Consider the following 72,089-nt stretch of genomic DNA (forward strand, 5'->3'; position numbering starts at 1 on the left):
GATTTTCAACCTTTTTCATCTTGTGGCACACACTAACTAAATGCAAAAATCTTGTGGCACACCAAACAATATTTTTTTGCCTGACAAAATGGGTATAATTTTGATTGATTTAGAAAATCATTTCCTATTTGCATTTAATATTTAATGATACATCTGAACTTGATGTTATAGAACGTCTTTTGTGCAAGGCTGAATTTTGGACAAGCATACTGTTAAATCTTCCATGGTTTCTAGCCACAGTCTATTTTTTTGTTCTTAATACTATTCATTGCAGAAAAGCTTAAGTTGCACAGAAATGATGTGAAGAAAGGAAGAAGTGCTTCTGTTGCTTTCTTTTGTAATGTTGGGAAATTCACTTTTAAGAGATAACCAAAACTAAGTAGCATCTGTTGTTGAATGTTTAAGTTTTAATCTTCTGTCATTTATCTCTGTCAACTCATCCTCTTCTGTAATATTTAAATTTGCCAGTTTGCATGCATTTAAGACAAATGTATCTCTTATCCAATCCAAGGATGATATGTCAACTGAGGGAAAATATTTTTCAGTATTTATACTAAGTAATCTTAAAGTTTGTAAAATTAGATCTATGAGACTTCCATCCAGTTTCCACCTTTTCATTAGCTCAAACATTTCTATTGCATTTTCTTTTCTGATTCTTTCTTCCCAAACTATTAGTTTTTCTTTGAAAGCATTAATTTTGTCAGTGGAAGTAAGAATATTTTCACAATCTCCTTGCATACTTTTATTGAATGTGTTCAAAGATTGAAACAAAGCAGAAAGAAATGCAACCTTATTGCATCAGACCTCACTACTATGAAAATCAGCTAAGTGAGATTGTTGAGTTGTTAAAAACTTTAGAACTTCCTCTTTTAGTTCATAAAATCTTAATAGAACTTGAAAACAAGATAACTGCCTAACTTCTTTTTATTTATTTTACATTTGTTTACTGGGAAAGTCCAACTGGACACGGGTCTCTTTTCAGTGGAGGCCCGGGTAGAAAAGCTCCAGTTGCAAGGATAATATCAACATATACTAGCATACATAGAGTTCCAGTTATTTCAGCAGTTTAACAAACATACAGGATACTATATCAATGAAAAATAATGCAAAAGTAGAAGACATGCATTTCATTTCATTGAAAAAGTCCCATCATAGCTCATATTGCTACTATTGCTGTTGAAATAACCAAGAGGGTTATACACATACAGATGTAGTTGTTACAGATGTGATTGAAAGGATAAAGAGGGTTATAAAACTTAGGTGAGATTATTACATCTTGTTATTTATGTAAAGAAGGTAGAAGATTGTTTGGAAAATCAGGAAGGCCTAATCAGGGGAGTAACAAGAACATAGCCAGGTGTCCACTAGGTGTGATATGAGGAGCTTTTTGAATTGTGAAAGAGAGCTGTTAGAAGTTATTAGGGTTGGCAGCTTATTCCAAATTTTAGGAATATAGTTTCAGAAGAGAGATTTCCCAGCTGAATTTTTGGCTTTGGTGGTATCTAGAAGGTGTTGGTTACTGGAGTGAAGAGATCGGGCTGAGGTGTATAATTGAATGAGTTTTTGGAGAGAAGGGGTTTTATCGGGTTGGTGGAGAATTTTGTGGCCAAAGGTTAGTTGATTAAAGTGTAGAAGCCGTGGGAATTCAAGTCAGTTAAGCTGTTTTAGTGCTGTACAGTGATGTGATCTATGTAAAGCTCCAGTGGCAAATCTTACTATTTTATTATAGCAAGATTCCAGTTGGTTTAAGTCCATTTTGCCGAGATTGGTTAATACTGGGGCGGCATAAAGGAGGGTTGATAGGTGGTATGTGCAGGCAATTATAACTTTTCTTGTTATTTGTACAAAATTGTTTGTGTCTATATAGGAGACCTATTCTCTTGTGAACCTTTTTGATAGTTTGGGCTATATGAATATCAAATTTCAGGTTATCAATTTCTACCACGAGCAGTTTAATGTTAGTACTTGGGGTGATCATAGTTTTGTTCCTAGAGAAGATATTAAAGGACTGGGAAGATGAGGGGAATCTGGTTGGGCTACACAGTAGGAACTTAGTTCTGTTAGGATTTAGAATTATCTTGGAGTTAGTGAGCCGGGTTTCTACTGACAGAAAGGAATCTTAGGTTTTGGTGTGGAGGTCTTCCAGTGTGGGGGCAGCACATATTAGGGTGGAGTTGTCAGTGTATCAGTATTGTACTACAGAGACTTGTGGTGTTGAGGTCCTGAGGTGGTTAGTGAATAAAGAGAATAGTAGTGGTCCAAGGATTGAGCCTTGTGGAACCACCGAGGAGACTGGAAAAAGAGGAGAGAGTTGGTGTTGCCATTGGATGGCTTGCAGTTATCTTGTTAGATAGCTTTTATATCATGTAATAGTGGAATTGCTGAGGTTTAGAGTGTAGAGAATATTGATGAGTTATTGTGATTGACCATGTCACAGGCCTTGGATAAGTCTAAAAATATGGCTGATGCAAATTATCTGTTGTTTCTATGGTGGTTAACAGTGTTAGTAAAGGACAGTAGTGCTGTGATGGTGCTGTGAAAGGGATGGAAGCCATGGTGGGTGTTTGATAGTATTTTGTGTGTGAGTAGGTAGTCCATTACTTGGGTGTTCATGACTCTTTCTAGTATTTTGGATAAGGGAGATAGAATGTCAATTGGATAATTGGTGAGTTCAATGGAATTATCCCCCTTGTGTAGTGTAGAATGTGGGAGGTTTTCCATATTACAGGTACCTGGCTTTCAGATATTGAACAGTTTATGAGTATGGCTACTGGGTAGGCTATTGCTTCAGCTGCACTTTGTAGAAATTCTGCTGGAAGGTTATCAGTGGCTAGAGTTGTTGGTTTAAGTTTCTGAAGTAGTTTTTACAGTTATTACAGATACTGGGTGTATGCTGAAGTGGGAGGTGGAGTCTTGGGATTTGGTGCTGTTCTGGAGGGCAAGAGAGGTAGGGTTACTGTCAAAGCCTTGAGAATTTGCTAGGTATTGGATAGTTTCTGTGAAGAATTTATTAAATTGGGTTGCAATATCAGAATTGTTGGTTATTGATGGGGCAGGCGTGATGGATTTACCTGATTAAAGTATGTTATTAACTGTTGCCTAGAACTTTTTTTTGGGGGGGGGGTTGTATGTTTATTTTGGATGTTTTTGTAATAATTGATTTGTCCAACTTTTATTTTTTTGTTGTTGTTTTATTCCAAAGTTCTAGATATGTTCGCTTAGTGGTTTGTGTTTTGTTTTGTTTTTTAAATTGTTGACAGGCTTTGTCTCTAGCCTTGAGTAGGGATCTACATTTTAGTTAGCCAGGGTGCATATTTAGATTATACTCTGATAGTTCTAGGGGGTGTATGGGAGTTTAGTATGTCTAACAATGTGTTGTTGAATGATTTAACTGCATCAGGAGGTAACTGTTTGAGAGATTCCCAGTTGTAACTATTTAGAGTGGTGATGAAGCTATTTAAGTTGAATTTTTTTGTTTCTGATTAAGTGGAAGGTGAGTTGGATAACTTGGTGAGTCCAAGTGCTAAGAAGGAAGGTTGGCTGATGGTTACTTAGACTGTCTGGCAGACAAAATGATTGAGATGCCTGAAAGGGGTTGCTAAAATCCAGTCAAGAATCAACGGTCTTGTGGAAGATTTATCAGCCCTTGTAGGGGAGGCACAGTTGAGTAAACCCATTGAGGTTTATGTGGCAAGATGGATTTTCTGAGGAGCAGTTAAGCCAATCTATATTGAAGTCTCCCATCAGAATTGTTTCTTGTGGGAGAGAACTGGATATCCAGAGTAGTATGTTTTCCAGAGTGGGGATATTGTTTCCTGGTGGGATATAACCACCAATAATATTAATGTGTTTTTTGGATTAATTTTTAATTTGGCAAAGATAAGTTCTGCATTGTCAAATTCAGGAATGTTTGTTTATGTGGTCTAGAATTAGGTGATTTTTAAATAATATAGCTACTTCCTGTCTTTTCATATAATATTGTAGTCTGGGGCTGTTATTTCATTGTTAATATTGTATAAAATGTTGTTAACTTCTGTATGGAATAACAACTGTGTGTGAGAAGCTTTGATTGGGGAACATAGTGCCACAAACAATCTTTATCATAACAGCCTGCTTTTTATATAACTGACAATTGTGACATTGTCTTTTAGTACTTTTTTTAGCTCGGGTACCAATGATTTTGGCTCTAGTACTCCTCTGTGGAGAAAACAATGAGTACAGATAATTCTAGGATTCTTTTTTGAGCCAGTATAACAAATCCTTTTACACTTCATAACACAGAGCGGGCACCATCCGTACAAATACTGATGCAGGACAAGTTATGTCAATTGCTAGTCCCTCCACCAATAGGGGCCTCTTGTCCTTGAGCACAGCCAAGATGCCAGCTTTGTGTTTTGTACCCATGTGTATTTGGGCTATTCAGAACATCTGTGCCACAGTACCTTGCTTCCATGATAATTCTTGTATAATGGAGGCAAAGTAGCTTTTGGTGGGTTGTGGAGGGGCATTTTCGGTGGCAGCAACAGCAAGTTAGTGAAGTATTCTAACTATCTTTTTAAGAAATCTTGTGGCACACCTGTTGACTTCTCGAGGCACACCAGTTGAAAACCCCTGGGTTAGAGGATATCACTGTCCTTTATACTGAGTATATGGGTAAGGGAGAAGCTCAAAACTTTTTGGTTGCCATGTGTTTTTGCAACGAATAAGTCGGATCAGAGGGATTGGATCCAAACCCATTAGTTGAGTAAGAATGAAAATGGTGAACACAGATTAAATGTTATGGTAAGTATATATATATATATATATTTTTTTTACATTTGTTGGACGTTCACAGACAATTACATTTTTATTTACATGGAACAAAAATTTTCAGAAAAATTGAGATCAATTATTTCTTTTGTGGAATCAGAATTGCTTGCCTAAGTGGTTGACTAATTGCTTATCCTTCATAACAAATTGGGCTTGTCTTTGTCAAAACCTTTGAGAGCCCATTCAACCAGGTCCATGGCAACATAATCAGTATTTTTATCCAGGTCTTCCATGGATGATGTCTGTGCTGCTGCGACTTGGGCTAATCCTCATACCTTTATTACTCATTACAAATTAGAACTGGTCTTGAAGGGAAGAGTAGACTTTGGCTCAACAATGCTCAGGAATATTGTTCCTTAGAGTCCTCCCTGGAATTCAGGCAGCTGGGGACTCACCATAACATTCCACCTGTGTTGTCCATTTTCATTCTTCCTCAGCTCCCCTTCCACCAGCCCCCTTCCATTCAGTATATGACTTCTGGAAGATTGAGAAGGTTGTGATGGAATCAGTGTTCCTTCTTTTGAGCTCCAGGTATTGGTTTCTCATACTAGTGTTCTAATATTCCTATGAAACTATAAGGAAGCAAACATGATCTGAAGTATTCTAAGAGAATAAATCATTATGGGTAAGGGAGGAGCTCAAGACTTCCAGTAGGCACGAACTGTAAAAAGCGGCAGAGGTGAATCCAAGGGTCACTTCCAAAACCAGTTTTTGAGGAAGAATGAAAATGGACAATACAGATGGAATGTGATGGTGAGTGAGTACAGAACTGTTTTTTATCTTTAATTCTATCACGTACAGAATATCATCAGCAAATAAAACCAACTTCTTAAATACCATACCAGTTGTATCCTTGAATTTCTTAGTCCCTTATTTTCTTTGCTAATGGTTCTAAATATAGCACAACCAAAGAAGAAAGAGGGCAGCATTGTCTGGTTCCTCTGTTCAAAAGCTACTTGGTGAGGAACCCTCCTACTTGGATTTATGCCTCTGATCCATCATGTAGCCTCCTAATTAACCTTATTATTGTTTCAGGAAGTGTAAATGCTTCCATTGCCCCATTCATAAAATCCCAGCTTACTCTGTTGAATGTTTTCTCTGCATCAAAACCCAACAACAACAGTGATATTTTTTACATTCTGCTTCCCTCTGGTTCATCATTGTTATTAATGTTGTCAGTTGATTGCCTTCTCTCTACAAAATCACATTAATCCATGTCTGTCAATTTTGGCAACACCTTTGCCATTCTTTTAGCCATTATAGACATAATTTATAATCATGGTTTAAAGTTGAAATGGGCCTATATGAAACTGGATTTGATGAGTCTTTACTGTGTTTAGGTATTACAGCCACCACAGCTTTTTTCCAGGAAGTTGGCGGTGCTTCTCCTTATAAAATACTATTAAACCCTTCCAGATTTTTTCACTTTCTTCCCTTCTAGCTTCAAAACTGCCACAGGAATACCATCTATTCTTGGAGACTTTCCTGCAGAATGGTTATTCACCATTTTTGTCTCCTATCATAACCATGGAGCCTCATCTGCCTCTAATCTTTGAATATTTAAGTCTTCCATAAATATTTCCATTTGTACTTTTTCTCAATTTCCCCACTTCTCTGCTGTGTACAGATTTTCATAAAATTTCTGAAATGTCTCTAATACCCCTACAGAATCGCTGGTTATTTTTCCTTGTTATTGGCTCCCTATGTTTGGCAACAGCCCTGTCTACTTTCTGTTGCCCAAATTGTTGTGCCTAGTTTATGTTATGCTCTGGGGGTATTATCAAAAAACAGTTGCTTAAAATAAGTCTTTCTTAATGCATGCATATTATCCAGGTAGTCCCTTATCTTCTCTTTAACATTCTGCAGTGCACTTTTTCTTGTTTGGTGAGTGTAGATCAGTATGTGTGTATACTTTTAAAAAGCTTTTTAGGGGCTAGCATAAGGGTAAAAATCCTGGGCACGTGTGAGCCTGACTGCCATTTTGCAGTAAGCTGTTGAGGTGTAAGCATGTATATCTGTGTAGTCTGTCAGTTAATCATTTTGTTTATATTTTGTACTGCTGCTATCCATCCTGATGTGTTTCTTTGTAATAAAACATATAAATGAACTACCCCGCTTGTTCATCTTCAGTGGTGAAACAAGTCGAGCAACATAGTGTCAGAATGCGATCCAGAAATCCAGATTCAGGACCGAGAAGGCACTCAGTTAATGGTGGAGGAATATAGAGGAATGGATCATCCCTACTGCACATATAACTCGCAAAAAAAAACTGGTTAGAAATGTATTTCAGGTATCAAAGTTTACTTAAATGATTTCTTATTTGCAAAGTATAAAATGAAGCACTGAGAATGCTCAAAATGAATTCCTAAGTAAACAAAATATCTGACACTGCGAAATATCGAAAAAATATTTAAATAACTATGGAAAATGTTTGAAATAAAGTCCAAATTGCATAAAATGTATAAAATAAGGAAAACAACTGCATTTTTTTCATTATCTGCTACTTTTTTTGCATAAATTAAAGCTATTCAAGGTATCTGAAGTGTACAAAGTGTTTGCATGTTTGTGCAGTATTACAGTACAGTTATTTCGCAAAATACAGCCATTTCAAAGCATATTTCACAAAGTACAGTATTTTGAAGAGATTTTTGTGTATTTGAATGTTCTTACAAGTACTGGCTGTATGTGCATGTTCATACATAATTACAAGGGCCATTTTTTTCAGTGTGTTTGAGAATACTTTGGCACGGCAGACAAATTTCAAAAAACAGCTCCACTTGTATTTGATAGTAATATTGCAGAGAATTGGAGTGTGTTTGAGCAAGAGTACGATATTTTCATACAATCTGCATTTTTTGATAAAGATGACCATACAAAGGTATTTATTCTGCTTAATTTAGCTGATTCAGAAGCCGTAGATAAGAGTGTTCATTTGTGTACGCACCTGCTGTGTTTGCAGGGGAAGGGGAAACCATCATATAGTATTACCGGCTGAGTCAAGGAAAGACCCAGAGTCCTTATAACGTAAATTTAGAGAAATGTGTAACCCCCAAATGAATATTACAATGGAAAGGTATTTATTTTACATAAGAGTTCAAAAGCCTGTTGAAACTTGTGCAGCATATATAACTGACTTGAGAAATAAGGCTAAAACCTGCAGATTTGGTGATTTAAGGGATGTGTTGATAGTCAGATTTGTGTGTGGTATTGAAGTTGATGCTGTGAGAGATTTTGCTTCGTGACACTGATTTAACTTTGAATAAGGCCATTGAGATTTGTCAGATATTTGAGCTTGTAGAAAAGCACACAAATATTCTTACAAATAAGAAATGCATGCTTCCAGTACCTTCTAAAGCTCATATTGACAGTATGCAGCACATTGTTAAAAGAAACAGCTCCAAGCACTTGGCAGCAACTGTAAGCCCTGCAACAGTCACTGAGAATCCCCATACCTTTCTAGCAAATTCCAGAGTTCACACAGTCTCAGTGAAGCACAAGGGTGAGTCAGCAAACTCAAAAGAATGTACCTCTACCCAGTTTCATATCCAGCTGTCATAATTGTGGTGCAAGTCATGAACCCAGAAGAGAAAAGTGCTTAGCTTTTAGTCAGCAATGTCCCAAATGCAATAAGTGGAATCATTTCAAAAGGCTTTCTAAATCAAATAAGGGACATTCTTTTTTTATTAAAAGAGAACATTCAAAGAGACAAGTTGATCAATTAGAAAGCTGTGATCCTACTTTTTATGTTGATGGTGAGTCTGTGCTTAATGAAACAGTCAACGCAATAGATTTATGGGCAAAGAATGAAGTATTTTGTACTGTTTGGATAAATGGAAAACCCATAGAGCTCAAAGCTGACACAGGTTTCAAGTGCAATGTTATGTCAGCAGAAACATTTGCTAGAGTATGTGCTGTTGAGAAGCTTGATTTGGCAAAGTGTGCAAAGCTTTTTGCTTATGGTGGTGAAGAAATTCAAACTGAAGGTTCAGTAGTGCTTTCATGTTATCTGCTGGGAACAGCTATGACTTGCAATTTTGTGTAGTCAAAAGGCACGTGCAGGCATTATTAGGCCTCAGAGACCATTTTAAAATGGGACAACTTTCATTTAATAAGGAAGTGTACCATGTAAGCATAAAAGACCACTGTTCTAATTTTGCCCAGTCTATTTTTTTCTGCCTATGCTGATCTTTTTGAAAACAAACTAGGCAAATTCCCAATTGTGAAGCTAGACCCTGAAGTCAGTCCAGTTGTCAGACCAGTCCAGAAAGGCCTGATACCTATGCAGGACAGAGTCAAGGCCGAGCTAGATAAAATAGTGCAGCAAGGTGTAATTTGTCCAGTAGAAGAAGCAACTGAATGGGCATCTTCCATGGTGGTAGCTCATAAGAAAAGCTCAGATGATATCAGAATATGTATGATCCATGAGATTTGAATAAATCACTGAAAAGACCTCATCATAAAATGAGTACAATCGAATAAGTTGCTGCTCTTATACCAAAATGCCACTGTTTTTCTGTCTTAGATGCAGAGAGTTCATTTTGGCAAATTTTGCTTGATCGAAAATCATCATTGCCAACTGCTTTCAGTACACCTTTTGGCAGGTACAGATTTTTGAGAATGCCATTTGGGTAAATTCTGTCAGGAAAGTCTTCTAACGTACAATGGAGCAATTTTTTTCTGGTTATCCTTCTGCTATTATAGTAGATGATATTCTAGTAGGAAGTAATGGTGAAGCCAACCATGACAGAAACTTTAAGAAAGTTCAGGAAAGGGCACATGAAGTGAATCTAAAGCTGAATCCTCAGAACTGCAAATTTAGATGTACGAGAAGTTACTTATGTTGGTCACTTGGTTACCATTTCAGGCTTATGACCAGATCCTTCAAAGCAAACCACAGTTCTTGAGATGCCAGCTCCAGACAATGTGCAAGCTCTACAACATTTTCTTGGCATGCTTAACTACCTAGGCAAGTTCTTTCCAGACTTCAGTCAACTTTCAGCACCACTTAGAGAGGTGACATGCAAAGATGTATTGTGGTTATAGTTAGAGCAACACCAGAGAGTGTTTGATAGGGTGGGAGGCTGGTGGAATGGTTAAGGTGTTTACCTTACAAACAGAAGGTGCAGGGTTTGATTCTCACATGGGGTAATTGGCTAGGCTTAAAATGGCTCACAAGGGCAGTTAGCCTAGTACTTATCTATGAACCTATGATGTTCTGAAACAGAAAATTGCCAGTCCACTAGCTCTCAGCTACTGTGATATTCACAAAACAGTTACTCTTTCTTGTGGTGCTTCGAAGTTTGGTCTTGGTGCAGTCATTCTTCAAGAGAGTAGACCAGTAGCTTGTGTCCAGAACTCTTACCCAAACCAAAATGCAGTATGCACAGATAGAGAAAGAGCTCTTGGCAATTGTGTTTGCATGTTCAAAGTTCCATGATTATATTTATAGTAAACCTATCCAGATTGAAACAGATCACCAACCTCTACTCACTATTTTGAGAAAGCCTATGCATACAGCTCCTGCCAGATTGCAATACATGATGTTGAAATTGCAAAAGTGTAATTTCTGTCTTGTTTATGTGAAAGGCAAACTTCTTTATCTTGCTGATACATTATTCAGATCACCCAGAAATACCACTGAAACAGCATGAAAATGAGAGACTTGATTTTGAAGTCATGGAAGTGAGAAATATTTCTTCCATGCATCTTGATGAGCTTAGAAGTCATACAGCCTCAGATCCAGTTCTTCAGAAACTCAATCATTTTTGTATCAGTCAAGGATGGCTGTCAAAGAAATCTTGTCTACCAGTAAACCTGCAACCTTATTTTCCTTGCAGAGTTGAGATTTTGTTTGACAATGATATCATCATGAAAGATCCAAAAGTTACAGTTCCAGAATTCTTACGAGAGTATATTACAATCTTGCATCTTGGCCACCAGGAACTGATTCTACCAAAAGAAGGGTGAGAGGGCTAGTATTTTGGCATATGTCATGGGACATTGAGAGATAGTATTTTCATCTTGTTCTCTATGTAATAGTACAAGGCCACATCAACAAACCACTTCAGCTAAACCAGATTCCTGGACTACTGTGGTCGAGTCCACACAAAATAATTTCTGACAATGGTACGTAGTTTACAAGCCAGCAGTTCAAAAGATTTGCTGATCAGTGGGACTTTCTTGTTGCGAGTAGCCCTAAGTATTCGCAGTTAAATGGTTTGGCAGAATGTGCAGTTCAAGGTGTTAATTACTAGAGAAGTTGAAACAAGACAATAGTGATGTTTTCTTGAATCTCTTAAATCTCAGAAATATTCCTCGTGATAAACATCTTGGTTCACTGCACAGAGACTTCTGTCAAGACAAATGAGAACCACACTACCAATTAATAGTTCATTATTGGTTCCATGTATTAAGAACAACAGATCAGTGAAAGCCCATCTGCTGAAGTGCTTATCCCAGAAGTCATATTATGATAAGTCCAGCAAACCACTCAATCCATTATGAGACGGGGAAATAGGATGCAGACGTCCAAAGGTTTTGATCAGATTGGTGTCATGAAAAGTGTATGTCCAGAGCTGAGATCGTACATTGTGGAATTGCAATTAGAATTTAGGTGGAATTGGAAACATTTTGACCTGGTGGCTGAGACTGTACTGCAATGGCATACCTGCAAGAAAAATTCTATATCTCTGAGTGAGTTATCCAGCGTTCCAGAGGGTGTTCCAGTAAATATCGCTGTACCTGAGATGAATACCAAAACTCCTGAAGCAAGTTGTTCACGGATGACTGTCTCTGTTGCTAAACCCCGATGTTCATCGTGTTACCCTGCTGCAGTCATCACACTTGGGTTATCCTGCCATCAGGCGGTCCTGCAGTCTGCCCGAATTCCAAAGTCTTGGTCCGGCGTCGGTTGCTGTCGCTTCTTCCCTGACGTCAGTGCACCAGGGGTATATAAGAGGCATCCAACGCCATTTTCTTCAGTCTTTCTTGCCACATGGTGCCTGAAGTAGAAGCAGTTCGCAAGTGCCAGTCGGCTGGCACCTGAGATTTTCGATTTGAATTTCAGTCCGAAGTCTTCAATAAAGCTAAGTACCCCGTTGGGGAACATTTTCTTGCCTCAGTCCGATGTCAGAAAAAGTTAACAATTGCATTTCTTGTGGGAAGCAAATACCTCATAAGGACTTCCATTCCTATTGTATTCCTTGCCTAGGCCCAGACCACGACGTCACTGGTTGTCGGTTTTGCGCTAGGTTTAATAAACGAACTATCAAATGCTGTTTTGACTTCGCACAACATTACTTTGGTAGGAAATTTAATTATATCATGCCGTCGGAGCAGCCGACGACTGCCACTCATAAAAAATGCAAGGATAAGGACAGGCAGCCCTAGGAATAAGCCAGACACCGAGGCCTCAGCTGGCCCTGTCGCCGGTTCTCCGGTTTTCAGTGAGGCGCCTATGCAGCCCCTGACGACCGCAGAGCTGGAACCCCAGACAGCTGCGGATTCCCATGTGGAATTTACTATGCCTTCTACCGACACCGGAGCAGAACTAGACACCGGTGCAACGGAAACATCTTTGGTTTCTGAAGGTGTCTTCAGACCGACTACACTCACCATTAAATCTTATGCTAAACTTAAAACTCCTTTAAAACCAAAGAAAACTGTACATCAGTCTGCAGTTCAAGGCCCCATGCCTAGGAAACAGATGCTTAAGATGGCTGAAGATTTGATTACCCTTATCAGTAGTTCCCATCCCCCTCCTGATAAAAGACCTAGACATGAGGAGGATTATGCATCCTCTGACCAGGTTTCTCTCACCTCAGATTCTTCTGAGGAACAGGATTACACTTTTCCACCTTATGAAGATTCTGATGCTTAGGACTCTATTCCCTCAGCATCTCCTCCTGAAGACTACTCTTTTGGGGAAACTTTACATACCATGAGGGAACATTTCCACTGGGAAGGCCAGGATTACTCAGATTCTAAGAAAAGGGTCCGAGAGTTCCTTTTACTACCCCAGCACAGACCTCTTGCTATCTCTCCTGTTCTGGATATTGTGGATGATGTTTACTTGGAGTCTAGTTTAAATCCAGACTCTCTTCCTCCTGCACCAGCCAAACCAGACAGATACTACAGAGTACCTGACTCACACAAATTCCTTTATAAAAGCCCTGTAGCTGACCCAGAAACAATTTCCCAGGGTCCTAAGGGAGCAAAAGCTTCTATGGCTAAAAATCCTGTGCCCTCTGAAAGGGATTCCAGAGCCCTAGATAGATGGGGAAAGAAAATATACACCTCAGCTACTCTGGCTATGAGAGCATTAAATTGCCAGTTTCACGTGTTGAAATATCAACAATTTCTAATGTCTCAGTTAAAACAAAAAATGAGCACACATTCAGAACTGCCTGAATTCAAAGAAATGCAGGATCTGTTGCATGCAGCTGAACAGGTGGGCAAACATACTTTACAATGCGGATTTGACTCATTGGAAGCTTCTTGTACAGCAGCTGTTACTAGCTCTGTCATACGTAGGCATGCTTGGTTAAAAGAACAAACCCTCCCTGACCATATTAAAGCAAAATTATTGGATGCACCTATACAACAGGATGTATTATTTGGTGTCAAAGCAGAAGAGGTTTTAAAGAAAATAGAGGATAAGGCAAAGTCTATGCAAATGGTCAAGGATTTTTTGCAGGTACAACCCCCTCGATTCAACAGAAATTGGCCAACAAAAAACTGGTCCTTTTCAGCTTCAGACAGATCACAGAGGGGCAAATACAGATGCCCAAGGGGCAGAGGTCAGTCACAGGGCCCTTACAAACCTCGTCAATGGGGTTCTGCTATCCAGAAAGGAGGAGAAGACAGGCCCCAAGCTAGCAGAAGACAAACACAATGACTCTATCCTCAAACTACCAAGCAAACCTCTCCTGGCAACTCCCTTGGGAGGAAAACTAGCATTTTTTGCAGACAACTGGCACATCATCACAAAAGACAAATGGGTTCTAAACATTGTCTCTCAAGGATACAGATTCCACTTTCATACCTTACCAAGGAACAAAGGAATGCCAAACCTGTCACCAAATCAGTGGGTAGAGGCACAAAAACAAATTACAGCTCCCTCATGAACATGAGAGCCATTCAACAGGTACCTACACAGGAGCAAGGACAAGGATTTTACTCAAGACTCTTCCTAGTCCCAAGAAAGGACAAGGCATGGAGACCCATTCTGGATCTTTCAATTCTGAACACATATCTGCAAGTACCAAAATTCAAGATGCTAACACTACAGCAGCTTCTTCCCATGCTGGGCAAAAATGCTTGGCTAGTCACTTTGGACCTCAAGGAGACATACCTGCATGTCCCTAGCAGACAAATTTGCAGAAGATACCTCCGCTTCATTGCAGGTTCAAAACATTATCAATTCTCTGCACTCCCCGTTGGCTTATCTACTGCACCCAGGGTCTTCACGAAATGCCTGGCACCAGTAATTGCATACTGCAGACAAAGAGGAATTCAAATGTACCCATACCTGGACAACTGCCTTATTCAAGCAGAAAGCAAAGACATTCTTTTAAAGCATCTGGCATTTGTCAAACACCTTCTAAGTTGCCTAGGGTACACAGTAAATGAAAAGAAATCAAAACTAGTGCCCTCACAAAACATAATATCTGAAGTAGGAACTTCATTTGTCAGCAACCTTTGGGTATCAGATCCGATTTCGGATCCGAGCTTGCAACTTATTTCACAGCTAATAGATCTGAGCTCCTAGCTCCTCCCCTTACCCATAAACCCCTGCTAACCCTGACTGACCCCAGATCTAGTTTGCCACGCTTAGACTCAGCAGCTAGGTTACGAGCTCCTGCTCAGATAAGTGGTTTTGATTTACTTATTTCAAATAAATCCCCTTAAAGTGTGTGTGGTTAGGTTCCTTAGTATTAAAAAGTCTATATTTAATTATTTTTTGTGGTAATTTGTGTTCTCCTCCCCTCCCTTCGCTGGTTCGTAGTGTGTGAGTGTGCTCTTGTAAGTTGGGGCTTTACGTGTGAGTGTGTTTTTTTTTTGTAGTCAAAAAAAAAAAAAAAATGTCTGAGGCCCCAAAGTTGATTTTCTCCAAGTGCACCAAGTGTGGTCATAAGCTCTCACCGGCAGATGGCCACACTCGGTGTGGGGTTGAACACCTATCTTCTGGTTGCGCGATTTGCGCTGCGTTCAACCCCAGGGCACTGAAGGACTGGAGGTCGAAGCTGATCCTGGTGGGACTTTTGCCCCCGGAATCAGCTTAGGCCTCCGGTGCTTATGTGGCCTCCTCCCAGGCCTTGGTGGCAGCCACTCCTGCCTCTCTCCCCCCGGCCATGACTCAAACTCCCGCTTTTGCGCCGGAGGAGGGGGAGGCCAGGAAGGAAAAGAAGAGGGAGAAGCACCACAAGCGGAGGGCCGAGGCCTCCGCGTCGGCCCCCCCCAGCTAAGCGGGCTTCTCCCTCTAGGTCTTCCAGGTCTAGGTCTCCTCCTTCTTGGACCCGGACTCCATGCTTTTCACCGGGTCCTGAGGAGGGGGAGACCCGATTTCCGTCGAGGTCATCGAGACAGCATTCCCGGCCTGCCTCGGTGGCCTCGTCGAGATCAACATGCAGCCTGTCGGAAGCCGATTTGGACCGTGTGATGAGAAGGTTCATCCAGGCCCAAATGCAGATGGGAGTGCTCTTGCCTCCCCCCCTCCGGGGGGAGCTCAACACCCTATTTTGCCCTGATAACTCCATCTCCGACCCGCTTCCTGGGTTCGGAGCGTTCGGAGCCAGGCAGCTTCGGAGCCGGGGTCAGGTCGGCACCGGCAGTATCGGGTACTTTGGCGCCGACTCTCCCCTTGAGCTTGCCGGATCCATCCTTGTCAGATCCGAGCTCTCGGAGCCGTGCTCTGAGCTTCAGATCTGGGGGGTTTAGTGTGCCTTCGGCTCCATCCAGGTCAGAGCACACTGGCCTCTCGGATCCGTTGGTCTCGGCGCCGGCTCCGATCCGCCCTTCAGATCCGGGTGAGGGTCGGTTCTCGGATCCCATTGAGAGCGGCTCTCCCTCAGCATTCGAGGTGGTGGAGAGGGCACTGTTGAGGGCATCCAGGCCCCTGCTCCCTGCTACGGCTCCATCCCGCACTCCCTCTCGTTTGGGTGAGGCTTCTGTCACTCGGCCTCAGGGACAGCCTGCTTTGACGTCTCAGGTCGTTCCACTGGAACAGGACATTGCTGGTGAGTCCTCCTCGGACAGCCCCCCCGAGGATGTTCCTCACAAGCGGAAGTGTAAGAGTAGGCACGTGGACTCCCCCGAGTCCTTAACAGAAAATACAGATTTGGATGACGGGGAAGGCTCCCCAAGATCACCCCCCGAGGATGTCTCCTCCGGAGACATCATGGAAATGCTTAGGATCGGGGGGGTGGTCTGCCCCCAAGGCTTCCTCTGACTAATTCGTGTTCCTGGAGGCCTTCGAAGCAGGCCCGTCTACCTCTTGGGTGTCCCCTCCGGCCGACCCCCTGGTGGACCTGATTACCACCAGGGCGTGGAAGGAGCTGGACACTGTGGAGCCATTTCCCAAACGCCCCAATAGGATTCTGAGCCCCCCTTCAGAGAAGTCCCACTGGAGCAAGGGTCCTGCCATAGATGCCATGTTGGTGGCGGCAGCCACCAAGAGGGAATTAGCTCAGGAGAGCCCCTCTGTGCATCCACCGAGCAAAGATTCCCGCTCGATAGATCACCTAGGGAAGCAGGTCTTTAGTTCAGCGACCTTCTCAGTAAGGTCCCTGAACTACATGGAACATGTCATTAGGATGCAGCGACACCTTATCAAAGAGTACGCTGCTCCCCCCCCCCAGAGTCCATGTCGGTGGAAGACAAGCAGTTGTATTCCACTCACATGGCCACTCTAAGATCAATATCGAATACCTCTATGCGGCTTTTATCCCATGCCACAGAGGGAGCCGCTAGAGCCAGTGGAGCAGGCCTAGTCATGAGACATCAGGCCTGGCTCCGACACTGTGACTTCGCAGAACCCTTCAAGGCGTCATTTGTGAATGCCCCTTTTGATGGTTCTGCCTTATTTGGCAAGACCATTTGCGAGACTTTAGTCCAGAGCGAAAAGGACGGGAAGACACTGTCTGCCGGAGTCCACTTCTTTGCTCCCCAGAGGTCCTTCTCCAAGAACCAATAGGGACAGAAGAAGATGTGGTTCTGGAAATCACAGCATTCCCAACCTGCTCCGGACAACCAGTTCTTCCGTGGCAGAGGAGGACAGGGAGGACGCCGCCCTAGAGGCAGAGGGGGCCTGAAAAATTTTGGGTCCCGAGAATCCTTCTCTGATCGTCCCACGCAGCAACCCTGAGGGGTGGCCCGACTGCTGCACTCTGGAGGCAGTTGGGGGGCATTTCTCGAAGCACCTGGCAGATTGGGAGTCCATCACAATGGATCCACTGGGTGCTTCGCATCATATCCAGAGGTTACCGCATTCCCCTGTATCACGTCCCCAAAATCAGTAACCTCCCCAATGTACCACCCGATCAGAGGGAGGTAGCAGCTGCAGAGATTCAGCAGCTCCTAGAAAAAAGAGCCATACAACCCGTCCCCCCAGGCCAGTTTGGATTAGGGTTTTACTCCAGGTTCTTTTTGGTGCCAAAAAAGACGGGAGACTTAAGGCCAATTCTCGACCTTTCTTCTTTGAACCTGTTAGTAACCAAACATAAATTCCAGATGGTCACCCTTCAATCCATCCTCCCTCTTCTGCGGGAGAATGACTGGATGTGCTCAGTAGACCTCAAGGATGTGTATTACCACATTCAGATGGACAGATGATCCAGGAGATTTCTCCGCTTCCGGCTGGGAGCCAGTCACTACCAGTTCAGGGTCCTTCCCTTTGGTCTCACCACAGCCCCCAGGGTGTTTACCGAAGTATTAGCAGTGATAGCGGCCCACCTGAGACTCCAGGGAATACAGATTTTTCCATACCTGGATGACTGGCTCCTGACCGCCCCAGCAAGGCATCTACTCTGCTCAGCCAGGGACTACTTCCTTCGACTTGCCCCCCGGCTGGGCATCACTATCAACATGGACAAGTCCTCTCTTGCGCTGACCCAGGTGATAGAGTTCATAGGGGCCAAAGTAGACACGAGGTACCTTCTAGCATTCCTGACTGTGGAACGACTGCAAAGCCTGAGGCTTCATGTGCGGGCCATCCTCCAATTAGAAGCTCCACCGGCGGAGTTGGTCCTGAGGGCTCTAGGCTCCATGGCAGTGGCAATCACTCTTCTGCCATTGGCTTGTCTCAACATGAGGGTCCTGCAGTGGACCCTTCAAGTCCAGAGGTCCTTTCTACACTACCCCGTAAGCCATCCTATTCCCCTCAACAGGGCTTGCAGGAGGGCTCTGTTGTGGTGGCTCCACTCCCCGGACCTCCATACGGGACATCCCTTCTCCACGCCTCTCCCCCTCATCACGGTGACCACGGGCACCTCTCGCCTCAGGTGGGGGGGCATTGCTCGGGCAGGATGGTCCAAGGCACATGGAACGACACAGAGACCTCTTTGCATATCAATGTTCTAGAGATGAGGGCAGTGCTCTTGGTGTTGCAGGCACTTCACAACCTTCTTCCTGTAGAAATTATTGTGATACAGACGGACAACATGTCAGTTGTCTGGTACATCAACAAGCAGGGGGGAACCAGGTCCTATCCTCTCTGTCGAGAGGCCATGAGAGTGTGGGAATGGGCGATCTCCACCAACCGCTTTCTTATTGCAACGCACATTCCGGGACGGTCCAACATACTAGCGGACAGACTCAGCCACACCATCCTTTCACCTTCCGAGTGGTCTCTCAATCCCCAGGTAGTGAAGTGGATTTTTGCCGTGTGGAGAAAGCCAGTCGGTTGGGGAGCAGAATGATCCTCATTGCCCCATTCTGGCCTCGTCAAACGTGGTCCCCTTACCTGTGATCTCACCTGGTGAATCCTCCTTGGATTCTGGATCCCCTACCGGATCTAATATCTCATCCACTAGGTCTCCCAACCCCGAATCTGGACAGCCTAAAGCTGACAGCTTGGCTGCTCCAGTTCCACTCCTAGTCAGGACTCCCGGTATCTCTTCCCCAGTTAAAGCCATACTAGTAGCGGCACACAAACCTTCCACTAGAAGGGTCTATCGCAGTAAGTGGAAGCGTTTCTCCATCTGGGCGGAGCATCATAATTTAGATCCCTTCACAGCACCATTGCCGACTGTGTTGGAGATCCTTACAGGTCTTTTTCATCAGGGGGCTAGCTGCTCAACGGTCAAGGTTCAACTAGCAGCTATTTCTCATTACCATGTGGCACATGAATCAGGGCCTTTGATCACGGCAAAATTGTGCAAAACCTTTCTCAGGGGTACTTTCTTGCTCAGACCCCCTATCAAAGACATTGTACCCCCTTGGGATTTATCACTAGTCTTACAGGCCTTGACAGCTCTCCCTTTTGAACCTGCCGCTTTGGTTGATCTTAAGTACTTATCCTGGAAAACGGCATTCCTGGTCACTATTACTTCAACGAAAAGAGTTTCCGAGCTTCAGGCCCTTTGTGCAAAACCCTCGTACTTGGCCTTCCACCAGGATAGGGTATACCTCAGGACCAATCCCTCATTTCTTCCTAAGGTGGCCTCAGAGGCGAATATCAATCAATCTATTAACCTGCCTGTCTTCTTTCCTAAGTATCAAAACAAAGGAGAATACAAATTGCATTCGTTAGATGTGCACAGACAACTGCGCTTCTACATTCATAGGACAGCTGGTCATAGACAATCTGACCAGTTGTTCATCTCCTTTGCCAAATTTAACTTAGGCAAATCTGTTTCTAAATTCACTCTGTCACGAGGGATATCACAGTGCATTCTCTTGGCCTACGAAAGTTCTGGAAGGCCCGCACCTCAGGCAGTACATGCGCATTCTACTCATTCTATATCTACCTCTGTTGCCTTTAGGTCTAGAGGATCGTTGGATGATATTTGCTCTGCAGCTACTTGGTCCTCATCCCATACTTTTATCAACCATTATAAGCTGGATGTTATCTCCAGAGGGAAAGCATCCTTTGGCTCCGCAGTGCTCTGGAACATCCTTCCATGAAGGCCACCCAAGATCTAGGTAGCTGGGGACTCTGTACCAAAGGTTGCTGACAAATGAAGTTCCTACTTCAGATTAAGAAGTTATGTACTCACCATAACGTTCCATCTGAGTAGGTATCTTCATTTGTCTGCAACCACCCCCCCCCTCCTTCCCTCTGACCTTCGGATTTTAGTTCTGGATGTCCCTTCCTTAGTTCCTTCGGGACATATCTAGCCTGTTAGCTGCTTATATATGGGCAAACTTGATCTGGGGTCAGTCAGGGTTAGCAGGGGGTTATGGGTAAGGTGAGGAGCTAGGAGCTCGGATCTATTAGCTGTGAAATAAGTTGCCGGCTCGGATCTGAGATCGGATCCGATACCCAAAGGTTGCAGACAAATGAAGATACCTACTCAGATGGAACGTTATGGTGAGTACATAACTTCTTAATTCCTGGGTGCCAGCTTGAATACAATGGCCCAGATGGCTTATCTCACGCCAGACAAGCAACGACAGCGGTTTCAATATTTCAAAATAATGGCAACAAAGACCCAACTCCCTGCAAGAAAAATTCTGCAGGCCTTGGGATTCATGGCATCTTGCATACTACTAATACCATTTGCAAAACTGCATATGAGGAAATTACAATGGTACCTGAAAAGTGTATGGACTCAGCACAGCTACAGCTTGGAAACAACGATACCACTCATTCCCTGCCTTCAACAGGAGTTTCTATGGTGGGCACAGGCATGTCACCTCAACAAGGGTCAGCCTTTCACCTTACCCACAGCCAGGCAAACTATGACAACAGATGCATCAGACTATGCCTGGAGAGCACACATGGCAGGGCAGTGCATTCAGGGCAAATGGACTACAGATCAGAGGCATCTGCATATCAATCAAAAAGAAATGCTAGCAGTACAGAATGCCCTAACAGCTTTCAAGGATCTTCTACACCCAGGACAGCTAATAATAAAGACGGACAATACCACAGTCATGTGGTACATAAACAAGCAAGGGGGCACACATTCCTACCCTCTATGCAGGCAAGCAATGACCTTGTGGAATACTGCACTGTCTTACCAGGTTCAATTACAAGCACAATTCCTGCCAGGACAGAAAAACACATTGGCAGACAACCTAAGCAGAAATATCATGGATCCACATGAATGGAAACTAGATCCATAAGTATTTGCAATGATAACTCAAAAATGGGGACGCCCAGACATAGATCTGTTTGCAAGCCCCCACAACCACCAACTTCAAAAATTTTGCACAAGGACCTTCCACCCACTAGCTTGGAAAGTGGACGCCCTCTCATTCAGTTGGAAAACATTGAGAGTGTATGCCTTTCCTCCACTACCTCTTCTAGCAAAGGTACTGCTGAAAGATTAGAGAGGCCACGAATGATACTCGTTGCACCAGATTGGCCACACCAGCATTGGTACCCAATTTTAAGGAACATGGCCCACGGCCCACCATGGATTTTGCCACAAATTCCTCACCTGCTCACCCAGCGAGATCATCAGATTCTACACAGCCAGCTCAAGACTTTAAACCTGGCTGCATGGCAAATTACCTAAACAACCAGCCAACACCTTTATCCAAAGCTGTTATGGATGTCATTCTGGAGGCCAGGAGACCCAGCACCAGGACATCCTATTCAGACAAATGGACAAGATTTTGCGCCTGGAACCAGGCTAAAGGCCTAAACTCCCTTGATCCAAACATCCCTCAGATTCTACAATATTTAACTGAGATGTTACACAAAGGACTTTCCTTTTCATCTATTAAGATCCACACCTCAGCAATTTCAGCTCATTATAGCACGGATCCTCCTTTATTCTCACATCCACTCCTGAGACAGTTCCTCAGTGGGGCTAAGAACTTAAGACTGCCAAGGAGAGCTCCAACACCTACTTGGGATCTAAACTTTGTTCTGGAAAAGCTTACACTACCGCCCTTTGAACCAGCTTTTTCTGCTGATTTAAAATTTCTTTCATGGAAAACTGCCCTACTACTAGCAATAACCTCAGCTAGAAGAGTCTCAGAGCTACAGGCACTAATGGCAGTGGAACCTTTCATCATTTTTCATCAAGACAGAGTCTCTCTACGAATGAATCCTTCCTTTATGCCAAAGATGGTATCCAGTGTGGCCCTAAACCAAACCATTCACTTGCCCACCTTCTTCCCAAATCCCCAGAACAAAGGAGAAAGACTCCTGCACTCTTTGGACATTAACAGGCAATTACGTTACTACTTGGATAAAACTAAGGCTTTCAGAGAAACTGACCAGCTTTTTGTAGCCTATGCTACAGGATCACAAGGAAAAGCTATCTCGAAACAGACCATTTCAAAATGGATAGAGCATTGCATACGTTTCTTTTACACACATCATGGGAAACCAGTACCTGCTAACATTAAGTCCCACTCCACCAGGGCTACAGCTACATCAGCAGTCATTCTCAGGGGAGTGCCAACCAAGGATATTCTGGAAGCTGCTACTTGTTGTTCAGTGCACACCTTCACCAAACACTATCACTTACCTCTATACTCTAAGACTAGAGCTGGTTTTGCCACTGCAGTTTTGCAGGGCTTACTAGCTTCTTCTAACCCTGTCTGACTCCACCTCCCATCCTTAGCTTTGGGATTCAACCCAAGTGTGATGACTGCAGCAGGGTAACACGATGAACATAGTACAGTTTTGTACCTACCATAAATGTAGATGTTAGTGTGTTCACCCTGCTGCAGTCCAGGTTACCCTCCCTCCACCCCCTCTGAACTAGCTGAACTTATCTCTACCACTCTATCCTATACTACCTCTGTGGTGTATTTGCTTGTGCCTAAGGGTTTTGTTTTAGTTTTATATAGCTATATGTATATATATATATATTTTTTTTTTTTTTTTTTTTGCATACCTATTGGGGGCACCTGACATCTGGGGCAAGAAAAAAATGAAGAAAATGGCGTTGGATGCCTCTTATATACCCTTGGCGCACTGACATCAGGGAAGAAGCGACAGCAACCAACGCCAGACCAAGACTTTGGAATTCGGGCCGACTGCAGGACCGCCTGACGGCAGGATAACCCAAGTGTGATGACTGCAGCAGGGTGAACACTCGAACATCTACATTTATGGTAGGTACAAAACTGTACTTTCTGATTACTATATCACTTAGATCAAGTCACATTTCCAGACCATGTTTTAGATACACAATAACTTTGGACATGAATGTTGTTTATTTCCTATTGTCTGTAAAATGCATGTTTCTTTTCACATATCATTATACTGTGGGCAAGTAATTAAAGAAAGTTGTAGATCAGTCTTCTTCTTCTTTCAGCTTTTTCCCAGTTAGGGGTCACCACAGTGGATCACCTGTCTGCTCATGATTGGCAGTGGAGTTTTACAGTGTCGAGTTGCCAGCCCAGCGCCCAACCTTCCACAGAAGGCACACACACACATGCAGTCACACCTAGGGCCAATTTAGAGTGTCCAATCCACCTGCAGCATGTCTTTGGGATGTGGGAGGAAACTGGAGCACCCAGAGGAAACCCACACAACCACAGGGAAGACATGCAGACTCTGCACAGAAGGCACCCCAGCCGAGGATCGAACCGGAGAACCTCTTGCTGTGAGGTGACAATGCTAACCACTGCACCACAGTGGCCACCCTAAAGTGGATGTAGATCAATATGTATGTATAATTTTAAGAAGCTTTCTAGGGGCTTGCACAAGTGTATAAATACTGAGCACGTGTGAGCTTGACTGCCATTTTGTAGTTAGCCGTTGAGATGTAAGCATGTATGTTCGTGTAGTCTGTCGGTTAATCAGTTTGTTTATATTTTATACTGCTGCTACACATCCTTATGTGTTTCTTTGTGATAAAGCATATAAACAAACTACCCCACCTGTTCATCTTCAGTGGTGAAAGAAGATGAGTGACAGTGAGAATTCCCCTTATTCTGTAATACTTTAACCTTTGTCAGCCCCTCTAAATAATACTTGTTACTTCTTAACCATGTCTGTCTTTTTCTACACTATTTTTAAACTCAACTTTAATTTTATCCCACTGTCTAGGTGTAACTTCTGGAGTACTTTCTATCTTCCCTAATAACTCCTGAAGTACTTTCTATCTTTCCTAATAACTCCTGTATAATTTCCACTACAATTCCTTAAATTCCTCTTTTCTAATAGGTAGGTGGAAAAGCACCATTGTCTCATCTTTACTTCTTTATACTGCTTTTTTATTTTAGTAATTATTGGTGCATAATCTGAAATAGTTATTTGATGTGTCTAATTTCTCCATTAAATGTTCATGTTCTTGTGAAATACTATTTCTATCTAGTCTAGCCCAGTTATTGTACTTGGGGAATAGTACACAAGTTCTCTCTGAGTTCCTACTACTGAATTAATATCTTTCATAGTAAATATTTTCATAAATTTCTTCAGAAATCTGCCATCTTTTGTTATGTTTCCCTTCTAGACTCTCCAGATACATACTGATTTTTGCAAATCAAATTCCAGTCCTCACCTATAAGTAATAGTCCATTCTGAAAGCTGGTTGCTATCCCAATTTTTTTAAAGTTCCATAATAGCAGTTTTAGGTGGAATATACATATATGCTAGCATAATCCTCATCCCTTGCCAGTAGTCTCTTATTACCACAAAGTCTGTAATTGTGAGACCATTCACATTATAACATAATGTGGAAAATGTTGCCTTCATGTTAAGAAATCATTATTCCCACCTGTTATATATGACAGCTTTTTAAAATGTCTATTTCCAGCTTTTGTGATACATGCACCCACTAATGTTTGGCAGGTTTATCCTTTATGCATTTTGTCTTATCAGCAATGGCATTTTACAAGGCTTTTTGATTTAATGAAAACTGTCAAAAAAATTAAAAAAAAAAGCACCAAACACATCCCCAGAACTTGTTAACTTATTAAAAACACACAAAATTATGTACATCTTTATATTGTTTAACTATCCTAATAGGGATAGTTGCTCTAAATAGCGGCAAACCTAAGGTTGAGGTTATCCATGCTAAGATGCATGCCATACCTCTCAACCTCTTAGAGCAAGAAATCTGGACAAAGCCATAAATAATGGGGGGGACAAAGGCCCAAAAATAGGGACTTTTTTGTATGAAGTCTGAAACTCAAATGTCTGTCTTTATTTGTTGACTTCAATCCTCAATGATTTACCAATGACTTGCCAGAAAAATACAATTTTATGAGAAAAAGATCAAAAATATGAGGCAAAAATCTGTACAGTTGAGAGATATGATGCATGCTTTTGCCTGTGTCTCTACTAACTCTGATGTCTGTTCTTTTTTTTTTTTTTTTTTAAATCTTTATTCCTGCACAGATGAGATCCACGGTGGTGGTGCTATGGTAGCGTTATCGCCTTACAGTAAGACGTTGACCGGTTCGACTCTCAGCTAGAGCGTCTTCTGCGTGGAGACATGCGTGAATGGGCGTACCTTTGTTGAAGGTTGTGCGTTAGGGCTGGCAACTCAGCACGTAAAAATCAACTGCCAATCATTAGCGGACCTGAGTTCCGCTGTGGCGACCCGTAATCAGGAAAAGCCAAAAGACTCAACATTCCTGCACAGATGAGAAAAACAACTTGGATGCTTCAGAAAACATTATATTTTAGCCTTGAAGAAACCAGTGATTTGGCTTTCTTTTATTGCACTATAATAAACTTGTCTCCCTTGAAACTTGAGTAAAAAATGTAGCCCTCAGCTGTAGGCTTCTAAAGACAAGCTGAAACATTTTTTGCAAAAGGAGAACTTTTCATTATATTCAGTCTTCTCTTATTTGTTTCCACTTAAAACTTGTTAGATCAAGCCAAGGGTCTTAATCCAGATATTCACCTGTGCAAAAGTAAGACAAACCATATTAGCTCTACATATATTATAATCTGTGTACTTTTTTGTACCAAATCCCTCACCTCAACAACTCAAGATTGCTGCCTATTAACTTAAACATGCTTTTGTCTAGCCTTTTGTTTCTCTTTTTGCATTGCAATGCCTACATTTTTAATACTAAAAAGAAAGAAAAAAGGCATTTGTTTACTTTAGTATCTTTATTATATACAATAACTAAAAATGCTTTGCTGTAAAACATGCAATTTATATAATGAAAAGTTTCATAGCTATACTGTTAAGAACAGAAAATGGGCTGGATTCAATAAAGTCTACACCAAGTGTACACTGTTCTGAGGAACAGACGTAACACACACCTTCTTCCTCCTAATTTTAGTTTTCCTAATGATATTTTTGCTGTTTTAAATATTGACAGGATTAATAAGGGTTACCACAAAGTATGGCCTACATGTACACTTAGTGTAATCTTTCTGAGTGACTAGAAAACACAAAAACTGAGATAAGAATTATATTGAATACATACCGTGTACACTAAGTGTACACTTAGTGTAGGCTTTACTGAATCTGGCCCATTGTTTTAATTAGTTATTTTTCTTCCTGTTCTCCTCCACTCAGTGTCCTTCCAAACATCAATGACATGAAGCAAGGCAAATGCCAGGTTGTCACTTAATAGTAGGAAGTTAGCATTAGAGTAGTTCCTGAATATTTCAAGGTTAACTAGGGTTCCCCCTTTTTTTTTTTTTTTTTTTTTACTTCAGAGGACACCATTTTGTAGACTGACCTTGCCAGAGATGACATTACACTAGGGGGGTGTGCAGCACCTCCCGTATTAATGAGGACCAGACCCAGTATGTTTGCACCCCCAGTTGGTGTATTGAAAATCTGGTCCAGGGAGTTTGCGTTTACAAAATCTAGGGATCTTTGTGCCTGTGTGTTTGATGTCATATGCGATTCCTATTAAATACTGAAGTAATTAAAGATGCCCTTCTATTCTCATGTTGCAGTATTCTCACACGTGGGATCCCTCCATCCCAGGTGACCCAAACATCTGTCTTATCTACCAAAGCTTAAGCATGGTTGTTCTCTGGTGCACGTGGGGCCATAAATGTGACATCTGCATGCACAGACCTCAGAACTTCTCTGCCGTAGTCAAACGTCAGCTTGCTCATTCTGCTCCGTGTTTTATAAGACATTAAAGATAAGTACCCCACTGGGGAATTTTCTTTATTTTTTGATAGAGCTTAGGTTGCTGTTTGTCTTTTAATAGCCAATTTCATCTAGGAAAGGAAAATGTAAGTGCGGTTGGCAAATTCCTCACAAATTTACATGAAGGCCTAGTGTCAGGCATCAGGCCTGGGGCCGAGGTGCCCTGTTCAGAAACTGAAGGTGGCCATCTGGGCAAGCCTGGTTCCCCCTCAACATTGGTGGAGGCCAGCACTGGCAAAAAACACACATAAATACACAAAAACATACTCGGAGGCTCTAAATAAAAATCTGCAAAAGCAACAGAGACCTCCAAAGCAGACATCCAAGAAACCTACAGCCCCAACACAAACCATGAAACACATACTTCACAAAACCAGTGTGCCACACAATCACAGCCCTTAAGGCAAAATAACATACCCAACACACTAGTAATAGGTGACTCTATAGTCAGGCACACTGATGTCCCACTCACTAGGCTGAACAAGGGGAAGGTTACTGTTAGTTGCCTGTCAGGTGCCAGGATCCGCCACATAACACAAGCACTCAGGTCACTCCAGAACAAGTACAAATATGACTCTGTCATTGTCCATGTTGGTGTGAATGACCTGAGCTGTATCTCCTTGGACTACATGAAAAGAGACATGGAGGAGCTCTCTGATCACGTTGTCCAGGCTGGTATGACCCTGAGTAGCATCCTGCCCTCACCAAGAATGATACCCAGGTATAGAGAAAATATTATTAATTTCAACAATTGGCTAAGCTTCTGGTGTCATTCAAAGGGGATCCAGTGTCTCTCAGCCTGGGATGACATGCTCGACAAGCCACGCTGCTTTGCTAGAGACTGCTTGCATCTGTCACCCTTAGACTTTTGAATACTGGCCAAGGCTCTTGCCACCTCCATAGTGCCTTTTTTAGGCAAGGCTCAAAAGACAAACCCACTGCCGTAAATTGCACAAGTAACAAAAAACTGAGGGTAATGCTGCTCAATGCCAGAAGTCTAAACCTCAAAATGCACGCACTCGAGGCACTCCTCAGTATGGAGAAAATCAATATATGTGCTGTAACAGAAACCTGGTTTAAGGCTCCAGAGAGCACCCCAACACTACCAGGCTACAACTCATACCATACATTTCGGCCACAAAACCCGGACCAAAATACAAAAAGCGGGGGAGTATCCATATTCATCAAGGATTCCCACACCTCCAGGTTAGTGGCACAGCACAATGCTTCAGGGATCATCCACGTGCAACTAACAACGGGCAAAACTGCTATTCAAATTATAGCTTGCTACAGATCACCCACCATGTCCCAGAACCCCCACTCCGCATTCCTGGAAACACTGGGAAACATAAAGGTCCTACCAAACAACCTGCTATTGGGTGATTTCAATTATCCAAACATTAACTGGGAGAACTACTCAAGTACGAACTCCCTAGCCCAACATTTCCTAGAATTTATAAACTCAAATACCCTGGATCAACTGGTTAACACCCTCACCAGAGGTGACAACATATTGGACCTGGTCATCACCAACATGGGCGACCGGTGTTCCACATCGGAGGTCAACCCCTCACTGGTTAGATCTGACCATAAACTAATCACTCTGGATATCCACATTTCGCCACCACCCCCGGTCAAAGAAACCACCGTGAAAAACCTTTCAAAAGCAAACTTCACATTACTTAAGACTGAGGTGGGAAGTTTCAAAGCCCCCATGCTAAAGGATAACGCTGTCCAAGCTGCAAAATCCTTTACTAATGCACTCTATGGGCACCTACAAGAATGCATGGATCATGCTATCCCAAACAAAACCAAGACTTACTCCTCCAAGAAAAGGAAACCAGTCTGGTGGACCCTTGCTATAAACAAGCTATACAATAGAAGGAGGAAACTAGTACAGAAAAGAGTAAAATCCCAAGAAGGGTAGACATCCTTGATCAGTATCAGCAAGAAACTATGTTCCCTCATAAAATCATCCAAGGCTAGCTTCGAAAGAAAAATTGCCATGGACTTCAAAGATAACCACAAGGCATTCTTTAGCTATGTCAAGAATCTAAGTGGTAATTCTCAGATCTGCTCAGAGTTAGTGCAGAGTGGCACAAAATACACTGAACCGATCGATATAGCCAACATCCTGGCAGACAGGTTCAGTGCAAACTTCACCCCCTTCTCACCCCCAAATGGGCCCATAACTATACCAGAAGAATGTAGTGCCCTGAAATCACAGACACTCAGGTTAAAACAGCCCTTTCCAAAGCCAAAAACACAGCATCAGTGGGACCGGACGGTGTCCCAGGCTGCATCCTACATGAGCTCAAAGATGAACTAACCCCTCACCTAAACACACTGTTTAAACTCAGCCTCTCCACAGGCTACGTGCCCACAGAGTGGCACACAGCAACGGTTATTCCACTCCACAAAGGTGGAGCCACAATGGACCCCGGAACTATCGCCTTATAAGCCTGACTAGCTTGGTCTGCAAATCTATGGAGCGCATCATCATGGATCTCATTAACAGAGACCTTGGAAACTTCCAAACACTGGACCCAACCCAGTTCGGCTTTGTTAAGGGCAGATCATGCCTCCTAAACCTGGTGGACTTCTTTGAGACAGTTACCAAGGCTATAGATGAGGGAAAGGTGGTCCACACAGCCTACCTAGACCTCGCAAAGGCCAACATTATTCCCCACTCAGGTATTATAGACAAGCTCACCAGCCTGAACATAAACCCCTATGTCACGAGATGGGTTGCCAACTGGCTCACGGACAGAACCCACATGGTAAGAGTTGCAGAAGCTAGGTGTGACTCTAAACCTGTTACAAGTGGCGTTCCCTAGGGCTCATTCCTAGGACCCATCCTGTTCGGCATATACTTCTCAGAGGTACAGGCAAGTACAGGAGGACTATGGCTCTTCAAGTTCGCAGACGACTGCAAACTAGGGGCTATAATTGACTCTCCGTCTGACACAGACATCCTTCAAAAGGGTCTCACTGAGACAGACACCTGGTGTCAAAACCATGGTCTCAAGCTAAATGCCAAAAAGTGCATAGTCATCCCCTTTGGAAAAAACAAAGTACCCACAAACTACCACATAGGTGGTAGCCCTCTAAATACGGAAGATATAATAAGGGATCTGGGGACCCAAGTAGATGGTAACCTCTCCTTTAATAATCACATTGCCAAAGTGGTTAGAAAATCCTTCTATGTGGCCCACCTAATCACAAAAGGGTTTGCATCCAGATCGAAAGAGGTCATTGGGCCCCCTCTACGCATCACTCATCAGACCCATCATAGAGTACAATGCTCCATTTGGGATGTAGCTTACAAGACACCTGCAACAACTGGAAAGACCACAGAAGTTCCTCACCAAAAGGATCAATGGCCTCAAGCAGATGCCCTATGCAGCTTGACTGAAGAAACTCCAGCTGTACTCGGTTGCATACCGCCTACTCAGAGGTGATCTCTGTCTGACATACAAGGCCATGTCCAACCCAGAATTGATGGACATGCTCCACCTAAAGAAAACCATATCCCCTCGAGCCACACGCTCCAGCGATCTAAACCTCACCACAACAATAATTAGGACGTGCTGGAGGGATAGATTCCTGTCCCAGAGACTTCCCATGCTCTGGAACAAGATTCCAATCTACATTAAGCAGAGCTCCTTGCTAACCCTCTTCAAGAGAAACCTTGACGAGTGGATGGGAAACAGAAAGTTTACCCCAGGGATCACTTCAATGACTCTGCTGGACAGAGGCACAGGGAACTAATCTAAGGGGGTGGTGAAAGCCAACACATTCCAGCTAGGCTTATAAATGCCTTCGGGCAGATAGCCAAGTACCTACCTATGAACATATGAACTCTGTTTATTGTCCTTAGGCCCATCCCACAACCATATGACCTGTAAAATCTGCCAGTTGTTTGTCCCAAAGACCTTGCCTGGCTGTCTGGCAGCACTTAAGTTGTTTGTTGAGAACCAGCGACTAAAATGCCTGGCCCTAGGTATGTATCCTGATCTGACTGTTGAGGTGGAGCCACCTGAAAAGAAGGCCAAAGTTTCAAGGTCTGCTACTGCTGCACCTCCAACATCAGACATCCTGCCATCTACCAGCCTAAGGACTGAGGGATGTCCGGAAGAACTGGAGATTTTGGTGGGTACCATGTTGGAAGGCACCCTACCATCTCCATTTAGCATGTCTGAGGAGATTTCAGCAACGTCGGCCTCCAACAATGTTGAGGGGGAACCAGGCTTGCCCAGACGGCCACCTTTAGTTTCTGAACAGGACACTTTGGCCCCAGGCCTGATGCCTGACACTAGGGCTTTACTCTCTCAAACTATTCCCAGGACTCCTTTTCTCAAGAAAAAACAAAAGAACAGGCATTTGTCTGCCCCCGGTGGAAGACCAGCCAGACTGGTAAACATTTTCCCAGCCCTTTGTTCAAGTCTTTATGGCCCTGAGGCCCACAGCCTCGCATACTCCTGCTCTGCCTACCCTTAGTCCTAGGGCTGGAAATTTACTGGTATCCCCAGTTCCAAAATTCTACAGGAACTACCCTGCTAAACCTACATTTGTCAGGAGGGCACCTGCTCCTTCCACTTCTTCCTCAAAACATCGGAAGGGGGTTATAAAACACTTGTCCCCTAGGACTACTCCCTCCCAATCTACCCCCAGGCAGCCCTTTCCAGACAGATCAAACGATGCATAACTGCCTAGATCCCCTCCACCACCTCTCCCTGTCCACCCACCTCTCTCACTGTCTCTATGGCAAAACATCACTTCAGACTGCTGGGTCTTATCAATAGTGGAAGAAGGGTACTTTATGACCTGGCAGGAAAAGCTATTACCAAAAGGTATACCCTACCTCTAAAAAAAAATTAATCTGATACCCCAGGTCTTCCAGGATTTATTATCACAGGGCACCATAGAGAGGGTTCCAACAGGACAAGAGGGTCAGGGATTTTACTCCAGGCTCTTCCTGGCCCCAAAAAAGGAGGGCCCATGGAGGCCTGTATTGGACCTATTCCTTTTAAACCCTTACCTGCATGTACCCTCCTTCTGCATGCTAACCCTACAAATTATTTTTCCACTTTTGACACCCAGCACCTTTGTGGCCACTTTGGACCTAAAGGAGGCTCATGTCCATATCCCCATACACCCAGACTTCAGGAGATTTCTACATTTTGCTGTGCCATCCTCGCACTGTCAATTCACTGTCTTGCACTGTGGTTTATCTACAGCACCAAGAGTTTTCACAAAGTGCCTAGCACCAGCTGTAGCCTTCTGCAGAACAAAAGGTATTCAGATCTACCATTACCTAGATGACCTACTCATCCAAGCAGAAGAGGCGGGCAATCTTCAGGGAAACCTGCACTATGTCTCTCCTTTGAGGTCTGGGGTTTACTCTGAACATAGTGAAGTCCTCCCTCACCCCATCCCAAGACTAGATCTTCTGGGGTTGCAGAATAAGGACAGACTTGATGAAAGCCTTCCTAAAGACAAGGTTACCTCTCTAACAACCTTCTTACAAGACCTACTTCTAGTCACCCACATCTCAGCCAGGGAATTTCTACACCCTCTAGGCCTAATGCCAGCTACTCTTCCAGTGTTGCCCCTTGCCAGGTTGCACATGAGGAATTTCCAGTGGTACTTGAAAAATGTCTGATCCTAGCACAACCACCCCCAGGATTTTCAAGTGCCCTTCCTGCCTTGCCTGAAAAAAGAGTTGGGGTGGTGGATCCAACAAATAAGCCAGAATCCAGATCTTCCCCTACAGCCCTCCAAGGTAGTCCAATTCATGTACACAAATGCCTCTGATCTGGGATGGGGGCCACCATGAACAGACTCAAAGTACAGGCGCAATGGGAGCCCTCCCTCCAGAAAAAACATATCAGTGTGAGGGAAATGGCTGATGTTATGTGATCCTATCTCGCCTACATTCTGTACTGATGGGTTCGGAGCCGATCCCTCGGCTCCGACTCGGCACGCTTATGCTATAGAGCGAGGCCTCTTATTGGCTGAGCTATCTTTATCCCAGGATGCACCACCACTAATCTCCCAGATCTCGTTTGCCGCTAACAAGCTTAGACATGGTCTCAACATTGGCTGGGCTAAGTACTATTTATTTAGGCTTTTTCCTGTCACAAATTTCCTTACTTTGAACCCAAAAGCTGTTTTAACAGCTATTGTTGTTATATTAATGTGATTGGTGAATTTCTGTTGGTAAATTCGTGATTTTTTTAGTCAGGGAAGGTTTCCCGTTTTAGTTAGAGGGGCCTTCCCCTGTTACTTTGCTGCTTGTGTATCTTTCTTGGGTCAAGTACCCGTTTAAGTTAGAGGGTCTTGACTCTCTTTCTCTCTTTTTTGTCTGTTAACTGTTTAGTTAAAAAAAAAAAATAATAATAATTTGTTAAAGTTGTTGGATTTAACTTTACCTTTAACTAAAGTTTAGTGTTTTTCACTTAGGTTCTGTGGCAAAGCAGTTATGTCTAAAGAACACAAACCCTCCGGGTTTAAGAAATGCACGAGGTGTGGTTTTAAAATGTCCATAACGGACGACCACTCCTCGTGCGTCTATTGCTTAGGTGCTAAGCACCTACAAGAGTCGTGTAGTGTGTGTCACGCATTCTCTTCTAGAGTCCTCCAGGAGAGGAAAAACAAATTAATCCTCAAGGGATTAATCAAGCCTTCCTTCGGGGAGGCTTTATCTTCCTCTCCGTCTCCTTCTAAAAAGAAGAAAGCGTCGGCTCCGACCAGTCAGTCGGAACCGACCGCTAAAAAATCTAAGCAGACTTCTCCATCGGCTCCACGGACTTCGAAGCTGAGGTCGGAACGGTCTGCCTCGATGCCTCCAGCCTCGACCCCTCTGGTTTCGGAGCCGAGGTCTGGGGCATCGAGAGGCGGGTCACCCTCATCGGCTCCACTGATATTGGAGCCGGCTCAGACTCTTCCCCTCGGAGCCGAAGTCCTTATCGGCACCGAGGGAAATTTCCTTGAAACCTTCCTCGGAGCCGATAGTTGTTGAGTCCATTCGGAGCCGGTCCCCGAGCCCTTCGGAGCCAATGGAGAAATCGGTTCGGGCCCGATCGGTATCCTCTAGATCATCCAAGATGTCTGGTTCGGACATTGACAGGGTGCTCCTTCGACTCTTCCAGTCTCCGGTGTTCCAAAAGCTAGTTTCGGCTCCAGCCCATTTGGCTTCGGAGCCGATGGTCCACTCCCCTTCTGTGGTTCCTCCTCCAACAGCCTCGGCACCGTTGGAGCCGGTGCTGGTGGAACCTGTGGAGGTGTTAGGGTCGGGCCCGACCCTTGCTCCAACTCCGGCTCTTGAGTCGGAGTTCAGTACACGGACTTCTTCCTTCGGCCCTGGGGGGGAGGCTTCGAGATTGATGCTTTCGGTCCCAAGTCTCCCTCTTGGTGCGTCAGCGGCGGGAGTGCCGTCCACTGTCGTGGCCACAGAGGTGGGACCCTCCCAAGATTCTGGTGGTCCCGCCTTCAGGGCTATGAGGAGTGCATTAACCAAATCTTCCTTGGCTACCTCCACGGTTTCCCCAGCTCCTTACCTGCATACGGAAACTGGGTCGTTGGCAGTCCCCCTGTCTTTAGACGGCGGAGACCCCGGGCCTCAGGTTACCCCCACTGGGGTTTCTCCCCCTCCTGGAGGTCCTTCTGAAGCCTCTTCAGAAGAACCCCCCAGGAAAAGATCGTGCAAGAGGAAGCACGTTGACTCCCCTGATGAGTCTCTGACATCCGACACTGATCTCGATGATGCAGAGGGGTCCCTTAAGTCGTCCTCGGATGATGTCTCCTTTGCAGACATCCTGGAAGCCCTAAAACAATGAGGCGGCTGGCAGTCCAAACCTCCCTCTGCTGATGAGTCGGTGTTCCTGAAGGCCTTCGGGGCTCAGCCCTCCGCCTCCTGGGTGTCTCCGCCCTTCGACAAGCTCTTGGATTTGATCTGTGGAAGGGCGTGGGAACACCCAGACTCGGTGGAACCGGTGCCTGCTCGTCCGAACAAATTTCTCTCGGTGCCCCCTGATAGAGAGTTCCTAACTAAAGGTGTGGCTGTAGATGCTTTGGTGGTGGCATCTGCTACCCAGCAAGATGTAGCAGAGGCTTCTACGTCTGTCCATCCTCCTAATAAAGAGTCTAGGAGCATGGATCGGTACGGAAAGTGCACCCTCAGTTCAGCGGCCTTTACACTGAGGTCCTTGAACTACCTTACGCACTTTACCAGATTTCAGAGGGATCTGATTAAGGAGCTATCCGATACCCTCTTGGGTAACCTGCCTGAGGAGCTGGCCCAGACGGTTGGCTCTCAGCTGGCTACAATGCCATCCATTTCAAACTCGTCCATGAGGCTCATTTCTTATGCGGCCAAAGGGGCGAGTAGAGCGGCGGGTACAGGCATTGCTCTACGGAGACAAGCCTGGCTCCATCTGTGTCATTTCGCGGAGGCCTTTAAGTCTTCATTTGCCGACGCCCCCTTTGATGGGTCCTCCCTGTTTGGACCCAAGGTAAAGGACACACTAACCCGCTGTGAACAGGAGGGTACGACTCTGACTGCCGTAGGGGCACGATTTTCCACTCCCTTTCGGCCTTATCCCAAGGCTAAAAGAGGAGGGAAAACGTGGTTCCGTAGATCTCAGAAGCCTTACCCCTCTCAGCAGGAGGGTTCCCCTTCCAGAGGCAGAGGAGGGGGAAATTCATCCAGAAGACGCCGTCCCAGGGGCGGCAGAGGCCCTCGCAACACTGGAGACCGCGAGTCCTTTCGTGGCTCTTCAGCCTTTCATAGTCCCTGAGGGATTGCCCGGCTGTGCTGCTCCGGAGCCAGTCGGGGGTCGTTTCTTGAAGCACCTAAAGGCCTGGGAAGGTATCACTCAGGACCGATGGGTGCTTTGGATTATCGCCGGAGGTTACTCCATCCCATTCTCTCACCCCCCCCAGTCCAAAAAAATCCTGGACCCGCCACCCAGTCAACGGGATACCGCAGCCTCAGAAGTTTCAAAGCTGCTGCAAAAAGGAGTCATCCAACCGGTCCCCGCAGACCAGATCGGATTAGGGACTTACTCAAGATTCTTTTGGTGCCAAAAGACCGGGACTTGAGGCCCATTTTGGACCTCAGCATCCTAAACCGTTCAGTCAGAAAGTCCAAGTTCCGAATGGTCACCCTACAAACCATTCTCCCATTGCTGGAGAAAGGTGTTTGGATGTGCTCCATAGATCTCAAGGACGCCTATTATCATATCATGGTACATCAAGCGTCCAGGAGACATCTGCGCTTCAGCCTAGGAGGCAGTCATTTTCAGTTCCGCGCGCTGCCCTTTGGTCTCACCACAGCTCCAGGGTGTTCACCAAGTGTTTGGCAGTCGTGACTGCTCACCTGAGAAGTCTAGGATTCCAGGTGTTTCCGTATCTAGACGACTGGCTCCTAACTGCCACCTCCAAGCATCTACTTCTGCGGAGCCTACAAGCCACTATATCTCTGGGCAATTCCCTTGGAATCACCTTCAATTGGCCAAAGTCTGTGTTGCTGCCATCTCAACGAATAAGATTCATAGGGGTAGAGATAGACTCAAACCAAATGCGGGTCTATCTACCTACAGACAGGATACAAACCATACAGGCTCAAGTTCGAGCCTTACTTCCCAGATCCAAAGCCCCAGCCAGAATGGTTCTGCAGCTATTGGGATCCATGTCCGCCACGGTTCTTCTAGTCCCCTTGGCAAGGTTGCACATGAGAATTCTCCAGTGGCTTCTGTCAGCTCAGTGGTCCTTGAATCTTGCAGACGGGACCTTCGCTGGTGGCTAGTGCCCTCCAACTTGAATCAAGGACGACCCTTTGTTCTTCCTCCTCCGGCGGCCACTTTGACCACGGACGCCTCCCAGATGGGGTTGGGGGGGCATTCCCTGGGCAGGTCAGTCCAAGGCAAATGGCATCCGGAAGAGACTTTGCTTCATATCAACATCTTGGAAATGAGGGCAGTACTTCTGTCCCTTCAAGCCCTTCACGATTATCTCCCTCACGGCGTAATTGCTGTTCACTCAGACAACATGTCAGTTGTTTGGTACCTGAACAAACAGGGAGGGACCAGATCCTATCCTCTTTGCAGAGAAGCAATGAGAGTTTGGGAATGGGCAGTCTCGACCAAACGCTTCCTAGTGGCTACTCACATACCGGGCAAGTCCAATGTGATAGCCGACAGATTGAGCAGGACCATCCTCTCTCCTCACGAATGGTCTCTGAATATGACAGTTGCAAGTCAGATTTTCAGCGAATGGGGAGTTCCATGTTGCGACCTCTTCGCGACTCCTCTGAATGCGAAGTGCAAAGAATTCTTCTCCCTAACCCCGGCTCCGGGGAAGAGCCCCATGGACGCATTAGTCCATCCTTGGCCCACCGGCTTGCTTTATGCCTTCCCTCCAGTTCCTCTCCATCCCAGAGTGATTCAAAAGGCATATCTCTTGGGGAGCAAAATGATCTTAATTGCTCCTTACTGGCCTCGTCAAGTGTGGTTCCCCTATCTTCGGAAACATGCCCTGGAAGGTCCATGGTTCCTGGATCAGATCCCAGACCTACTGGTTCATCAGTCGGGTCTATTCCACCAGTCCCTACACGCCTTAAAATTGACGGCTTGGCTCCTCCTCTTCCGACGATAGTCAGGAGCCATACATTGGATCCAGATGTTGTACACATATTATCTTCGGCCCATAAGTCTGCTACAAAGAAACTGTATTCTAGCAAATGGAAAAGATTTGCTATTTGGGCTCAACTCCGGGGCCTGGACCCATTTCTATTCCCGTGGCAGAAGTACTAAAATTTCTGACTTCTCTTTTCAATCAAGGCTCTTCAGTTTCTACCATCAAGGTACAATTGGCAGCAATTTCTAATTTTCACGAATCCATAGACCCACCTTTAATGAGCAACAGATTGTGTAAGACCTTCTTGAAAGGTGCTGCTCTATTAAGACCTCCGATTTCTCATCCTGCACCTCCATGGGATCTCGATATAGTGTTACGCGCCTTGACTTCTTTCCCCTTTGAACCGGCAGCTACATGTGATCTGAAGTTTCTATCATGGAAGACAGCTTTTCTGGTGGCGATTACTTCTGCCAGAAGAGTTTCAGAGCTTCAAGCTTTGTCAGTAAAACCCCCGTACTTGGTTTTTCATAAAGACAGAGTATCCCTCAGACCAAATCCTTCCTTTGTCCCTAAAGTTTGTTCAACTTTCTGCTTACAACAATCGTTAGAGCTTCCAGTTTTTTTCCCAAAATACTCTTAACAAAGCAGAGTCCATATTCCACACACTAGATGTCCACAGACAGTTACGTTTTTATTTAGACAGGACCAAACAAACAAGGAAAACAGATCAGTTGTTTGTATCCTTTGCAGATAACAAATTGGGCAACGCTGTCACAAAGGTCACTATTGCCAAATGGATCAGGGACTGTATTACTCAAGCTTATTTTTATTCTAACAAAGAGCTTACCACCTCTGTCAAGGCTCATTCTACAAGGGCTATGGCTACTTCGATAGCTTTTCATTCTAAGCTTGCTATTAGTGACATTTGTGCTGCGGCTACATGGTCTTCTCTGCACACCTTCATTTCCCACTACAAATTAGATGTGGCATCTAGAGGACGAGCTTCATTTGGTTCCACAGTGCTCAGGAGTGTTTTCCAGTGAGCCACCCGGGATTTAGGTGCTAGGGACGCTGTCCCATCAGTACAGAATGTAGGTGAGATAGGATCACATAACATCTTTTAGTTATGTACTCACCATAACTTCAGATGTTTGGGATCCATCTCGCCTACATTCCTAATAACCCACCCTCCTTCCCCCTTCCTTGGAGATCAGAGGATATCAGAAGGTCCGAATCCTGTTGTTTCATCTTGAAACATCTAACAATGTTATATAATCAAGTTGTGCATGTGTGCATGAATGCGGACAAACAAGATCTGGGGGATTAGTGGTGGTGCATCCTGGGATAAAGATAGCTCAGCCAATAAGAGGCCTCGCTCTATAGCATAAGTGTGCTGAGTCGGAGCCGAGGGATCGGCTCCGAACCCATCAGTACAGAATGTAGGCGAGATGGATCCCAAACATCTGAAGTTATGGTGAGTACATAACTAAAAGTTCTCCTCCTAGCCCTGAAGACCTTCCTCCCATTCATACAACCTGGTCCCCTACAAGTCCTCACAGATAACACCACAGTGATGTGGTACATCAACAAGCGGGGAGGGGGGGCAGATCCTATTTGCTTTGCAGGCTGGCAATACAAACTTGGGAATTGGCCACTCAGTACAATGTAAACATTTCAGGCAGTATACATCTCATTACAGGACAACCATCAGGCAGATGCTCTCAGCAGATCTTTGTCTCTGAATCATGAATGGATGTTACACAGGGTTGTTTTCTTAGACATTGTACACCAGTGGGGCACTCCTCAGATAGATCTGTTTGCCTCCCCTCAGAACAGACAACTACGGCTATTATAGTCCAGGCTCCCCTCACCACTAGTGTGGAAAGTGTATGCCTTTTCAATTTCATGGAAGGGGCTGTTCCTATATGCCTTCCCCCCCCTTCCCTCTCATCCTATAGGTCCTGCTGAAAATTCAGCAGGGCAAACCAAAAATCATGCTGGTGACCCCCTATTGGCCAAGGCAGCATTGATTCCCCCATCTTTTATCTCTTGCCAAGGGCAATCACCAAAAGTTGCCTCACAAGGTGGATGTTCTCACACAACAGAAGGGATCTGTCATCCATCCTTGTCTGCAAACCTGTGGGTGATAAACTTCTGATCCCTTTCTGACACCTTTACTCAGAGGATGTGCTATATGTCCTGCAGGAGGCCAGGAAACCTACTACCAGCAGATCCTATTTATCAAAGTGTAAAAGGTTCTCCAGCTGGTGTCTTCAAAGGCAACTGAACCCCTTCCAGGTGGATGTACCTCTAGTTCTAGCCTATTTGTGTGAGCTCCTAAAATTAGAACTTTCATGCTCTTCAATGAAAGTCCATTTCTCAGCCTGCTTACCCTTGGATCCACCCCTGTTATCAAGATTGATGGTGAAAGGGGTTCTCCACATCAGACCACCAAGGAAACCTATCCCTCCTCCTTGGCACTTGAACTTTGTGCTAGAGAAGCTTACCACTGCACCTTTTGAACCTGCAGCTTCTGCCACTTTAAAGATGTGCACCTGGAATACTGTCTTACTAGTAGCCCTTACTTCAGCTACAAGAGTTTCTGAGCTGCAAGCACTCATGGTTACTCCACCCTACACTATTTTCCACAGGGATAGGATTTCTCTTTATACCAACCCCTCCTTTATCCCCAAAGTAGTCAACGCAATGTCCCTTAACCAATCTAGCCATTTACCCACCTTCTTCCCTTTACCACAGAATGACAGCGAGAGAGTGCTCCATTCTCTGCATGTTCACAGGCAACTGAAGGTTTATATGGATAAGAGTAAGGACATTAGAAAGTCCAACCAACTCTTCATATCATTTCACCCCAGAGCCCTTGGGAAAGCTGTATCTAAACAGACTATATCTTCCTGGAGCTATAAAACTATATTTTCTGTTACTCCTTCCATGGTAAAGAGCTACCACACACACAGTCAAAGCCCATTCCACTAGAGCAGTGGCTTCTTCAGGGGTGTTTCTCAAAGGCATGGATACAGCCACTATCCTAGAGGCAGCCACATGGTCCTCTGTGCACAGCTTCACCAAGCACCATAAATTTGATAACATCTCTAGAGCCAGGGCAGGATTTGCAAGAGCCATCCTGCATGGATTCCTGGAGACTGCTACCTCTTCCTCCACCTCTTTCTCTACATGAACTGTGGTACTCTCCCACATGTGCGAATACTGCAACACGAGAATAGAAAGGCATAAATTAGTTGTGTAAAATCTTGCCATAACCATAGATGTCCTTCTCTTCCATGTTGCAGTATTCCTTTCCTCGCTTCTATCCCCCTAGAGGGCATTTTCCCTGTCTGGATGACATCCTTCCTTTATCCATAGACTATTGTCCAACTGGGCAGCCAGTTCTGAGGTCTGTGCATGCGGACGTCACGTTTATGACCTTGCATGTGATGTCCCAAGCACCAGACAGCAGCCAGGCTTATGCTTTAGTAGATGAGCCAGACATTCGGGTCACCTGAGGTGGATGATCTCACATGTGAGAATAGTGCAACATGGAAGAGAAGAACATTTATGGTTATGGTAAGATTTTACACAACTAATCTTTGCTTATGAATATGGTATTGGATTGGATGGTGAGTGCTGGAATAAATTTGTTTCTGTTCTGCCTGGTGTATGCAGTGTGTAATCATTTTCTTCAAACTCTACTGTTGCCATCTTTTAATATGTTGCCCTTTTGCCACAGTTTTGTGAGATCAACTCTTCCTGCTGGTAGGTTTAAATCTTTACTAATGCACATCTTGGTTACTATCTCATGGCCAGGTTTGGAGCATGCACACAGTGTGCCCTTTCAGTTAACAGCTCCTGTTGTGGAATATCAGTTTGCTTATTTGTGCCTTTGTAAAATTAATACAGTCTGTTCCTTCTAGTTTCTGTGGTTCAGCAGAAAATCTCAGGTTTTCCTTTTATTCTGTGTCCTCTAATTTCAAAATGTTTTGAAACATATCTTCTTGAGCAGTCTCATACTCAGCCAACCTTTTCTTCCTTTTGACCTCAAAAAATCCCAAAACAAATGGAAAGAAGGCCACTCGTAAACTTAACGCTCAGTTTATTATTAGCTTAAAACACATCCAGCGTTTTCGCGTCCTGTATCAGGAAGCTTCTTCAGAGATATGATCCTTTTGACCTCTGATTTTTGCATCTTTATCAGCTCATCGTAATATCTGTTTAAAGCTTCTGTCATTTTTCTAGCCTTTTTATTTGAGTTGATATACTCCTTCAGCATTTTGTTTATTTTAATCAGCTCTGAGCATGTTTGACTTATTTTTTCCTCTAGATTATTATTTGTACCAATGCTGGAGCTTGAACTGCTTTTTACCGAACAGCTGCAGGATCGTTCCCACTCACTGTTTTCTCCTCACCTTTTCTAGTTGATTTTCTTTAAGGTTCTCTCAGTTTCCTTTTTGCTGGCATCCAGACAGCATACTTACTAGTTAGTAAACAAATTGACTAAAATTGACAGAGTTCCTTGCCTTTGGCTTTCAGCTTCTTTTTTTTCACACTGGGATAACTGAAGTTAAGCTGTTGATCAGTGTGCAGCCATCTTGGAAAGTCGGCATACTGTTTTATTTTTCATCCTTATTGCAGCATTTCTTTGAGGGAAGTGTAAAGTGATTGAAGTGTGCTTTCTTTTTTAAGCCAGTGAAATTAAAGTTTTGTACTTTACTGATTTAGGCAAAATTTCCACCTCAGTTACACAAAAGGTTGAATTGTCAAAAATGAACGTAGTGGCAGATGGCACCAGGTTTACCATTACTGTGTAAACACATACACAGAATGATATGTATATATGTATGTACAGTGGATATAAAAAGTGTACACACCCATGTTAAAATGCCATTATTTTGTGATATAAAAAAAATTACTACAATAAATCATTTCAAAACTTTTCCTACCTTTAATGTGACCTATAACCTTTACAATTCAGTTGAAAAACAAACAAATCTGTTAGGGGAAAAAATATAAAAAATAAAAAAAGTACAATAAGCTGGATGCATAAGTGTGCACACCCTTAAACTAATACTTTGTTGATTCACCTTTTGATTTAATTACAGCATTCAGTCTTCTTGAGTAGGAGTCTGTCAGCATGTCACATCTTGACTCGAAAATATTTACCTACTCTTCCTTGCAAAAGTGCTCCAAATCTGTCAGATTGTGATGGCATCTCTTGTGCACAGCCCTCTTCAGGTCACCTCACAGATTTTCTATTGGATTTAGGTCTGGGCCATTCCAAAACTTTAATTTTCTTGTAGTGAAGCCATTCTTTTGTTGATTTAGATGTATGCTTGGGGTCATTGTTGTGTTGAAAGGTGAAATTCCTCTTCATCTACAGCTTTCTAGCAGACACCTGAAGGTTTTGGGCCAAAAGTGACTGGCATTTGAATTTTTTTATAATTCCCTCAACCTTAACTAAAGTCCCAGTTCCAGCTGAAGAGAAGCAACCCCAAATCATGATACTGCCACCACCATGCTTCACCCTGGGGATGGTGTTCTTTTGGTGATGCAAAGTGTTTTTGCGCCAAATGTACCTTTTGGAATTGTGGCCAAAAAGTTTAACCTTGGTCTCATCAGACCATAACACATTTTACTACATGCTTTTGGGAGACTTGATGTATTGTTTTGCAAATTTTAGCCAGGCTTGGATATTTTTCTGTGTAAGAAAAGGCTTCCTTCTTGCAACCCTACCCAATATCCCAAACATTTGCAGAATACGGGAGATTGTTGTCACATATAGTACACAACCAGTACTTCCCAGAAATTCCTGCAGCTCCTTCAGTGTTGCTTTAGGTCTCTTGGCAGGCTCCCTGACCAGTTTTCTTGTATTTTCTTCAATTTTGGAGGGACATCCAGTTCTTTGCAAGTCACTGTTCCATATTTTCTCCACTTTTTTGATGACTGTCTTCATTGTGTTCCATGGTATATCCAATGTTGTGGAAACTTTTTTGTACCCATTTTCTGACTGATGTTCTTCGTGTTTCACTGTTGCAGTCATCACATTTGGGTTATCTGCCTGCAGGTAGCCCTCAGCCGGCCTGAATACCAGAGTCTTTGGATTTCTGCATCGGATGCTGTCTTTTCTTCCATGACGTCAGGTCTTTAGGGGTATAAAACATGCAGCCGACGCCATTGCATCAGTCTTTCTTGCCATGCGGTGCCCAAAGCAGTTAGCAAGTGCCGGTTGGCTGACTTCTGAAATTTTCATTTCGAGTTTCAGACCCGAACTCTTCAAAAAAGATAAGTACCTCGCTGAGGATCCTTTTTCTTGCTCTAACCAATGTCAGTAAAAATTAAAAATTGTCTTACCTGTGGAGAGTAAATACCTCATAGAGATTTTCATTCGTACTGCATCCCCTGTTTAGGTCCAGACCACGATGTCCCGTGCTGTCAGTTTTGTGCCTTGTTCAATTCCCGGACTATTCTTCGTCAGGCTATTTCTGCAGCTAATTACTTTCGTACTCGGTCTTAGTACTTCAAAATGGCTTCGTTAAGTCATTCGACTACCGATCTTCCAAAAAAACTTAAGGATAAAGACAGAGACAGACAGCATAGGTCCAAAACTGCCAACGACACTTCCGTTAAGCAAGTCGCCAGTCTGCTGGTACTCAGTGAGGAGCTTTCACAGCTCCTGATACCCGCTACTTAAGATTCGCAGGCCTCTCCTGAGACCCATTCGGAGTCCGGTATGCAGTGAGATGCTTCTTCGACTATGGAACTGGTGGATGTTTCTACCTTGTATGGGTCCGGAGCTGCTGTGCAGGCACCGGATTCTAAGGGTGTATTTAGGCCTACAGACATTCACTTTAAACCGACACCATTGTTTCCATCTAGAAGTTCCGAATTCCTTAGGCCTAAAAGTCACACTACGCCTAGAAAACCGACGACCAAACCATGTGCTCATGCCCTTATGCCTCAAAAATAAATGCTTAGAATGGCTGAAGACCTTATTACCTTAATTAGGGGAAGCCAGCCTTCCCCCTCTAAGAGACCTAGAACTGAATTTCTTTCTGATTCTTCTGATCAGGAATCTGATATTTCTGCTCCTTCTGATTATCCGGATTTGCTCTTATCTACTTATGAGGATTCTGATGCAGAGGATTCCATTCCCTCTGCTTCCCTTCCAGAAGATTTTTCTTTCAGTGAAACCTTGCATACTCTTATGGAGCATTTCCGCTGGGAAAGCCAGGATTACTCTGAGTCCAAAAAGAGACTTAGGGAGTTCTTACTCCTGCCTCAACACAGGCCGTTAGCTATCCCTCTAGTTCTGGGCATTGTAGATTATGCTTTCTTGGAATCTAGCCTTACCCCAGACACTTTACCTCCAGCTCCCAGAAAACCTGACAGGTACTACAGAGTACCTGACTCTCATAAGTTCCTCTTCAAGAATCCTTTTGTGGATCCAGAGACCATTTCCCAAAGACCAAAAGGCATTAAGGCTTCTTCTTCTTTCGGCTGCTCCCGTCAGGGATCACCACAGCAGATCAACTGTTTCCATTTCTTCCTGTCCTCTGCATCTTGCTCTGTCACACCAACCACCTGCATGTCCTCTCTCACCACATCCATAAACCTTATCTTAGGCCTTCCTCTTTTCCTGTTACCTGGCAGCTTCATCCTTAGCATCTTTTTCCCAATATACTCTGTATCCCTCCTCAGCACATGTCCAAGCCAACATAATCTTGCCTCTTTGGCTTTGTTTCCAAACCTTCCAACCTGCGCTGACCCTCTAATATACTTATTCTTAATCCTGTCCATCCTTGTCACACCCAGTGCAAATCTTAACATCTTCAACTCTGCCACATCAAGCTCTGACTCCTGCCTTTTTGTCAGTGCCACTGTCTCCAACTCATATAACATAGCTGGTCTCATTACCCTCTTGTAGACCTTCCCTTTCACTCTTACTGGTACTCGTCTGTCACAAATTACTCCTGACACTTTTCTCCACCCACTCCATCCTGCTTGTACTCTCTTCTTCACCTCTCTTCCACACTCACCATTACTCTGAACTTTTGATCCCAAGTATTTAAACTCATCCATCTTAGCCACCTCTACTCCCTGCATCCTCACCATTCCTCTATCCTCCCTGTCATTCACACACATATATTCTGTCTTAATCCTGCTGACCTTCATTCCTCTTCTCTCTAGAGCATATCTCCACCTCTCCAGGGTCTCCTCCACCTGTTCCCTACTCTCACTACAGATCACAATGTCATCTGCAAACATCATAGTCCATGGGGACTCCTGCCTGATCTCATCTGTCAACCTCTCCATCACCATTGTAAATAAGAAAGGGCTCAGAGCTGAACCTTGATGTAATTCCACCTTCACCTTAAACGCATCCATCACGCCCACCACAGACCTCACTGCTGTCACACTACCCTCGTACATATCCTGTACCACTCTTACATACTTCTCTGACACTCCCGACTTCCTCATACAATACCACAACTCCTCACTTGGCACCCTGTCATATGCTTTCTCTAAATCCACAAAGACACAATGCAACTCCTTCTGACATTCTCTGTACTTCTCCATCAACACTCTCAAAGCAAACATTGCATTTGTAGTGCTCTTTCCTGGCATGAAACCATACTGCTGATCACTAATCATCACCTCCCTTCTCAACCTAGCTTCCACTACTCTTTCCCATAACTTCATACTGTGACCGATCAATTTAATCCCTCTGTAGTTACTACAGCTGTGCACATCACCCTTATTCTTAAAAATCGGTACCAAAACACTTTTTCTCCATTCCTCAGGCATCCTCTCACTTTCCAAGATTTCATTAAACAATCTAGTTAAAAACTCCACTGCCATTTCACTTAAACACCTCCATGCTTCCACAGGTATGTCATCTGGACCAACAGCCTTTCTGTTCTTCATACTCTTCACAGCTATCCTTACTTCCTCCTTGATAATCCACTGCACTTCATGATTCACTATCCGCACATCATCCAACCTTCTTTCCCTCTCATTCTCTTCATTCATCAGCCCCTCAAAGTACTCTTTCCATCTGTTCATCACACTCTCCTCGCTTGTGAGTATGTTTCCCCTCATTATCCTTTATCACCCTTACCTGCTGCACATCTTTACTAGCTCGGTCCCTCTGTCTAGCCAATCGGTACAGGTCCTTTTCTCCCTCCTTAGTGTCCAACCTTTTATACAACTCGTCATACCCCTTATCCTTAGCCTTTGCTACCTCTCTCTTTGCCATGTACCTCATCTCCTTATACTCTTGTCTACTTTCTTCATCTCTCTGACAATCCCACTTCTTCTTCGCCAGCCTCTTTCTCTGTATACTCTCCTGTACTTCTTCATTCCACCACCAGGTCTCCTTGTCCTCCTTCCTCTTTCCAGATGTCACACCAAGCACCTTTCTAGCCATCCCTCTTACTAGCTCTGCTGTAGTTACCCAGCTCTTTGGTAACTCTTCACTGCCACTCAGTGCCTGTCTTAAACTCTTCCCTGAACATCACCTCACAATTACCAGTTTTCAAATTCCACCATTTGATCCTTGGTGCTGCCCTCACACTCATCCTCCTCTTCTTGATCACCAATGTCATCCTACAAATCACCATCCTATGCTGCCTAACTACACTTTCCCCTGCCACCACTTTACAGTCTCCAATCTCCTTCAGACTGGCCCTCCTACATAAGATATAATCCACCTGTGTGCATCTTCCTCCACTCTTGTATGTGACCCTATGCTCCTCCCTCTTGTTAAAATACGTATTCAACACAGCCATGTCCATCCTTTTTGCAAAATCCACTACCATCTGACCTTCTGCATTCCTTTGCTTAACACCATACCTACCCATCACTTCCTCATCCCCTCTGTTCCCCTCACCAAAATGCCCATTGAAATCTGCACCAATCACCATTCTCTCACTCTTGGGTACAGTCATCACCACTTCATCCAACTCACTCCAAAATTTTTCTTTCTCATCCATCGCACACCCAACTTGTGGAGCATATGCACTAACAACATTCATCATTACACCATCAATTTCCAGCTTAATAAACATCACTCTATCCAACACTCTTTTCACCTCCAAAACACTCTTAGCATACTGTTCCTTCAGGATAATGCCTACGCCATTTCTCCTTCCATCCACACCATGATAAAACAATTTGAACCCACCTCCGATACACCTAGCCTTGCTACCCTTCCATCTGGTCTGTTGCACACACAATATACCAACCTTCCTTCGGACCATCATATCAGCTAGTTCTCTCCCTATACCAGTCATACTGCCAACATTCAAAGTTCCAACCCTCACTATCACAGTCCTAGCCTTTACCTGCCTTCAGCCATGCCTTTCATCTCTTCTCCTCCTTCGGCCAACAGTAGCCCAATTTCCGCCAGCACCCTGTTGGCCAACAGTACTGGTGGCGGTTGTTGTTAACCCGGGCCTCAACAGATCCAGTATGTATATGTGTACTTTTGTCTGCATGTATAATTTGGCAAAATTTTATGCTGGATGCCCTTCCTGACGCAACCCTCCTCATTTATTCGGGCTTGGGACTGGCACAAAGAAAAGCACTGGGTTGTGCATCCCCAGGGGCTGGGTTACCAAAAGGCATTAAGGCTACTGCTGCCAAAAATCCTACCCCTTCTGATAGAGATTCTAGAGTCTTAGACAGATAGGGTAAGAAGAAGATGTACACTTCTGCTACTTTGGCCATTAGGGCTTTAAATTGCCAGTGTCATATGTTAAAGTATCAGCAGCATATTATGGGGCTACTTAAACAGAAAATGATGTTAATTCCTGACTGTGCTGAACACAAAGAATTGCAAGATTTAATGCATTCCTGGAGAACAAGTTGGTAAACGTTCTTTGCAATGTGGGTTTTGATGCTTTAGAAGCATCTTGCAGGGCTGCTGTCACTGGGTCTGTACTTAGAAGGCATGCTTGGCTTAAGGAACAAAACTAGCCAGATCATGTTAAAGCTAAATTACTGGATGCTCCCTTAAACCAAGGCCACCTTTTTGGCAACAAAGCAGAAGAAGTCCTTAAAAGGATGGAGGAAAAAGCTAAATCTATGCAAACTGTTAAAGATTTCCTACAAGTACAGCCTCCCAGATTCAGTAGGCATTGGCCTTCAAAGAACTGGTCCTTTCCGGTCTCTTCCAGGCCTTCTCAGTCCAAACCCAGGAACAGCAGACCACCTAGGTTATAGTCTCAGGCTACGCACAGACCTAAGCAGTGGGGGGCTCCCACTTCCAAATCAAGGAGTAGTAAGCCATCCCCCTACAGAAAGATGGCACAATGACTTAACCTTAACCCGTCCAAGCCCTGCTCAACTACCTGCTCTCTTAGGAGGAAAGCTCGCCCTACATGCAGAAATCTGGGAACTCATTACCCAGGACAAAGGGGCTTTGAACATAGTTTCCCAAGGATACAGATTCCACTTCAACACATTGCCAACCCCAAATGTTTGGCCAGACCTACCCCCAAATCAGTGGGCAGAGGCCCAACAGCCAGTTCTCAGTATCAGGGCTATTCGCCCTGTCTGAGCGGAACAAAGGGGACAAGGTTTTTATTCAAGAATTTTTCTGGTACCCAGAAAAGACAACTCCTGGCATCCTATCCTGGACCTCTATATTCTCTACACCTTTCTGGTAGTTCCAAAATTCAAAATGCTAACTCTTCAAAAGCTTCTTCCTATGCTAGCCAAGGATGCCTGGCTGGCAAACTTAGACTTAAAGGAAGCTTACCTGCACATTCCAGTAAGGGAATCTTGCAGGAAATACCTATGCTTTGGGGTAGGCTCCATGCACTATCAGCTCTCTGCACTTACCTTTGGCTTATCTACTGCACCCAGGGTATTCACAAAGTGTCTAGCTCCAGCCATTGCATTTTGCAGGCAGAGAAATATTCAAATGTACCCATACTTGGACAGTTGTCTGATTCAGGCAGAATGCCAGGACTTGCTGTTACAACACCTGGCATTCGTAACGAAACTTCTAACCTCACTGGGGTACACCGTCAACAAAAAGAAATCTCACCTAGTACCCTGCCAACAGATTGTATCCCTGGGAGCAAGCTTGCATTCCAGATGGCATTCCTCACTCCAGAGAAACAAGTTTATTTGACAACCTGCTTCAAACTGTTGGCCACAAACCCACAGCTATCTGCAATGAAAATACTGCAAGCCCTGGGGTTCATGGCCTCTTGCATTCTACTAATTCCATATGCAAGACTGCATATGAGGAAACTCCAATGGTATCTAAAAAGCGTATGGTATCAACATTCTCAGGAGCTGGAAACAATGATTTATAGCATTCCTTGTATGACGACAGAGTTCCTTTGGTGGGAATAGGCCTGCTACCACAAAAAGGGACTCTCTTTCATTCTACCCCCTGCTGCCCAAACCCTAACAACAGATGCATCAGACTATGCATGGAGGGCTCACATGGCAGGGCAGTGCATTCAGGGCAAATGGAACCCGAGACAGATGCACCTGCATATCAATCAAAAAGAAATGTTAGCTGTACAGAATGCTCTGACAGCCTTCAAAGACCGTATTCTTCCAGGACAACTATTGGTAAAGACAGACAACACCACAGTTATGTGGTACATAAGCAGGTGGGGGGGGGGGGACCCACTCAAACCCTCTCTGCAGACTAGCCATGGCTCTGTGGAACACAGCCTTGAGCTACCAAGTACACCTACAAGCTCAATTCCTGCCAGGCAAACTAAATTCACTGGCAGACAACTTAAGCAGAAGTCTCATGGACCCAGACGAATGGAAACTAGAACCCAAAATATTCAACCTCTTGATGAACAAATGGGGGACTCCAGAGGTGGACCTGTTTGCCTCCCCTCAGAACTACCAATTGGACAAATTCTGCACAAGAACTCCCCATAGTCAAGCTTGGAAAGTGGATGCCCTGTCCTTTACCTGGGAAAGCCTCTCGGTTTATGCCTTTTCCCCCTCTGCCTCTCCTCTCGAAGGTTCTACTAAAGATCAAACAGGACAAGCCAAGGACAATACTGATTGCACCAGACTGGCCACGCCAGCACTGGTACCCCCTCTTGCGCAGTATGACACTGCTACAACCATGGCACCTGCCTAAGACCCCTTCCCTGCTGTCCAAGCAGGTGGGCCAGATTCTGCACCCTCAGCTTCAAACCCTGAACCTTGCAGCCTGGCTAATTCCTTGAGCTCTCCTCTAGCATCCCTCAGTATGCAGGTGCTGGATGTCATTCTGGAGGCAAGGAGGCCTAGTACTAGAAAATCCTATGCTGAAAAGTGGAAAATATACTGTTCCTGGGGTCAGGCTCAGGGAATGGGCACAACGGTGCCCACCTTACCTCATATTCTACAGTACTTAACAGAAATGCTCCACAAGGCCCTATCCTTCTCGTCAATTAAAATTCATGCCTCTGCCATGTTAGCACATTATAATACTGAGCCACCCCTCTTCTCTCACCCCCTGCTAAAGCAATTCCTTAGAGGGGCCAAAAATGTAAGACTCCCCAGGAGAGCTCCCACTCCAGCCTGAGACCTTAACTTTGTATTGGAAAAGCTCACTCTTCCCCCCCTTTGAGCCATCTGCAACAGCAGAGTTGAAATTCCTTTCTTGGAAAACAGCCTTCCTTCTAGCCATCACTTCAGCAAGAAGAGTGTCTGAGTTACAGGCCCTCATGGCAGTGGAACCCTTCATTATCTTCCATGCGGACAGGGTTTCCCTCAGGACTATTCCCTCCTTTATTCCCAAGGTGGTGTCTAGTGTGGCCCTAAATCAGTCCATTCATTTGCCTACTTTTGTCCCTAATCCACAAAACAAGGGAACAAATACTGCACTCTCTGGAAATGCACAGACAACTTAGATTTTATTTGGACAGGATTAAGCCTCTCAGAAAATCTGAACAGCTGCTAGTTGGCTTTGCTGCAGGGGCAGAGGAGAAGGCCATTTCAAAGCAAACCATTTCGAAATGGATAGCCCATTGAATTCATTTCTGCTACAAGCACCATGGAAAACCTACCCCACAGGGAATAAGATCACATTCCATCAGGGATGCATCTACCTCTGTGACTTTTCTCAGAGGAGTCCCTACCAGGGACATCCTAGGAGCTGCTACCTGGAGCTCTGTACATACCTTCACCAAGCATTACCACATGCATATTTTTTCTTAAATCCAGAGCTGGATTTGCCACTGCAGTCTTTCAGGGCTTAATAGCTGGCTCTAATGCTCTTTAACTTCCTCCTCCCTTCCTTAGCCTTGGGAATCAACCCAAATGTGATAACTGCAACAGTGGAACACGAAGAACATAGTACAGTTCTGTACACTTACCATAAATGTAGATGTTCGAGTGTATTCACTGTTGCAATCCTGGTTACCCTCCCTCCAGCCCCCTGACTTCTCTTTGCTCTACCTTTCCTTCTTGTTTGGTATATTTATTTTTTATGGTGTATTTGCTTTGTACGATACCATATAATTGCTTCCTTTTGTGAGGGCACCTGACATCTGGGGCAAGAAAGACTGATGTAATGGCGTCAGCTGCATGTTTTATATCCCTGATGACCTGACGTCATGGAAGAAGAGACAGCATCTGACACAGAAATCCGAAGACTCTGGTATTCAGGCCGGCTGAGGGCTACCTGCAGATAGCCTAAATGTGATGACTGCAACAGTGAATACACTCGAACATCTACATTTGTGGTAAGTGTACACAACTGCACTATACCTATCAACAATGAGATCCCTTTGAGGCTTTGTAAGCTCTCTGTGAACCATGGCTATTGCTGTAGCAGGCAACTGAGTAAATGTCAGGAAAATTCTACTAGGACAGCTGAACTTTATTTGGGGTTAATCAGAGTCTCTTTAATTGATGGCAGGTGTTTACCCAAGAAGATTGAATGCTGTAATTAAATCAAAAGGTGCTTCAAGTAAGTATTAGTTTAAGGGTGTGCACACTTATACAACCAGCTTATTGTAGGTTTTTTTTATATATTTTTCCCCTAACAGATTTGTTTGTTTTTCAATTGAATTGTACAGGTTATAGATCACATTAAAGGTGGGAAAAGTTTTGAAATGATTTATTGTGGTTTTATTTTTTTATATCACAAAAACCTGGCATTTTAACAGGGGTGTGTACACTTATATCCACTGTATGTATGTATGTGTGTGTGTGTGTGTGTGTGTGTGTGTGTGTGTGTGTGTGTGTGTGTGTGTGTGTGTGTGTGTGTGTGCGTGCGTGCGTGTGTATGTGAGAGCGTGTGTGTATATATGTATATATATATATATATATATATATATATATATATATATGTATATATATAGATGTTCTTCATGTTTCACTGTTGCAGTCATCACATTTGGGTTATCCTAGCCAAGTTAGCCCCCAGCTGGCCCGAATACCAGAGGCTTTGTATTTCTGTGTCGGTAGCTGTCACTTCAGGACTGATGACAGGTCGTCAGTAGTATAAAGTAAGGCAGCCAATGCCATTACATCAGTTTTTCTTGCCATGGAGCCTGAAGCAGAAGCAGTTCGCATCAGTGGCGTAACTACGTTAGAAGCGCCCTGAGGCAAACTTTTCCTAGGCGCCCCAACACCCCCCCCCCCGGGAACCCAAGCCATCGAGATGACCGAAGCCAAATGGATGGAACAAAAACAATTTTCAACAGAATTAAGCTGCAGATTAATATATTTTTGACAAGTGGTAGAGATATTTATAGGAACAGCATGTGTAAGGACATTTTGCCTTCTTTCATCTTTCAAGCAGAGTCATAAAATGCCAAAATCCAGCATATTGTTAAAAGTCTATCTTGGCATTCATTTTCAGTATCAAAAAAGAGTGCAGAAGGTTTGGATCCACAGACCTTAAATTGAATAAAACATAATTTAACAAACCAACCTCATAAAAAGCTGAAAAAGTTCAATAATATCAGAAAGTCTATGCTAACTGTGCCTCTGCACAATTATCCAGGCTAAATCTATGTTCACTTTAGAGCTGTCACCAAAAACAAAAATGCATCAAGGAGAAACTTGTTAAAATTCCCACCATCATAGCATCAAATTCCTGAACAATTTACCCTCTAGGAAGCCAAAATCTGAAAACAGCACAGGCTCATGGTTTCCACCTTTTGTTATGTTCTAACTCCATTCCAAATCTGTTTATGAACTCCACCATAATCCATCTGCTAAAGGCCACATCCAGTAAGAAAACTAAAGACTACAGACCAGTAGGTAACCTAGATCCTCTAACAAAGTCCTTTGAAAAATTATAAACAAATTTGAAACAAACTCTTACTTGCATTTTAAAATATAACATCTGCACAAATAGACATCATGTATGCAAACCTCAGTGTAATATCTGTATCTCCACATTCCTAACCAATACCATCTATTCAATCTTTGAAGAAGGCAAACTCACATGTGCTATATTTATAGATTACAAAATGACATTTGAATGAGTGGACCATAACATTCTACTAAAAAGACTAAATAAATTATTTTTAGATGATGTGTGTGCCTGATTACAGAGTTCCTTACTAAACAAAACATTTTATATCTCTGGATTCCATTATCATAAACCATATGCCTATTATGGGAGATCTCAGGGATCAGGGGTAATTATTTGCTTTTTTCACTACTAATCAATAGCCACCCTTCTAATCTATCTAAGTCATACTTTACGCTAAAGACTTTGTCATCACCAGAGTATCAGCAGTGCACTAACAAATCAATGTATTTCTCCAAAGTTTCTTCACACTATACTTGAATTGGATTTGCCCTAATAAAGTTGTGCCAAATACCAAACAATCCACAGTAAGGATATTTGGTAGAAATAGACAGTTGTCTTCAGCCCATTTTCTCCACTTCCTTGACAGTCCTCACTGGCCACTACCATTCATTACTGAGGAGAAATAATCTGAGCTCCTACTAGACATTTCATTACCATTTTTTATTTCTCTTGTGGCAGCCTATGCACAGAATGTACTGACTCATCTTAGAGAAGCTTATAAAAGCTGCAACTTATACACAAAAGAAGCTAGACAAGCCATTATCATAAATACGTTGCTCCACAACCTTGTATACTCCGTCCCAATGATACTATTTTATTCTCTTCAAAATTCTAAACCCCTGCAAAAAATATAGAATAAAATAAAAGTTTTGTACACCTTTTATTCCTGCACAAGACTATTACTGGATAACATGAAAAGATATGCAACTGTATCCCCACTGAAGCCAGGACATCATTCCTCCTGAACATTCACAAAATAACTAACAGAAAGATCATTACTGTATCAACTTAAAATCTTCTTTTCTAAAGGATTCCTTCTTTCTCTCTAAAACAGCATTTTGTAAAATATTAACAGAATACTGGAACAAAATGCTGCAGGACATGAAGGCAAAACCCTCCATCAAAGACATAAGAAAAGCATATAAAAGTATGAGAAGGAAACCTTTGAGTAGTCACTGCAATGACAACTGTTGCTAATTTACTATGCAACAAATCTTAAACCCTATAGATCAATTTCATCTCTTCTGCTATACCTTGTATTAAACTTACTGACAACTGATGTACATACTTCTTCATTCCTCTCTCCTTTTGTACTACAAAAAGACTTCACCAAGAGCTACAATTATTTTACTCAAAATAAACTTCAATAAACCCATCTAAAGCTGCTGTAATGCTGTTTGGGACCACTCAAACGCAATCTCACAATAAACTTTCTAGACGCTAATTTAAACAACATTCTGCAAGTTACCTCCTACCAGTACCTCAGACTTGTACTTGACCCCTCTCTAAATTTTCAAAACACACTGGATCTGTTTCTGAACAAGTGCTGATTCAACTAAAAGCATTTTTCTGTATTTCAAACTATCTTATCCATATTCACGTTGCAATGTCAGTTATTGCTAGCCACATGGAGAATGGCTGGGTGCCCCAGTCCAGGAGGTTAGTAGGCAGGAGATCAAAACATGAGTTGCAGTGAGTGTAAAGTGATATGAAATAAGTTGTCATAATTTGAACATTAACAGCTGCTGCATTCATGAGCTGGTCTGCTTAACATATCCTTCTATGTGATAAAATAACGCCATTTTAGCATTTATTCCATAAAAGACCTCAAAAATAACAACCTCATATGAACAATACTACAATAAACAAATACATATTTATTTTTTCCCTGAAACACACATAGTAGCCTAACATAAGAGAGTGACGGAAGCACATTCCTTCAACAGCAATTAATATTCACAAGTAAACCAAAACTGCTTTTGAAAGAGATAAAACATCTCACCAATAACATTACAGACAACCGTAGTGTACCCACAAATTTAAAAAACACATCATGTTAACACTAACTATACTAATGAGTACAAAAACTATCTACTCTCTACTATAAAAAGCATTACTTAATTATCCCACCTCCCCCAGGCCTTTATTGCTTTACACACACCTCTCACTCTGAAATCCCCCACACACACATCTCACTCTGAAATCCCATCTTCCACACATTACTTACTCTGAAATCCCATCTTCCGTTTGTCTGTCCGTTTCAGTTCCCACTCGCAAGTAGTACTCTACACTGAACCACTCCCTCACAAGTAGTCCTCCTCTAAACTGAACCACTCGCTCACTAGTAGTCCTCTAAACCGCTCGCAAACTTGAAAATATGTGCTGCACTGCGCGCGATGATGTCAGCACACCTGCGACTACACTTCTTTCTTCTTAAAGAAGAACACCCTAAAAAAAAAAAAATATATATATTTTTTAAAATTAAATTAAATGATTACCTAGACAGCGGATTCCCCTGTCCAAAGTGCCCCCTGCCGCTTGGCACCCTGAGGCAATTGCCTCACTTCGCCTCTCATAGTTACGCCACTGGTTCGCATGAGTGCCTGTCGCCCACTGAGTTTCGTCTTCGAATTGAAGCTGAAGTTTTCTAACACTAAGTACCCCGTTGGAGATCCTTTTTTCTTGCTCTAACCAATGTCAGAAAAAGTTAACAATTGGCTCACCTGTGGAAGCAAATACCACACCGAAACTTTCATTCTTACTTCGTCACTTGCTTAGGCCAGACCATGATGTTCCTTGCTGTCACTTTTGTGCTTTAACGCCAGAACTATACGTTGTCGGGCCCTTATTGTAGCTAGATATTTTCGCTCACAGCCCTCGATTTCTGATATGGCTTTGGTAAGCCATCCAACAACAGATCTTCTGAAAAACCGTAAGGATAAAGGCAGAGACAGACCGCACAGGTCCAAACCTACTGACAATGTTTCCATTAAGCTAGTCATCAGTTCTCCGGTCCTCAGTGAGGTGCTTTTGCAGCCCCTGATGCCTGCTTCTGTGGATTTGCAGGCCGTTACTGAGACCCTTTTGGAGTCCAGTATGCTGCAAAACTCTTCTTCAGCTAAGGATCCTGTGGTTGTCTCTACCTTGGATGGGTCCGGAGCCACTGAGCAGGCACTGGCGTCTGAGGAAATACTTCGCACTACTGATTCTCGACAAAAAATGACTTCTTTCGCATCTACCATTCTTTCAAAAACTACCGACTTTCTAAGGCCCAGGGTATGAACCATACCTAAGAAACAGACGACCCAGTCTCAGGCACCTGCTTCCTTGCCTCAGTCTCAAATGCTTAAAATGGCGGAAGACCGTATCATGCTGATCAAGGGAAGCCAAGCTACCCCTTCCAAAAGAAAAATAGATCTGTCCCCAGTAGTTTTATCTGAACAGGAGTCTGATGACTCTGATACATCTGAATATGAAGACATGCAACCCCTGTCTGCTTATGAGGATTCTGATGCAGAGGAATCCATTCCTTCAGCCTCTCCACTTGAGGACTTTTCCTTTGGGGAAACTCTTCATACCTTAAGGGAGCATTTCCAGTGAGAATGTCAAGAATACCCTCAGTCTAAAAAGAGACTCAGAGAATTCTTAGAGATTCCACAGCACAGACCCTTGGCCATTCCCCCAGTCCTGGGTGTTGTGGATGATGTTTTCTTGGAATCCAGTTTGACTCCTGACACCCTCCCTCCTGCTCCCAGAAAGCCTGACAGGTATTACAGAGTCCCTGACTCACAGAATTTTTTTTTCAAAAATCCTACTGCTGACCCTGAGGTAATTTCTCAAGGGCCTAAAGGAATTAAAGCAACCTCTGCTAAGAATCCCACCCCCTCAGATTGGGATTCACAAACACTAGACAGATGGGGTAAAAAAGTATGCACCTCTGCTACTCTTGCTATCAGAACACTAAACTGTCAGTTCCATACGCTACAATTTCAGCAATATACCATGGAACTCCTCAAACAAAGTGTCTTCTTTTCCTGCTTGTGCAGAATCTAGAGTTACAAGAGTTAATGCATTCTGCAAGTCAAGTAACTAAGCACACCTTACACTGTGGTTTTGACACCCTAGAAGCTTCTTGCAGGGCAGCAGTCACTGATTCTGTCCTTAGAAGGCATGCTTAGCTTAAGGAACAGCCCTTGCCAGACCATGTCAAATCTAAATTATTGGATGCACCCTTGCACAAAGACAACTTATTTGGCACCAAGACAGAGGAGGTCTTAAAAAAGATGGAAGAAAAAGCTAAATTTATGCATACAGTTAAGGATTTCCTACAGGTCCAGCCACCCAGGTTCATCAGGCATTGCCCCTCCAAGCACTGGTCCTTTCCTGCCCCCACCAGGTCAGTTCAGCCCAGACCCCGGGGAAGCAGACCCCCCCCAGACAGCAGCCACAAGGAATGCAGAGATCAAAGCAGTGGAGTTCCTCCACTTCAAAACCACGAAGTTCTAAACCACCCCATCATGGTAAGAACTCACAATGACTCTCCTCCCCCATGCAAGCACCTGGGACACCATTACCAATGACTGCTGGGTCCTCAACATAGTGTCCCAGGGATACAAATTTTCATTCCACACTCTTCCAACTCCAAAAGGGTTCCCAGATCTACCACCAAATCAGCAGGCAGAGGCAAAAAAGCAAGTCCTTTCCCTGCTCTCTATGAGGGCAATGGAGCACGTTCATGCAGAACAGATAGGCCAGAGTTTCTACTCCAGACTTTTTTTGGTACCCAGAAAAGAGTGTACCTGGCACCCCATCCTCAATCTATCAATTCTAAACACCTTCCAGGTGATACCAAAATTCAAAAATGCTCACCCTCCAGCAACTCCTACACATGCTTACCAAGAATTTTTGGTTAGCCACCCTAGACCTAAAAGAGGCTTACCTACACATTCCTATCAGGGAATCATGCAGGAAATATCTACGTTTCAGGGCAGGATCTCTGCACTTTCAGTTCTCTGTGCTTCCCTTTGGCTTATCTACTGCTCCCAGGGTTTTCACAAATTGTCTGGCTCCCGCCATTGCCTTTTGTAGACAAAGGAATATCCAAATATGCCCATACTTAGACTGCATAATTCAGGCAGGCAGTCAGAAAAATCTGATCAACCACCTAGCCTTTGTAAAGTCACTACTGACCTCCCTAGGGTACACTGTCAACAAAAAGAAATCCAAACTAGTACCCACCTAAAGGATTATATTCCTGGGAGCATGCCTGGACACACCATCCCAGATGGCATTCCTTACACCAGAAAAGCAAACTTACCTGACAGCCCACTTCTCTGAACTAGCCACCAGACCCCAGTTATCTGCAAGGAAAATCTTGCAAGCTCTGGGGTTCATGGCATCTTGCATTGTACTCATTCCATATACCAGACTGCTTATGAGGATAGTACAATGGTACCTAAAAAGCTTTTGGTGTCAACACTCTCAAGACCTGGAAACTCTTATACCAATGATACCTTGCCTAAGGAAAGACTTTCCTTGGTGGGCAGCAGCATGCTCCCACAACAAGGGACTACCTTTTTTCGCCACCCCCTGCCACCCAGACCCTCACCACAGATGCATCAGACTATGCTTGGGATGCACACCTGGAAGGCAGTTGCATACAGGGCCAATGAAGCCCATAGCAAATCCATCTGCACATCAACCAAAAAGAGATGTTAGCTGTCCAACATGCATTGACAGCTTTCAGGCCCCTTCTCTCCCCAGGGGCTCTCCTGATCTAAACAGACAACACCACTGTGATGTGATATATCAGCAAGCAGGGAGAAACTCACTCCTACCCTCTGTGGAGGTTGGCCATGACCCCTTGGCACACAGCCTCTGTCATGCAACTCCACCTGTTAGCACAATTCCTGCCAGGCTCTCTAAACTCTCTGGCAGACCACGTAAGCAGAAATCTTCTGGACCCGCGTGAGTAGCAGCTAGACCAAAGAACCTTCACCCTGATAACTCAGAAATGGGGCACCCCAAAGGTCGACCTCTTTGCCTCCCACACCAACAGTCAGCTCAGCAAGTTCTGTACCAGGGAGCATGACTGCATGGCTTGGAAAGTGGATGCACTATCCTTCCCCTGGGACAGTCTCTCGGTTTATGCATTCCCCCACTACCTCTCATCACCAGGGTACTGCTCAAAATAAAGGAGGAAAAACTGGGGGCAATTATTGCTCCAGACTGGCCTTGTCAGCACTGGTACCCACTGCTGCACAGCCTGTCCCCACTGCCACCCATGGCATCTCCCTCAGACCCCAACCATCCTGACCCAGAGGGAAGGATAATTCATGCATCCCCAATTGCAGACCCTCAACTTGGCAGCCTGGCTTATTCCCTGACCTCTGATTAATCTGCTAACCTCAGTAAACAGGTTCTAGATGTATGTGAGGCTAGATACCCTAGCACTAGAAAGTCTTATGCTGAGAAATGGAAAAGATTCTGCACCTGGATTCAGGCTAAGGGAGCTAATATGGCACAGCTCTCCCTACCTCTCATCTTGGATTACCTAGCTGACCTGCTAAATGTTCTCTCCTTTTCCTCTATTAAAATTTATGCCTCTGCTATCTCTGCTCATTTCCACACTGGGCACCCCCTTTTCTCACACCCTCTAATCAAACAGTTCCTAAGAAGGGCTAGCAACCTGAGGCCACCCAGAAGAGCACCCACCCCATCTTGGGACTTAAATTTTGTGTTGGAAAAGCTCCCCCTGCCCTCCCCCTTTGAACTAGCATCTTCAGCAGAGTTAAAATGTCTCTCCTAGAAGACAGCCCTTCTTCTGGCCATCACTTCAGCCAGAAGATTCTCCGAGCTACAAGCACTCATGGCTGTACAGCCCTTCATCATATTCCATGATGACAGGGTGTCCCTCAGGACTAACTCATCCTTTATGCCCAAAGTGGAGTCTAGTGTGGATCTCAACCAATCTGTTCATTTGCCCACCTTTTTCCCTAACCCACAAAACAAGGGGGAAAGGATCCTGCACTCTCTAGATGTGCACAGACAGCTCACATTCTATCTAAACAGGACTAAATCATTCAGAAAGACTGATCAATTACTAGTCAGCTTTGCTGCAGGGGCAGAGGTCAAAGCCATCTCCAAACAAACCATTTCCAAATGGATAGCACACTGCATCCATTTCTGTTACAAGCAACATGGAAAACCTCCCACTAAGGGGATCAGGACTCACTCCACCAGAGCAGCCTCCACCTCAGCAGCTTTCCTCAGAGGAGTCCCCACCAGGGACATCCTGGAGGCTGCCACCTGGACATCTGTTCACCCTTTCACCAAGCATTACCACCTGCCTATCTTCTCCAAATCCAGGGCAGGCTTTGCCACTGCAGTCTTGCAGGGCATCCTAGCCAGCCCCTAGTCTCCTTGACTGCCTCCACCCTTTTCCTCAGCTTTGGGAATCAACCCAAATGTGATGACTGCAACAGTGAAACATGAAGAACATAGTAGAGTTGTGTACAATTACTGTATTCACTGTTGCAGTCCTGGTTTGCCTCCCTCCATCCCCCTCTTCTCTCTCTCTCTCTCTGTCTCTCTCCTTACAAGGAACATTTTGGTATTTACTCTCTACTGGTGGGGTTCTTACACCATTTCCTGGCTCTCACTTGGGGGGTCCTGACAGGACAAGAAAAACTGATGTAATGGTGTCGGCTGCCTTACTTTATACTACTAATGACCTGACGTCAGTCCTGAAGCGACAGCAACCGATGCAGAAATACTAAGCCTCTGGTATTCGGGCTGGCTGAGGGCTACCCTGGCAGGGATAACCCAAATGTGATGACTACAACAGTGAATAAACTCAAACATCTACCTTTATGGTAACTGTACACAACTGTACTTTTTACTTTCAAATCTCGAGGTGAGAATAACGAAAGTGCAGTTTGAAACTGCTTATTAACGAATCTGAGGTTGCTGAATTCAAAGTAGTTGTAGTGTGGGCTGTTCTGCATAGTATGCTGTCCCTTTAAGGTTTAGTGGTTTCTGGGTTGTAGACATGGTGGCCAATGTGCGGTTGTGTTCAGAGATTCAGGTAGGTTTGTATTGTATAAGGGTGTTGTATAAAAATGAGTTTTGTTTAAATTTTTTGGAACATTTTAGGAGTAGGTTGGGGTAGGTAGGTGAACGAGTGTGTGTGTGTGTGTGTTGCACGTGTAGTGTGTGTGTTTCTCGTGGATATACGTTTGACAGTGTGCAATGAGAGTGCAGGGCGCTTAACCGTATGTTTGTTTTTTTCATGGTAGTGTGATCTTGAAGTTGGTATATATAAGTTTTGGGAGTGTGGGGAGCACAACCTCCACATGGGGGCTGCAGGGGAGCTTGCCCCCTGTTTAAACATAGATTATTTGGGTTTTGTTGGTGTGTATTTTGTTTTGGTTTGTGATGGTGTATGGAGGAAGGTCGTGTTTGTGTTTTTGTGTGATGGAGGGTACATTAAAAAGCAGAACGTTGCATACTGAAAATCCGGTATTATGAACGTTCAGTGTAGTGACATTCATTTTAATGTTTTGTTGTAGTGGATTTTTGTTATTCTCGTCTCGAGATACTGACATTTGGTATTTCAGTATTTCGAGATTTGAAAGTAGAACCATATATATGTATTACATGCGCGTATGTGTGTATATAGATACAGGTGTATATTTTTTGTATTATTCAGTCAAATATGTATCAGAATGTGTCCAGTCATTCTTTTGTGAGGTAATCAGTGACATGTTTCTAGTTGGTTTCTATTAATGCCCATGTAATGTGGAAGTAGAAACAACTTGGAAAGATTGCAGTATAACAAAAAAAAAAAGTGTGTGTGTGTGTGTGTGTGTGTGTGTGTGTGTGTGTGTGTGGTGTGGGGAGGGGGGGTTCCTAAAACAGGCACTTCCTATATGTCTTGATGTTTCATGTCTACTTACAGTCATTGCAAATACAATATGATGCGTTCTCTGAAGGTGTGCAACATCGGACTGATTTTCTCAGTTGCATAGCTAGAAGTAGATTTGTAGAAGTCTACTGCCATGTATTCTATATCTCTGCTGCATCATTTTAAACTATTACAAAATAGTGTCCTCTGTGGGATGAGGGGAAAGTACACCCCCCTGACTTGTGCATGTCCGATCAACTATAACCATTAATGTTTTTCAAGGCATTTGTTACCAGAGGTGTATAATTACATTTATATCATCACCTGAGATGATCCTCAAAGTGTACTGCAAAAGCAGTGAGTAATCAAAGGGGCTTCTGCCAAAATATTGAGAGGCACAGACAAAACTCATCTCCTTTAGCCTCTTTAATCATCCAGGGATTCGAAGGATGCTGCATTAATTTGAAAACACTTCTGTGTTCACAAATGACACAACAGGTTGCAGTTGTGGCTCAACTGAACAGTGAGTCATTTTGTATAGATAATCTGAAAAAAAAATGTATACAGCATTTGTTCTTTCATAGTCTTGTTGCAGATTTATTTGTGGCCAATTATTTGTGATACCTAACAGCTAAATCTTATGTTTAGAAGATTCTTAATAAACCCAGAGATCCTGCAGAAAGGACTTAGGGTTAGGATAAATTCATCTTGCTTGCTGACCACTTCTAAATTATGTGAATTAATTAATTGATTTCTTCACTGTTTGGAAGATGTCATGACCAAAAAAATGTGGAGTAAATCATGTTATTGGTACCACCAGGCTTTATTTTAATTTTTCTATTTAATAAAAACCACAAGACCACCAAACTGCAAGCAATTTAATAAAAGGATTTGGCATATTATGCAAGGCTGGTAGGTAATGTGTTTATATTATGGAAGGGCACACAAAATGAGTTGTTGCATATCTTGAATCGACCACAGATTTTTTACGGTTTAGTGTTTCCTGTTCAAGTTCAGAAATAAATGTTTTGGATGTGCGATTGAGAAGAGGACGCAATGGGGCAATGCAAACCTCTATGTTCAGAAAGAGTTGTTGGAGGATTAGTCTTCTGTTGTATGACAGTATGCATCCCAGACATGTCTTTCATAATATTATTACAGGACTTCAAGACTTTGTATGGGGCATGCTGAGTTTGATGAAGAAATGTAATGTTTGGCTACATGTTTCAGGTACAGGGGGTATGAAAGCAATAGGGTTAATCAGATTATTAATACCGGTAGCATGGATAGACATACTAGGGCCTTTCCCTGGTACTCAAATACTGGAATGGAGGTGAGTCAGACAAAGAGCTGTGGCAGTAACAGCAAACCATGTGTAATTTTGAAATATAGTAACAGTATAGGAGGTGTCTGCGATATTATAAGGCGTAATTGGAAGATCTTGCATACAGATGATAAGTTGAAAAGTATTGTAGGGGCATCTCCTTTTTTTAGTTTTAAGCACAACAGGAATCTGAAAGATATACTATGTAATAATTTTTTTTTTTGCTTGAACAATGATTCCTCCAGGCAAGGATCTTTTGCCTGCAGACATTGCAAGGCATGCCATAACATTATGAAGTACAGTGATTTCATTCATCCAGTAATGGCAAATGTTATTCATTTAAGCATTATGCAGATTGTCAAACAAAAAATGTACATCTTACTAAATGTAATAACTGTAATTCATTCTTTGTAGGTAAAACAAAATGTCGGTTGAAAGAATTTTACAGCATTTGTCAGCTATACAATCTAGAAATGTTCCTAATGCTTTGTATCAACATGTTGAGAGTAATGCTGGGCACAATTTTGTTTTTATGGTTTTACAGGTTGTGAAATTGAGTATGAGGGAAGGGGATTTAGTGAATTTAACTGAATTGAATGAAACAAAGTGGATAATTGAACTGAGAGTTGATAGGGCTCTAGGTTTAAATGGTATTTTGAAGGGGCGAAGACCCCAGCTTTGAATTATGATTTTTTTTCTTATTTAAATACTTCTGATTTTATTGAGTATGTTGTCTGATGAAAGAAATTCATCCCGTAAGCGCTCACCTGTTTTTACCCGTTTCTATTTGCTTTTATTAAATTGAGTTTGCTTTCAGTTTGGTGGTCTGGCAGTTTTTATTATTATTCTTGCACAGCAGTTTGAGTGGCACTCCTGACCTTTGGTGTCTGTTGCCCCCTTTTTTCATGTTTTACTATTTTTCCATTTAAGTGGACTCCCAAAAGTCCATTTTAGTCACATCCAAGTTACTCATATCCAGTATAAGTAGGAACTTCCTCTGAGATGATGAGTTAAACATTTTCTGTGTTGTTTAAAGCTTTTGAGATTTTAACCACCCCAAGCATGACAAAGTTGCAAATGTAGAACATTGAGACTGAAGAACTGAAGTTGAGAAAACTGAAACCCAGAATCTTGAAGAGCTTTCAAACTGTAGAGAAACCAGTGCTTTGCCACATTGCCTGTTCAAAACTGAACATTAATCGAGGACCACAAGCACTAATGGAAGAAGCTACTTCCAAAAAGCAGTATGCTGTTCATTGGGGGCTGTATTTCCTGCTTCCTCTGCCACTGTTATGCATAATGTAAATGATTAGGTTTCTCACGGAGATCGTGGACAGAATATGCTCAAAAAGTTGAAGTAGTAACTATTCATTTGGACCACCTAGATGCAGTGCAAGCACTTGACATGGAAGTGGAGAGTCCCAATTAGCAGTCATGGTGACATTGGAGGCCTGGGTGGATGAAAAAGGAAAACACAGCCCTGCTGTCTTGGCCTTGTTTATAAATCTCTGAAAGACTTGATAGAATAGATTTAATTGAAAGTTTTGCATTACACACTGGGCCTGTTACCTCCTTGGGCGTATCTCCACATCATCTCCCAGTCTGCTTTACATCATGTGGGGGATCAAAGAGGAAATTTGGCATTATTGTGGAGGCCAGGTATGATATTCCTTTAAGGTAAGAAGTAGCTTTTGCTTCATCTTTCATCTTTGTAAATTCTGGGGATAGAATTTGATCCTGCTACTCTGTGTTTCTCTTCCATCTGACCCTAAGACGCTTGCTGAGGTAGCAGAGAAAGTTTTTACAAAAGCAGCCACTTCATTAAAGTTTGAGAGAATTTCAGACACAAGAGAACCACATGTTGATGAGGCATCTTCCATAACTGTTTCATTGGGGACAGCAAAGGAAATTGCCTACTCCTGTTACTTTGTTCCTGAGGAAGCGACAGCTCAAGGTGAGGGGTGTCTTTGCCATTGATGACCTCCTTGGGTTTTACAAGACAAGTGTGTGCAGTGATCGCTGGAGAGCTGCTAATGGCTAATTTCATTTTTGGATTCTTGACCCAGAATGCAGTCTGAATGCTAAGCTTCATGGGAATGCATTTTTTTGGGGGGGTGGGGGTCATTGTGTATCAGTTAGAGCTTGTAGATTTATATCTTTTAGTTATGTTTTGCTCACTTGCAGCTTGGTGGAGTCTGTTTTTACTGATAACTTTTTACTAAAGGCTAATGGCCTCTTTTGTCTTTAATTTTCTGAGGCATGGGGCAGTTGGGTGGCATCTGTTGTCACAGGGTGGTATGTCCTTTGACATCATGATATGAATGTGTGTCACAGTGGGGAAACTAGCAAGACAGTAATTCAGTGCTGGGAAGATTATGTAGTTTTCACTTCTCATATATGGAGGGCTGTATGAATGGGGACTTGCCTGCTTTTGTCAGGTAGGATGACATGTAAGGTACCTGGAAACTTTTTCAAATTAATTTTCTTTTCTCTATTGAAATCTGTTTTGAGACAAGGTGGTAGGACACCCTGCATGGACAAACTGTTCTGAGTTTATTTCATGACAGTAACTTGCTGCACAAATGTAGGCCTTTCAAGAAGTGGTTCATTAGCTCCCTATGGCTGAACTCCTGGTATAAAAATGATTAATACAACACTGTAGAAGAACGAGCATCTACCAAATGCATGGTCTGCAAGTGTTGTTTGGGTAAAGTCCATTAAGTTTTTCAGTGGACGTTTACTAAGAAAGTTGTTTTGCAGTCATCCATATTATGAGGTTTTGGACCAGGATAATGATAAAAGACTTACAGTGGACAGAGGGAATCTTGAGCCTTCCCATGACAGTATACATGTAATAAAAATATTTTAGTTGAATACTTAGGTTATCTTTATAGGCTGTATGACTTGGCAGGAGCTCTGCTGCTTCCTTCATGTTTAGATGCACTTTTTCACCTTTCTGGAAATAAGTGTTTAATTTAATTTAAACTTTAAGCTTTATACTGTTAAGCAGTAGTTGAATTTCTACAGGGAGGGTAACCATAAGAGTGGATTGTCACAACATGTGGGTTTTGCACTTCATGTGAGTCTTTTTTCCCATCCAGAATTTTACCAGCTGTGCCTCAGTTCTGTTAAGGCTATCACTGATCTTGCCTCATGATTCCGTTAAGTATTAGTTGATGCATGATGTCAGAATATAAAATCATCATTGCTGTTTTCTTTTGGTTCTGATTCCCATTAAGTGCTTCACACTGTGCTTTAATTAATACCTGGGTAATATTCTCTTAGTATCTCTCACTTGTTGACCATAAATGTGTTAGAGGTTTTCATTTAGAATGTTATCAGGTTAATAGAATTATGCTTAGCAGACCTTTATGGATAAGATGTAGCCATATTGGTGAAGATGGCATGTGCTAGAGGGATAGCAGCATATCATTAGAGAGGTATTAAGACATTAGAAGTGGCAAGTGAGAGTAGTTGAGGGAATAGATCTATGCCCTGAATGTACTGAGAGGAGTTCATTCCTTCAGGGCTTGCAGGTTTGACAGTCTGATAAAATTACTCATCATGTAGCAACTCTTGATGCAGTCTGGAATTGAGTAATTCCAGATCTGGCCCTATGTTGAATTAATATAACCTTACATGGACTAATATCCTAATTGAAATCACTGTTGCAGCATTTCTGACATATGGGTTGTTAGTGCTGAAATTCTGCTGGGGTACCAGAGTTTTACCTTCCATGGTCATATGTCTGACACATGACCTCAACTTGGAAGCATGGGGTATAAAGACAGATGTACAGGAGTATACCTTAGACTATCTCGCCATCAGCCTGAATGTCGTGCACCTGTCAGACTGCCAGTTGGTCATTTGTATCATTACATCACTTGATCATTTATTCAGGTATGTGCCCTGTTGAAGAACCTTCCTTTGCCTGTTTTGGTACAGTATTTTTTTTCAAACTTATTAAAGGTCAGCTAGGAGGGGGTTAGTGAGGGTGTAGTTGGGCATATTCTGCACAAGGACTTGCACAATAAGTGCCTCTTCTGTGTAGGCCTGAAACACAATTACAAAGCCTATTCCATTTGTCAATCCTTTGTTCTCAAAACTCTTATATTTTGGCTGTCTTCTCTCAACACCTTTTTTGCAAACCCAGTTCAAGATAGTGGAGTCTGCATCACCAAACATCCCTCTACTGCCAAAGAAAACTCTTAAGAGGCCAAGACTGGATATGCAGTATAATGTTTTAGATTCTGGCATACCAGCTGAGGTTACAGAATCCACGATATGTCAGCTTACCTCTTAGTTGTCCACTACCAAGACCTTTTCAGAGGCTGGTATGGCTCAGGAGGCCTAACAGACTGAAGATACTTTGGGTGTACTACAACTTGTCATTTCTGAGGCCATTGTGGCATTCCTCAAATGTTAGATAAGTAGGAGATCCCAGATACATTAATAGAGGTATGGCAGGGTACTGAACCTCTGTGTCTTATCCAGGCAGATGTCCCAACAAAAAATAAAATAAAAAAATAGGCATGTAGCCTCCCCCACAGCAGATAAGGAAAAATAATTGATTGATTTTTCCAAGGGTTTGCTTAAAGCTGTCATGGTTCTGAAACTTTCTTTTGTGTTTACAGGCTACACGGTAAAAGCCTGCAATTGTGTCTTCTGAGGAACAACAGGATTACAAGTCAGGCCACTCTTTAGACTGTTCTTCTCAGTTATATTGACCTGGACAGATCTATTCAGATTAATAGGATTCCCTTTCTCCAGGTTCTCCTATGGAGAAACTATCCAAAATATGATGAAACATTGTAATGGCAATCTAAACAAGTTTCTGATGTACAAAAGACGTATTACAGCCTCTTAGAGATGGGCACCCCTGCTCCTTTCCCTGTCCTTCCTGAAGTTTAGGCTTTTAAAGATTCTTTTCTGTCCACATTTTCAGCATCTGAGTCTCAACCACCAGCTCCAAAAAGACTTGACAGGTTGTATAAGGTACCCAATGACCTTAAATAGTTGTACAAAAATCCTGTGGCTGACTCTTCTGCAGTGTCTTTATTCAGACAAACCCTCTAAGCTCCTGCCCAGTGTTAATTCTCTATCTGCAGACAAGGATAGTTGGGGGGAAGAAGGTGTACACCTGTTGTATCCTAGCTTTTAGGGGACTTAACTGTCGGAAACAGATGACCAAATATTTGAATTCTGTTCTTCAGTCCTCAAATAAGGTTATGGTGGACAATAATCCTGTAGAATCAAAGCAACAAATGCAAAATCTTTCTCAGGTTACTTAACTCAGTCACTCCGGAGCAACTCAGAAAATGCTACCTGCTTAATTCCACCATGTGGGCAACAGTGCAGCCTGACCTCATTTTCAGAAAATCCATTTGTAATACCATACAGAAAACAAATGTTCATAACTCTTTATAAGAGCTAGACCAAAAATGTAAATGTGAAAGTTGTTCAGAAGACACTGACCTTTCCAACAGTGTAAATTTTGATAGTCATTATTAAATATTTGGCAAGGAATGCTGATATTGTGCATATTTTTACCTTTTTGGAAAGCAAAGCACAATATCTTGTTCAATGTACCTTGTAGACCCATATAATTTTTATTTAATTTGTTTGTATGAATGTCAGTTTTAAAATGATACCTTAACCATTACGGTGTGATGCTCCTTTACGGAGATATTCACAGAAATATGATTAATATAATACTTCTCATAACAGATAAACAAAGCAAAATATCTCATCACCTATAACAGAGTCTACATATCAGTGCACAAGTTGTGTGGCTCAATGTCAGCTTCAAAATGATGCATCATTTGTGTCGTCACCATGCTCCCTTGCAAGGATATGGGCATAATAATGAGAGGTATTGGAAATGTATAATTTTCATAATCCTACAAGACTAAACAAACTGTGATATCTGTACATGTCTACAGTACACAGACACAGATGTTCTTCGTGTTTCACTGTTGCAGTCATTACATTTGGGTTATCTGCTTGCAGTAGCCCTCAGTCGGCCTGATTAACAAAGTCTTGGGTCCTGTGTCGGTTGCTGTCCCTTCTTCCATGACGTCAGGTCATCAGGGGTATAAAACATGCAGCCGACACCATTACATCAGTCTTTCTTGTTGTGCGGTGCCTGAAGCAGTAGCAGTTCGCAAGTGCCGGCCGGCCGACTCCTGAATTTTCATTTTCGAGTTTCAGAACCGAAGTCTTCAACTAAAGCTAAGTACCCCATTGGGGAAACTTTTTCTTGCTCCTTACCGATGTCAGTAAAAGTTAATAACTGCATTACTTTTGGAAAGCAAATACCTCACAAAGATTTTCATTCATACTGTATTCCTTTCTTAGGCCCTGACCATGACGTACCTTGCTGTCGGTTTTGTGCTTTGTTTAATCAGCTCGCTATCCGTCGTCTGTATATTTTTGCTTCTAAATATTTTGGTTCTCAGTTTAATTATCCAAAAATGTCATCGGTTACCCATCTGACTACTGGGATTCTGAAAAAGCGTAAAGAGAAAGACAGAGACAAAGACAGGCCGCTGAGGTCCAAAGCTGCCGACGATGCTTCTCCTAAGCCAGTTGCCAGTTCGCTGATACTCAGTGAGGTGCTTTCACAGCCCCTGATACCCGCTACTTCTGACTCGCAGGCCTCTACTGAGACCCATTCAGAGTCCGGTATGCCACAAGATGCTTCAACTGTGGAACCTGCGGATGTCTCTACCTTGGATGGGTCTGGAGCCGCTGTGCAGGCACCGGCTTCTGAGGGTGTGTTCAGGCCTACAAACTTGCATATTAAACCAACGCCTCCTTCTTCATTTAGGCCAAAATCTCTAACCATGCCTAAGAAAGCGATGCCCAGGCTGCATGCTCAGGCCTCTATGCCTAAAAAACAAATGATAAGAATGGCTGAAGATCTTATTACTCTAATCAGGGGAAGCCAACCTCCCCCTTCTAAACGACCTTGGACTGAAGTTGTTTATGAATCTTCTGAACAGGATTCTGATTTTTCTGATTCTTCTGATGATCTGGATTTGCCCTTATCTACTTACGAGTATTCTGATGCAGAGGACTCTGTTCCCTCTGCTTCCCCTCCAGAGGATTTTTCTTTTGGTGAGACCTTACATAGTCTAAGAGAGCATTTCCACTGGGAAAGCCAGGACTTTTCTGATTCAAAAAAGAGGCTTAGGGATTTCTTACTCCTGCCTCAGCATAGGCCTTTAGCTATACCTCCTGTACTAGACATTGTTGATGATGCCTTTTCAGAATCTAGTTTGGCTCCTGATTCTTTGCCTCCTGCTCCCAGAAAACCTGACAGATATTGCAGGGTTTCTGATTCTCATAAGTTCCTTTTTAAAAATCCTTTTGTGGATCCAGAGACTATTTCACAGGGACCCAAGGGCATTAAGGCTTCTACTGCTAAAAATCCTACCCCCTCTGATAGAGACTCCAGGGCACTGGATAGATGGGTAAGAAAGTTTACACTTCTGCAACTTTGGCCATTAGGGCTTTAAACTGCCAGTTTCATATGTTAAAGTATCAACAACATGTTATTGGATTGCTTAAACAGAAAATGATGTTACTTCCTGACTGTGCTGAAAATAAAAAAATTACAGGATTTAATGCATTCTGCTGAACAGGTTGGAAAACATACTTTGCAATGTGGATTTGATACATTAGTGGCCTCTTGCAGGGCTGCTGTTACTGGGTCTGTGCTCAGAAGGCATGCTTGGCTTAAGGAGCAAGGTTTGCCTGATCATTTTAAAGCTAAATTGTTGGATGCTCCCTTAAATCAGGGCCGCCTGTTTGCAACAAGGCTGATGAAGTTCTTAAAAAGATGGAAGACAAAGCTAAATCTATGCAAACTGTTAAAGATTTCTTACAAGTTCAGCC

Source organism: Protopterus annectens, chromosome 5.part0, assembly GCF_019279795.1.
Source record: "Protopterus annectens isolate FY-2018-M chromosome 5.part0, PAN1.0, whole genome shotgun sequence".
In the NCBI taxonomy this organism is placed as follows: domain Eukaryota; kingdom Metazoa; phylum Chordata; order Ceratodontiformes; family Protopteridae; genus Protopterus; species Protopterus annectens.